Raw genomic sequence first — 72,089 nt, forward strand, 5'->3', positions numbered from 1 at the left:
CGACCTAGGGATACGTGAGGGGACCCACGTATACTCGGAATTAAAGGATGATCCTTCCACTAGACATAGTAAGACCAAAACTAGACCTAGTAGACTTTCAGTAGACTGAGTAGAACCTCTAGCGGATCAAGTGACTATCACTCGATCGAGTAAGCAGTATACTCGACCAAGTGTGTTGCACTTGGTCAAGTGAACTGGTCACTCGGTCGAATGATATTGTGCAGTACCCGAAAAATGATATTTCGGAATTTCATCATATCCAAACCCCTTATCCTCTTCAGTCTTCTTCTCCTTCAGTCTTATTCTAAAACACTGTCCCCTCTCTCTAAATCCTCCCTAAACCTTCCCCTTGGCCTTCAAGCTATGATTGATGATTGAACATCCCTCCTAACCGCCGATCTACCTTTGTAAGTCGAAATCTCACATTTCTCCTTTGCCATATGTTAATCTTAATTTAGGGTCTACTAAGAGAGATTAATTAATATTTAGCTTATGTAATATGAGTAATTAGTGATTAATAATAAAGGGTTTCATATTATTGTAGTGTAGAATGCATTGTGATAGTGTTGTATGATTTATTTAGCATGAGACGGTTTTATGAGACGGAATTGAGTAACTTGTGAAGAATGTGAAAAGGTAGGTTTATCCTACTCGGTTTAAATATTGTGTATGCATATTTGTGTGTCTTTCCTCACTAGTATATTTGTGAGTCGGTTGTTATGTCATGTTGGTATCCGATGGATTGTTATTCATGACATGTTGGGATTGAATTCATGAATTGGTCATATGTTTAACGTTGTTTTCCATTTGTGATATATGGTTGTGATTGTTTTGTGTTGGAGGTCTTTGGTGGTGCTACTTGATTGTTGAGGAGACGTAAGACGGTTGGGAAACCGTCTTGCACTCGGGTCGCCCCTTGGAGCTTTCCACTCCAAGAGGGGTGTGCACATTAATGGCTTGAGCTCGTCTCCTCAACAATCAAGTAGCACTTGTGTGGTTGAGGCAAGACGTTTGACAGGGAATCCCATTGGCTTCCGGACCCGGTATGTCTGGGGTTGTCCCGGTACCTTGTGGTGAGTTGTGGTGTCGTGGGCGTGTCCCTGGCACTGGTGGTTGTGGGTACGTCTAGGCGTGTCCCGGTACCGGCGTGGTGATGGTATAATCGTGTCTCATTCATATAATTAGCATGTTGCATATTTATTTATCATGTCGTGTCTTATGTTTATTTACTGAACCTGACGTTTGTGTGTCTGTGTATATGTCACCTATTTTGGGGGTGACGTGTGTCGATCCATATGATATTTCCGATCATATGAAGAGCAGGTTGAGTACATGTGGTTTTGGTGTCACGCGGGAGACGGGACGCGCATTAGACTTGGAGTCGAGTACTTGGATAGTTGATAGATAACATAGATAGTAGTTATGAGTTGTATTCTTTTATTTATTCATTTATGGTTATGTAATTCACTAAACCTATCATTTTGATGTGACCAAAATTTGAGCATATTTAGTCCCCGAATTAGCCTTGTTCCCATGCTTTTTAGTGCATATTTGGGTCATTTATTGTCTTTAGTCCTTTGTTTTGCATATTCTTTGAGGTTTTGATCCCTTGGTAGGAAAGGAGTGCAAACCTTGCATTTTCATGGCAAAATGAAGCTAAATTGATTGAATTCAATGACCGAGCATCAAAGAGAGATAAGAGTAGAAGGCCTTTGTACATACTATAGTAGATGGGCAATGATGAGAAAAGATCCTTGCATCCCTGAGGAAATCCTCAAGGATTTTATGAAGAAAAAGGAAGAAAAGAAGAAAGAAAGTAGCTGTAAGACAATCCGAGCGGATTGCCTACAATCCGCCCGTCCAGCAAGGGCAATCCGAGCGTCTTCCCCAGCTGGACGCCCGTCCAGAATCACCCCAATCCGCCCGTCCACCACCACAATCCGCTCGGCCAGAACCTCCACAATCCGCCCGTCCCGTGCCCTGGACGCTCGGATTGTGTGTCAGCCATTTCGTCTTCTACAAGTTTCAAGAAAGGATGCGCATATTTTTCTAAGACCGGCGAAAAGGAGACCGGAGTCTCCCTAGAGACCGGCGATTCCTCAAGGAGTTAATCGTCATTTAAGCCCTTAGTAAACCCTAATTTATGTAACTAATCCCCACTATAAATACCCCATTAGTCTAATTAGATTAGCATGTTCTTCTTAGCAATCTCTAGTGTAGTTAATATCAATCAAATCTCTATTTAATCTTGTAATCAACATTTAATCAAGTTTTAATACAAGTTTCATTTCCTTAATCTCTCTCTTGTTCATCCTTTGTTTTGGGTAATTGAAGATTATTTGGGTTATTATTGAGAGATTGACAACCTTCCAATCAATCATCAAGTACTTCTATTATTCTTTGCTTTATTATTAAAATCATTAGTAGGTATAATTCTCTTAATCCCTTTTTAATTATTGTTAATTATCTTCATTTATTCATCATGTTTCACTTTGTTGGTATGATTGACAACCTTGCTAGCATGTTCAACATGATAATGAGTGAGTAGTTTCCTTAGCTAGGGTTAACGGGTAATTAGGGGAAACCAACACGGGGGATGATTCATGCTTAAATTAATATGTTTTCATAGTTTATTTGCTTGCTTGTTGTGATCTCAACTTATGTACATGTTATGTTTGATGAAATGTGAGCCTATGAATCCTTGCATTTTTTACCCATCACCTATCTTTTCAATGAGACTTGTAAGACATAAACCAACTCGAGTCTCATTAGATCATGCATATAGTTGAGTAGGGAAGATTAAGTCGACTTGTAGGTGTTGTACAATCTAATCGATTCGTCTCCGGGACCCAAACTTTCCTAGGATTCTAAGATATAAACCAACTCGATCCAACACAACAATAATTGTTTGCTTATAATTTGAGAATATGTTTGTATGATCAATTCCCATGAATCCCCTATGACCCCATGATACCCTAGTGCCTTTTATCAATTGTTTACATCCATTTTTAATCATCTTGCTTGTTTACTTTCATTGCTATTTTAGTTTAGTGATCTTCTACTTCAAACCCCAAATTGTGACACCCCTAGACACCGCTAGTTGCAATTGAAAATCTCATATCAATTCTCGTCGCTTGGTATCCGACCTTTACTTACCTCTTTACTAATTGTAGAGTTGTTTGTGGAGTTATAAATTGTGTTTTGGTCTAGGTGCTCCTAACGACAAGTACCGAAAACTAAACCCTCCTAAGGGGACACGACCAAAAATGGCGCCGTTGCCGGGGACGGTGTTAACTTGATTTAGATTTTCTTAAATTGTTATTAGTTGTGTCTTTCTTTGCCTTGGGGAAGTAAAACGCCTCAAGGTTTGTTCTAATTATTTTTGAGTTGTTCGATATTTTGCAAGATGGACCTTATAGATTGTTTTTTAGAGGACCACTTAAGTATACCTTTCTTCAAAGACCCCATGCAAGCATTGGAAGCCTTGGAAGCAAGTGAGGCTAAAAATATGTATTGGGAATTGGAGGTAGATCTTTTTGAGGTCGCTCTAGCCAACAAAGAACTTACTCATGAGCAATCCGAATTAGTGCATAACATCCTTGTGGAAGCATGTCAACCTATAGAAGATGAGCAATCCATCCTAGAAGACATCTTACAAGCTCAAGAGCAAGAGGAATTCGTCATGGAATTTGAGTGCGATGAGATTGATGAGAACGAAGAACAAGTTGAATATGCCATGAGAATGGAATGTCTAATGGAAATGGAGCAAATTCTCGATGAACATTCAAAGGAGGAAAGTGAGGTACAAACCCCTACTTTAAAACCCCTTCCCCCAAATTTGAAGTATGCTTACCTTGATGAATCAAAGACCAAACCCGTGATTGTTAATGATATGATAGACTTGATGAAAACCAATTGGGAAAGTTGCTTGATGTGTTAAAACAACATGAAAAGGCTATAGGTTATAGTCTAGATGACCTAATGGGGATAAGTCCCAACTTTTGTATGCATAGAATTCATCTAGAAGAGGACCATAGACCTACCATTCCACCTCAAAGAAGATTAAACCCCCACATGCAAGAAGTTGTCAAGGGAGAGGTTATGAAATTACTTGATGCGGGAATCATATATCGCATATCGGACTCTTTGTGGGTTAGCCCCATTCAAGTGGTACCTAAGAAAGGAGGTACCACGGTGGTGACAAACGAAAAGAATGAGTTAATACCCAAAAGGAAGATCACCGGTTGGCGTATGTGTATTGACTATCGAAAATTGAATTCCGCAACAAGAAAGGATCATTTCCTCCTACCATTCATTGACCAAATGCTGGAGAGGTTAGCCTCCAACAAATTCTTTTGTTACCTTGACGGGTATTCGGGATTCTTTCAAATCCCTATATACCCGGATGACCAACAAAAGACCACCTTCACATGCCCCTATGGTACTTTTGCATATAGGAGGATGCCCTTTGGCTTATGTAATACCCCCGCCACTTTCCAAAGATGCATGATGAGTGTCTTATCCGACTACTTAGAGACCATAATAGAAGTTGTTATGGATGATTTTAGCATTTACGGAAAGGACTTTGACTCATGTTTGCATAATCTTTCTCTTGTATTGCAAAAATGTGAAGATGTTAGTCTTGTTTTAAATTGGGAAAAGTGTCACTTCATGGGCAATGAAGGAATTGTTTTGGGTCATTTAATTTCGGAAAAGGGCATCGAGGTCGATAAAGCTAAGGTTGAGGTGATAGAGAAATTGCACCTCCCGTGAATGTTAGAGGGGTGAGAAGTTTTCTCGGTCACGCGGGTTTTTATTGCCGTTTCATAAAAGATTTTTCAAAAATAGCAAAACTCCTCACTCAACTCTTGCTTAAAGATGCCCAATTCCATTTAACTGATGAGTGTGTTGAAGCCTTTAATAGAATCAAGGAAGCACTAATCTCGGCACCGATCATTCAACCTCCAAATTGGGAACTACCGTTCGAGATTATGTGTGATGCTAGTAACTACGCCGTTGGAGCGGTTCTTGGCCAACGGGTAGGAAGAGCTCTCCATGCCATCTACTATATAAGAAAGACTCTTGATCCCTCCCAAGTGAACTATGATACCACCGAGAAAGAGCTTCTTGCCATTGTCTATGCTTTGGACAAATTCTGTTCCTACTTACTTGGATCCAAGGTGATTGTCTTTTCAGATCACCGTGCTCTCCGACATCTCTTGATAAAGAAGGAGGCCAAACCAAGATTGTTAAGATGGAATTTGCTTCTTCAAGAATTCGACTTGGAGATAAGAGACAAGAAAGGAGCCGAAAATATAGTGGCGGATCACTTGTCAAGGATCCGGTTTCATGATGAACAAGGAGAAACACCGATCAATGACTCATTTCCCGACGATATCTTGATGGCCATTCAAACACAACTTGAAAGGCACATCACCCCATGGTTTGCCGATTATGCCAACTATATCGTTAGAAGAGTACTCCCTCCAAATTTGAACTACAACCAAAGGAAGAGGTTCTTATTCGAAGTAAAGAGGTACTTTTGGGATGACCCAAACCTCTACAAAGAGTGTAGTGATGGGCTCTACCGGAGATGCATCCCTCAATGGGAAGTCCAAGGATTCTTTGAAGGATGTCACTCATCACCCTACGGTGGGCACCATGGAGCAAGGAGAACTACTGCAAAAATTCTTCAATCGGGCTTCTATTGGCCTACAATGTTCCAAGACACGAGGGAATTCATCATTCATTATGGTGCTTGTCAAAGAACGGGGAATATCTCTTGGAGGAATGAAATGCCACAAAGGGGCATACTAGAGGTGGAGATCTTCGATGTTTGGGGGATCGACTACCAAGATCCGTTTGTGACATCCAATGGGAATAAGTATATCCTTGTGGCCGTAGATTACGTCTCAAAGTGGGTGGAGGCAATTGTCACTCCAAACGATGATGCAAAAACAGTCACCAAGCTCTTCAAGAAAATAATCTTCCCAAGATTTGGAGTTCCTAGAGCAATCATAAGTGATGGAGGAACACATTTCCATGAAAAGAAACTCACATCCCTTTTGACCAAGTATGGTGTTCAACATAGAACCGGCTTGGGATATCATCCTCAAACAAGCGGTCAAGTTGAAGTTTCGAATAGAGAGATCAAGCAAATTCTTGAGAAAGTGGTGAATAAGACCCGAAAGGATTGGAGCACAAAGCTTGATGACGCTCTTTGGGCTTATAGGACGGCCTATAAGACTCTCATAGAAGCCTCCCCTTACAAGCTTGTTTATGGAAAAGCATGTCACGTGCCAATCGAATTGGAGTACAAAGCTTTTTGGGCGATCCGAGCCCTTAACCTTGATCTCAAGTTAAGTGGTCAAAAGAGGATGATTCAAATTCAAGAGTTGGAAGAATTCCGACTACAATCTTATGAGAATGCCAAGATCTACAAGGAAAGGACAAGATTGCTCCATGACAAAAGGATTAAGCAAAAAGCCTTGCACAAAGGGGATAAAGTCCTTCTATTCAACTCCCGATATCGACTCAACTCTAGATGGATGGGTCCCTATGTGATCACCGAGGTTGGAAAATATGGGGATTTCGAAATCAAGGCGGAAGATGGAAGCAAATTCATGGTCAATGGTCAAAGATTGAAGCCTTATTATGAGGGAGCATTTATTGGAGAGGTCGAGGTCACCTACCTCGGGCCTCCTCATCCTTGAAGGAATCATCAAAGGGAGAGTTTGGTGGAGTCCTCCCTAAACCACCACTTGTAAATATACTAACCCTCTAACTTGTATTTATAATTTTGTTGCATTCCTTTTATCATAAACATAAATTCTTTCCATGAGAGTAAGTGAGGGAGGGTCACTAATGAATTTTAAATGAAGGAAGGAACCAATTTTCAAGTGTGGGGAAGCCTTTATCGGAATCAAGGAAATCAAAAGAAATCCCCAGTAAGGAACCCGAGCGTCCAAAGAAGGAATCCGTTCGGATTCTACAAAGACGTCCATATTTTTGAGAATCCGCTCGTCCTGCTGGAATCCGAGCGTCTGAAAATGAATCCGCCCGTCCTTTTGCTGCAACATTTTAAGAAAAGTTCCTGTAACAGAATCCGCTCGTCTTTGGGAAAAGACGCTCGTCTTGCTTCAGAAAAGACGCTCGTCTTGTACAGAATCCGCTCGTCTTGGCCGCGTCAAATTTTTGCAAGAATTCGCTGTAAGAGAATCCGAGCGTCTTCCCTGGAATCCGCTCGTCCCAGAATGACAGAATCCGAGCGTCTTGTACCCGAGTCCGCTCGTCTTCCTGCGGTATTCACTCCCGATTTTCCCAATTTTAATACATCCCACCACACAATTTGTGACACATCACCCTTCCTTCCACTTGTATTATAAAAACCCACCTCCTTATGACTCCAAAGCATATCCCAAACACTCTTTTATTCCACAAAATCAAAAAGCCCCAAATTTCTAGGGTTTCAAAAGCAACATTCAATCCACAAAGAGCATCTTCATACTTTAACAAATCAGAAAAATCCAACTCAACAATCAAAGAATGGCACCAAAGGGATCTTCCTTTAGGGATAGAAGAAGACCAAGAGTAAGGGGAAGCTCTTCTACCTCCCACATCAACACCTTAAGGAGGGAGCATGAAGAAATTGTGGATCTTACAAGGCTTGATGACTTCTCAAATGTTGAATTCGTCAATGATGTGCAAAGGGTCGTTTTTCACCGGCTTCTTCGTAAGAACATTCTCCCTACTAAGTTTTTATGTCATAGAACTTTAAGGAAACTTGGGATTTATCATCAAATGGAAGCTCTTTTTGAGTTGTTTGGTCTCTCTACCTTTTTCCACATGCACGAGCAAACTTACCGATCCCTTGTGCTTGAATTTTTAAGCTTCTTGAAAATCACAACCTTGAATAGAACGATATGCATAGAATTTAGGTTGGAGAGTGTTTCAATAATGATGACTCTAGTGGAACACAAGGATAAATGAAGACCTTCTTCTTGTGCATCATCATTGGATAACCCTTGAGGGAGTTGATAAAAGGGTCAAGTGGATAACAAAAGGAAGTGATCCAATCTACCTACCAATGACCGGACTACCAAGAATCTCACCAATAAGGGGACCTTTATCACCAATCCCATCCTACCTCATCCCTCCAAACCCAACCCAAGCAAGGCAAGCACCACCACCTCCAAATCCCCAACAACAACAACAACAACAAGAGCAACAACCACAAGATGAGAAAATCAAAGTGCCTCCCTACCCTTTCCCATATCAACCGTACAACCACCCTAACCCCTTTATCCTTCCCCGTGACGACTTTGTAACGGGAATTCTATAAGACTTGCACTTCCGACAATATGAAGCTACCGTGGACAATTATTATGTACTTTACCCTCAATACCACGATATGATTCAAAGGGGGAAGATTAGTGAGGAGGGAGCTTTTCCCTCTTGGGCACAAATGGATATACTCTTCCCCAATTCGGAGAGGGCAAATGAAGGGGCAAACGGGCAACAAGAGGAAGGGAGCGACAAATCTTGTGGTGGGGACACGGTGGAGCTTGGTAGCGAAGAGGACGAGTTCATGGACCCTAATACAAGTGATGCATCCAAGGAAATATGGGATAGTGATCTAGAGGGAGATTACGGCGATCTCTAGAGGATCTCCTCATAGCTAGATGGAGCGGGCGTGAGGCACCCATCTCAAGCTTAAGTGAAGTTTCCTCATCTCTTCTCTTTATTTTCAATTTTCATGAAAGAAGTTTATGTTTTGTTAACTTGTACAATATTTGACTTTGTCTTTGGTTGGAGAGTCCTAGCAACATAGAGGACTAACAACTCGGCCCCATTGAGGTGTTCTTATTTTATTGTTCCCATTTGAAAAATCCAAAATGACAATTTAGTTTCATGCATTGCATCTTGTGTGCATGAACTACCCCATAATTTGAGACATTAGAAATAATGTCTATCTCGGTTTAGGGAAGTACATGCATACGCAACGGGAGGTAATCTAAATTACGCTCTCCGTCATAAACAAAAACTTATGCATCATGTAGTGTAGATTAGTATAGCTTGCATTTAGTATAGAATTCATGCATCATGCTTGCATAATTTCCTATCATTTTGGCCATTGAGGACAATGCCCATATTAGTGTGGGGATGGGAAATTATAACTTAACTTTTATTCAAAGACCCAAAAAAATCAAAAATTTCGAAAAAAATCAAAAAATCAAAAAATCAAAAACCCAAAAACATGTTCATTTCCTTTGTAGTATATATTGTTTGTATATATATTATATTTGTCTATCCTTGTTCACATTGATCGACTACGCCACATCCGAGACATGAGGATATTGAAGACCGCATGGTATGATCTTTCCAATCTCCTTTTTCCTCTTTATGTTAATGACTATGTGGCTTTATTTTGATTGAGCGGTATAACAATGTGAATTTAGGACTTGTATTTAGATTATTTGGCATACTAGTTGGTAGAATCATTTGCATTAGGATGTATAAATGTTAGTTGCATCATGGCATGTAGTTTGCATGTTAGAAAATTTTGCAAAACCGTCTACTTGGGAAGCTTGACAAGTGTATATAGGCCCTAGTAGATGCTTTTTCTTCTTAAGACTTTGCTTGTTAGAATACTTGTAAAACACCCTAGGATGTGTCATGCTAGTATCCTTTGACCCATGGATTAAGGCCTAGTCAAGAGTACCTTGTGGTGTGATAACTCCTTGGCTACCGTTTATTCCAAGGTGACCCTTGAAACCATGCAACCACCATCATCCATGTTCTACCACATTTTGTCATCAAAAAGGGAATGGGCACAAAAATTGTTCAAAAACATTTGAGTTCAAGAAATGAAAAGAAATGAAATGTCAAAAAGTTTGCAAATTGCATCAAAAGAAAAGAGGAGTAACAAAAATGAAAACTCCTATGCTTCAAATATAAGGCACCCTCGTTACTAATTGGGGTGACTTTGAAAATGTTCAAAAAGAAATGCAAATAAAAGCTGAAAAATTGTCAAGTGTTGAAATGCCAAAAATCAAAAGAAATGGCAAGAAAGTGTTCTCAAATGTTATATGCCACAAGAAATTGGGGGGAAAAACAACAACAAAAGCAAACTCCCAAAATGAAACTCAATTATCTATTGATCCCTTTATCCATCGTATCCATTATTTTTGTGCATGGTAGAGAGGGGACGACCCTTCTTCTTGTCTAGGCAAGATGGGGAATTCCGCGATCCTCCAGTGTTTCTAACACCATAGGGAGTCTACTCTTGACAAAAGCATTTAACGATTGAGGACAAAGGTACCCTAGCTTGACACAACTTGGAGGTGATTTATTGGTATCCTTCTAGGCTTAGTAGTTTGAAGAAATTGCATCTATGAAGGAGTGTGTACCCTTGAATGGCTTCCCTTGTAGATAATTTCCGCCACTTAGATAAGGAAAGTGGCTATTCTTTTGTAGATGCATCCATTACTTGATTTTATGTGCTTTAATGTTTGGATGTATCGCCATTTTGGCAAGACCCACCTTGCCTTGCAAGAAGGCATCCTACCTCATGGTTGTCTTGTTGTGAGTTGAAGGGGCAGAGTGAGACCCGCTAATTGTCTCATATCGGCTATGCTATTAGGTTAGTTTAAATAATGGTCCTAGTCTTTGTCACCTCTTTACTCGGGACGAGCAAAGGTTCGGTTTGGGGATATTTGATGTGACCATAATTTGAGCATATTTAGTCCCCGAATTAGCCTTGTTCCCATGCTTGTTAGTGCATATTTGGGTCATTTATTGTCTTTAGTCCTTTGTTTTGCATATTCTTTGAGGTTTTTATCCCTTGGTAGGAAAGGAGTGCAAACCTTGCATTTTCATGGCAAAATGAAGCTAAATTTATTGAATTCAATGACCGAGCATCAAAGAGAAGACAAGACTAGAAGGCCTTTGTACATACTATAGTAGATGGCCAATGATGAGAAAATATCCTTGCATCCCCGAGGAAATACTCAAGGATTTTATGAAGAAAAAGGAAGAAAAGAAGAAAGAAAGTAGCTGTAAGACAATCCGAGCAGATTGCCTACAATCCGCCCGTCCAGCAAGGGCAATCCGAGCGTCTTCCCCAGCTGGACGCCCGTCCAGAATCACCCCAATCCGCCCATCCACCACCATAATCCGCTCGGCCAGAACCTCCACAATCCGCCCGTCCCGTGCCCTAGACGCTCGGATTGTGTGTCAGCCATTTCGTCTTCTACAAGTTTTAAGGAAGGATGCGCATATTTTTCTAAGACCGGCGAAAAGGAGACCGGAGTCTCCCTAGAGACCGGCGATTCCTCAAGGACTTAATCGTCATTTAAGCCCTTAGTAAACCCTAATTTATGTAACTAATCCCCACTATAAATACCCCATTAGTCTAATTAGATTAGCATGTTCTTCTTAGCAATCTCTAGTGTAGTTAATATCAATCAAATTTCTCTTTAATCTTGTAATCAACATTTAATCAAGTTTTAATACAAGTTTCATTTCCTTAATCTCTCTCTTGTTCATCCTTTGTTTTGGGTAATTGAAGATTATTTGGTTTATTATTGGGAGATTGACAGCCTTCCAATCAATCATCAAGTACTTCTATTATTCTTTGCTTTATTATTGGAATCATTAGTAGGTATAATTCTCTTAATCCCTTTTTAATTATTGTTAATTATCTTCATTTATTCATCATGTTTCACTTTGTTCGTATGATTGACAACCTTGCTAGCATGTTCAACATGATAATGAGTGAGTAGTTTCCTTAGCTAGGGTTAATGGGTAATTAGGGGAAACCAACATGGGGGATGATTCATGCTTAAATTAATATGTTTTCATAGTTTATTTGCTTGCTTGTTGTGATCTCAACTTATGCACATGTTATGTTTGATGAAATGTGAGCCTATGAATCCTTGCATTTTTTACCCATCACCTATCTTTTCAATGAGACTTGTAAGACATAAACCAACTCGAGTCTCATTAGATCATGCATATAGTTGAGTAGGGAAGATTAAGTCGACTTGTAGGTGTTGTACAATCTAATCGATTCGGCTCCGGGACCCAAACTTTCCTAAGATTGTAAGATATAAACCAACTCGATCCATCACAACAATAATTGTTTGCTTATAATTTGAGAATATGTTTGTATGATCAATTCCCATGAATCCCCTATGACCCCATGATACCCTAGTGACTTTTATCAATTGTTTACATCCCTTTTTAATCATCTTGCTTGTTTACTTTCATTGCTATTTTAGTTTAGTGATCTTCTACTTCAAACCCCAAATTGTGACACCCCGAGACACCGCTAGTTGCAATTGAAAATCTCATCTCAATTCCCGTCCCTTGGGATCCGACCTTTACTTACCTCTTTACTAATTGTAGAGTTGTTTGTGGAGTTATAAATTGTGTTTTGGTCTAGGTGCTCCTAACGACAAGTACCGAAAACTAAACCCTCCTAAGGGGACACGACCAAATTTAAAATAAATGTTTCTTGATTGTATCTCTGATTCACTGCCTCGGGTAACCAAGATGGTAACATCTCCCAGTTACCTTGGCCGGGTAAGAAGGAGGTATTACAAAGTGGTATCAGAGCTTCGATTTTGGAGCCTAAATCAATGAATCAAAATGAACCTAGGTGTATCTAATAAAAGGAACCCGACATGAGTACAATAAGAGATCGGTTTTGGATTAGTGGGCGCCCTCATATCAAAACTAGTGCCTATTGTCTCAGTTGGTCACTACATGAGTGGTTACAAGTAGGGGTGAACGACATAGCCAATGTTATGTGATTACATGGATGATGTGGTTGTTCATAGACTTTTGCATGACATAGGCTCCCACATGTGTGTGGTAGGATACGGAAAATTGGATGAGTATAATTACATATCATGGCACATTTTGAAAGATGATAATTCCATTCTCTTGATTCATATCAGGTGTTTATCTAATGCTTGATAGTGCTACCGCTAGGGTATAATTCACGATGATTTTTGGTAGAGTAAATGCGAGTATAGAAGTAGCGGGTAAGAAACGGCGATTATGAGCTAACTCGGGACGGGTCACCGATAGAAGGTGGACTCGCGAACCTCTTATTGTCTTGTAGGAAATCCTTTGATAGGGCTTTGTTGAGAAATTGGACCATACCTAATCACTTGACCGAGTGCGAGCAGCAACTCGGTCGAGTAAACAATTACTCGATCGGGGGGACCCTTGACTCAACCGATTGGACCAAATCCAGGAGGTGGTACATTCTAGAAAAACCGTCACTTGAGTTTGATGAGCAAGAACTTTATGTTGCTTTATGTTTTGACAGGAATCCATATGACGCCCATACTGCTGCGTCATATCTATGACATTGGTGTCAGAATCCCGATTCGATCCTATGATTCTACGATTTTACAATCCAAAAATGCTTGACCGATCCCGGATCCCACGATTCTATCATGTTTGTAGAATCTTATGATCCTATCTATTTGAAATTTTCTAGAGGTAGAATCATAATACGATTCTACGATCTTAAAATCCTACGATTCGACTCCATAGTAAACATATTAAAATATATTTTTATATAATGACATCGTAAAATTTAAATTTCATGTAAGTTGTAGAAACATGTTCATGAAATGATACTAAACTCATTAAATATCGATATTTTGTGCATAAATAAGTGTTTTGATCTTCAATTATATATTTTTACCAAATAAAAAACTATATTTAGTGAATTTGTAGAATCTTAGGATTCTACGATCCGATTCTACCGATTCGATCCTACCCTCTCCATCCATTCAAAGTAGAATCCCGATCCTAACAACATTGATCCATGGAGCAAGGAAGTGGATGAAATTGAGAAGCTGATTTATGGAGATGATCCTCCTCCTGAGATGGTTTACAGCTGTGATGAGGATATTGACATAGAAGCCGAGTTGGATGCTTTGGAAGCTGAGATTTTCAGAGAGGAGTCGGTCAAAGTTTTTGATAAAGCTTCTATGACGGATAAAGTTCCCTATCTCCTACCAAGTGATGATGACTTGAAGAACGGTGAACATTGCTCATATTTTATATTAGACTTTGAGTTTGATGAGCAAGAACTTTATTTGTCATTTATTTTCTCTTGGACTATTTATTGGTGCTACTTTTGCTTGTGTGTATCACATGCGCTACTTTTTGATTTACTATTATGAGCTTTAAGTTGTATTGATTGTGGTTTGTGTGCGCATTTATTTTGAATGCAGAGAGTGCTCGCCAGATGGTGCCTCGATCGAGTGCTGGCAGGCTCGATCGAGTACCCACGTTGTTTGGGTCAGAAACGTAGCCAGACGATGACAGGAATTGTGTGGTTGATATTTTCCCCTATTTTTGCAGCTGGTTTGGGGGAATTTCTACGCTCTTACCCGGTATTATCTTCCTGTGTACCATCTTTCATTGTATTATCTATTTCTTTTCCATTCCTCTTGTTAGTTGTGTCCTTTAGGTTGCTGGACTTTTTGTGTGATTGCTATGCTGTAGGTGTCACAATGAGGACACTGTGACATTTATGTTTGGGGCCCGGGAGTTTGATGAGTCATAATTATATACATATTTATGCCTCCCCTTAATTGCTTTTGATATGGTTTTCGTGCTAAATTATATTAATTACATGCCTTTTATGTTAGAATGTCGATACTTCCGCTATTTGATGTTTTAATGCAAGAATAATGCATTTGAGGAGCAAAGGATTAAAATAGGCATCGCGGAGTAGGCATGAAGGAATACACGAAGCATGGGACGGGAATCCATAAGAATGAAGGAATAGAAGTTAAGAATAAAACACGAACAAAAGAGCAGAACAAGTGGTGCCTCGATTAACTAGAGTTGGGCTCGATCGAGGAAGCACGTACTCGATCGAGAACAATGGGCTCGATCGAGGAACTCCCTATTTCTATATTTTCCGCAATTCCTTAAGTCGGTTATGATTTATTATAAATACCTATATTCGTACCCTAGTTTATTTATGTCTTATTTTCGGTAGTTTTGTAGAAATTCTCAAAAACTCTCTTAGAATACTTAGGGGGTGTTTGGTACGGGAAAGGGTAAGAGAATGAAATCAAGAAAGGGTAAGAGAGGGAAATGAATGGGATCACCATATTATACTTGGGTGTTTGGTTGACAATTAGAGGGAAAGGGAATTAAAAGCCAACATCCACCACCTCCACCACCATTACCCACCACCTGCCACCATTATCTAGACCGACACCACCTTAAGTAGCGGCGCCGACGATCTTCCTCACGGTACCCCACGGCGAACCTAATCACCGCGCCTCACGCCCTTAACAAACACCACAATCCCGACCCCAAACACCTTATTCATTCTAAAAAATCCACCATAACCCTTCGAAAACCCCTCCCCCACCCCTTAAAACACAAGATCTAGTGTGGCCGGCGTCGGGCGGTTGCAGTGGTGTGGCCGAGGAAGGTGTTGGTGGTGGTTGGTGGGGTTGGAGAGTTACTGAAGATGTTGGTGTGGTGTTCAGTGGTTGAGGATATGGGGTAGCGTGGACAAGCGGCGTCGTTGGTGGTGGTTGTGTCGGCGTCGCTGGTGGTGGTTGTGTCGGTGTAGTGGGTGTAGGGTGTAGGTGGCAGTGGTTGACGGTGTGAGAGGGTGTGGTGGGTGTTGGTGGGAGTGGTGGAAATAGGGAGTAGGAGGAAGAAGGGATTATGGGGTTATGGGCTTATCCAAGGGGGGGAGGGGTATGGATGAGAATGGTTTTGGGGGTAAGGGGGGGTATGGGTTACCCTTTCTTTGTGTCAAACAAACAACAACAAAAGGAATCAACCATTTTTATTCTCTTTCCCTTTCCTTATTCCCCCCAACCAAACGCCCCCTTAGTTTAGTTTAATCATTGTTCTTACTTCCAGATCTAAGCTATCTTACGATATTATTCTAATCTTTCTTCAAATAATTATTATTTCAATTACTTGTTCATTTTTCATACTTTTAATCATGCTTCTTATTATTGCTATTGTTGTTATTATTATTAGTTTGAGTATCTAAATCTTTTATCTAGGGTGAAAGGGAATCTAGGCGGTTAGAAAAGAGTTAACTTATGAATTTATTGTTAAATTGCTTTGGATTGTTGTTCAATTATTGTCTTTCTTCTAATTAGTTAATTACTTATCAGAATTGATTTATTAGTCTTGCATAAACTAGGATTTTCACCGACTGGGTTAAGACTAGTATATGCCACGATAATTAAATTAGACCGACTTAATGATAGCGATTGCATGTGATGTTTAGATCTAAAAAGACATATTAGAATCGATCGATCATATGACTTTCAACAATATAAATTGTTCAATCAATGAATTAAACCTTACCCTTGGATGACTACCTAGTGAATCCGATTCCTAGACTTCTTAATATTATTGTTATTCATCTTTTATTACACTTGCTATTAGTTGTTAGAAAACAAACATTCAAGACCCCCAAAAATTTGGTTACTTTAAGACAGACTTAAATATAAACAAACTAGAATAATTAGCTCGCCTCCCTGTGAATTCGACCCTTCTTACCGCTAGCTATTAGCTAGTAGTAATTCAGGTTTACTTTAATTAAGGCCGAACGACTGAAACTAACCTTATCACTGCGGCTGTGAGGTTAGGACCGCAGATGGTGCAAGACATGATTGAAAAAGTACACTTGATTCGCCAAAAGATGAAAGCAGCTTAAGATCGACAAAAGAGTTACACGGACTTGCATCACAGGGACATCGAGTTCACGGTAGGTGACAAGGTTCTCTTAAAAGTGTCACCTATGCAGGGAGTTATTAGGTTTGACAAGAGATGAAAGTTAAGTCAGAAGTTTATCGGTCCTTATGAGATTTTTTATCGGATAGGTGAAGTAGCCTACCGGCTAGCCTTACCGCCATCGCTTGATGAGGTCCATAATGTATTTCATGAATCACAACTTCGGAAGTATGTGAGTGATCTATTAGATGTACTTGAGGTCGAGAATATCGAGCTAGATGAGGCTCTAACTTATGTAGAGGTTCCTAAAGATTTTGGATCCGTAAGGTACGCAAGACAAGGAATGGTGAAACCGTCTTGCTTAAGGTGCTATGGTCTAATCACAACATGGAAGAAGCCACTTTGGAACCAGAGGAGGCTATGAGAGAGCGCTACCCCCACCTTTTTGATCATGTATCTTTGGTTACGGGGACGTAACCGTTGTCTTTTAAGAGGGGTAGGAGATGGTCGCATGTGTGTTTTGGGGGTAGTTTTGAGGTCGTTATGGTCATGTTGTTGGTTTGTAGGTTTGTGTGAGCTATAGTTGGGTTCCATAGTTGGTCATAGTTGGTGTTGCTAGTGTCTTTGAGTAGCTGGTGTTGCTTTTTGTTTTGGGTATGGTATGAACTTCGGGGATGAAGTTCGTTTTAAGGAGGGAAGACTGTAATACAACGGTTTTCTGGTTCTTAGTTACTCGGTAGACTAGGTCGTCGTGTGACTTCTGGTCAGGTTACTGTCCAGGGGCACTTGGCCGAGTAGTGGGATACTCGGCTGAGAAGGTCGTACTCGACCGAGTATCCGGTCTGACGGGATTATTCCGCGGTTTAATTAATATAATTAGAGTTACTAATCCTTTTACAGTTATATATATCGTCTTTAACAGTTACTAATCCTTTTTACAAAACCTAAAAATACGTATACCATCTCTCTAATCACCCTAATCACTCCCAAGTCGATCGATCTTGAGTCTACATCCCGCCTTTTTCCGTATCGGTTTCGTTGGTAAGTCCCTAGTACCTTTTTAATTGGTTTATGGTTGTCCTTTAGAGTTTACCCTAATTGATTACGTTGGGGAAAATGGTTGATTGGAATGATTATGATAAAGTATTGTTGTTATTATTGTTACGTGACGAGTTTGTAGAGGAACAACTCTAGCTTCCGCTGTTGTTTGTTGATTTCAGATTCACGAATAAGGTAGGGTTTTCCTACTCACTCGGTTGTGTAATTAATTTGAGATGGATGTGATTGATTGCTTGATTATTATGCTATATCGGATACATATTGGTTGAGTAGTATTGTGATTGGTATTGTTGTGATAGGACCATGTTCGGGAGATGGTTCCAACCTCATGTTCGTCTCTTGTGGCTCCCGTCACAAGGGGATGTGCACATTAATGATCTGGGTGCGCTCGTTGCAATGAGCGGGGCTTAGGTGGGAACAACTGCGTTACCCCCACGGGCGGTGAGGATTACCTGTTGCGATGGGTAATCTGGTAGGACTACACACTTAAGTGTATAGTCGGTTATTGATTGGTAATGGAGTTGGAGATTGATATTTCAAGTGACTTAGTTGTATTGTTGTATTATAAATTCAAATCTTGATTATACTGTGTTGATCCATTCGGGCATGGTGAGCAGTTGATTGAGCAGGCATAGTTGTGCATAGCTCGCGGGTTCGGATGGGGGTCGAGTCGTCACCAGTCTTTATCTAGCTTCCGTTGACATTTTATGCTTTAGTTCCTTTGACAGTTTTTGATTGTAAACGTTTTGAGTTAAACTTTAGTTGTATTATACTTTAAACAGTTTTGACATTTTAATAATAACTGTTCTTTGATGGTCAATTTGATATAATCTCCCTCCGGCAACCGAGATGGTAACACCTTGATATGCTAGGGTGGTCCTTAGTAAGACACTGTGGTGTATGGGGTGTTACATAAGCAGTCCACCGATAGGATGAATTATTCATATGAAATAACTATATGTAATATAGGGTCAACAATTATATACAAAAGAAACTCATAATAATTGTTAAGCATTACACAATGATTAAAGAAGCAGACCACAACCCAACGAACTATTATATGACGATTATAGTCTATAAATCGACCAACAATATCATTATACGGAGTATAATTTTTCGTTTCTTAGAGAACCAAATTAAATTGAAGAGGATTAGGGCATCACACAGGGAGAATTAAATAAAAAAGCGAGAACATCAGGATAGAAGACACATATTAGAACATGATGGAAGAGTTGCTACTCAACATGGCTTACCTGGAGGTATCTGACTATCTGAGGAGTGGCGGATCATAATAAAAAAAAAAAAATTAGGAGGCCCAAAGTTATATCCTTTATACGTAAATGGTTGACAGTGGGCTAAATGCGTACACCCTCCGTCCTAAGCATTTATTTACGAGAATAAAAAAGGAACCCAAGTAATTGTGACGATGAGAGTATAATTTAAGAGGGCACTGGCGTGTTACGGTCCTCCACTGTATCGGAAAACCAGTGACTCATTGAGTGTTCTCCCAAATACCATTCTCATCACATGGGAATAATGCTAGATTAGGGCACCCTAGCACTTCTAGACGCTTCAAGTTTGGGAATAACTTGATAAAATCATCCCAGTTAATCTGGAGTTGGGGCAAGTAACGGAGACGCACAATTGTTGGTTGCGGGAAGAAATGCTTGAGCTCTCTCAATCCTCCTCCTCTCAAGTAGAGTTTCTCCAGGCCACAGTTTTCCGTGTCTTGACTAATTAGGCTAAGCAGCCGTGAGGCTATGGGGTTGGGTGCGGCCTGGAGCTCTAGTTTTTCTAGGGAGGATGGAAACATTCCAAGGTCATCGCTATCAGGGGGGACTTCCGTGGTGGAATTCCCCACCCAGGTAATTCTTAGACAACTGAGATTTTCCAATTCACACAATGTTTCAAAATCCTGTGGCGTAGGAAAATTCATTTTCCTGGTAAGAATTGTCAATTTTCGAAGTTTCTCAAGTTTTGACAACTCACCAAATGAACATGGAGATGAGGCGGCTGTACGTTTCCCTTTTTCTTTTGTTTTCCGCTTTGTTCTTCCATTTGGTTTCTGTTGGAGCTGGTCGTTGTTGATGACGAAACCCTTGAGCTGCTGGAGATTGGTTAACGAAGTGATTCCGAGGGGGACATGATCGAGAAGGTAACACCCGGACAAGTCCAGGATGGTAAGATCTAATGACTTGATGCCCGGTGGGAGCGTCTCTAAGTTGTTACAAGCCCGCAAATCTAACACCTTCAACAGTCGGAGATCGTATACTGATTCGGGTAGTTTCACTATGCCTGATACTCCTTCAAGACTTAAAAATGCCACGTTTGACAAATTCCTGAGATACTTAAAGGCCTCAATGTCTTCCACCACTATATATTCCTTTGAATCCTGATGCCATCTACCAAGGTGCACGACCCTAAGCTTCTCCATCCCCGACATAGTCTTAAATCGTGCAGCATTCAAAGTGGTCTGGCTCACATTAAGCAACGCTTCAGGATCCGTATTACCATCAGAGATCGCAGATGGATCCGGTGGAGGAGATCCGACCATTGTCATTCTTCGAAGGAGTGATCTTCTCATGGGCTCGGTCTCATCCAAATTTCCCATCTTTTGGTGATGCAAAATAGACCAAGACCCGTCATTTTTTATCTGAGCCAACGGGTTTGTTTGTCGACCCAATAGGCAGGACCGAACACTTATGGGCATCCTGTATCGATTGAGTATCTTCTTATATAAGAAAGTCCGCTCGATAAGCCCAACTGACACAAACTTGGCTAAAAGATGTTCCGCGTCCATTGAATCCATGAAGCGCATACCAATCCAACAGTGGATTATTTCTCGCTTCTTTATTTCAGCTTCAGCTGGGAACAACAGGAAGCAGCATAGACGTTTCTGCTCTTCCTCGGAGAGCTTACTATATGCCGATTCAAACTCGGCTTCGTCAGGGTGGTCATCCACGGAGGATCCCGCATTTAATGGAGGCACCACAACAGCGAAACCAGAAGCTTGCTTCCGGTACTGTAAGCCACACACCTCAAGCACAAGATCTTCATACCCAGATTTATTTTCTGGGTCGTATTTAATGAATTCCCCAAGCATTCACTACTAGAAAAAAAGCCAAAGAAACCATTGGAAATTGGCCTAAGAAACCAATGTAGAGATGGTCTCTACGTCAAAGGTCTCTTAGGGTAAGAGACCATGCAAAAAAAAATGGTTTCTTTGAATAAAATTAAAAATCATCCCTCCTTAATAGATGGTTTCTTTTCCTGGTGAGAAAGAGAGCATTAAAGTAGAAAAAATGGTTTCTTATCTCACTATTAGAAACCAATCAACTGAGAAAGATGGTTTCTTTCCTAAAACCAAGGATTAGAGAAGTATGGTTTCTTTGATTTTTTTTATTATTTTTTTTTCAATTGACCTGCTTTCATTGTCATTATTATTTATGGGGCACACATACCAAAGCTGATTGGGCGTATAGTCGTATACTCATGTTTTGTTGCACAGGGCACATATACCAAAGCTGATTTAAAAAAAAATCACAAATATATAATAATAAAGAGTGTATTCGTTTTTACAATCACTTGAAGCAAGCAATATTTTGTGCCATTAATACAAAAAAGATGACTAATTTACCAAAAAATTACAATAACAAGAAAATCTAACTCTCATATATCTACTCCGGCACCATCTTCCTTAACCTCGTCAAGCATTTGTTGGGAGTAAGTCACTGCGACATCTTTAAAATACTACAAAACGAAAATAAATAAGCATATTAACTAAAACACAATACTAATATTTGCGAAATAAGAGAAAAAAAATTATGTACCTTTCACAATATCAGACTTATTCTTAAAAACAACACAAGAAATTAAGAATAATTTAGGCTAACTTTTATAAGTTATCCTTAAAGTTTACTTGAAAAAAAATTCTTAAAAGTTTGTGACAAATGAATAAGAGTAATGTTGGCAGAGTTTTCTTTTGTTTTATGGACAACTATACGTATCTAATAATTAGCTTTTATCGAAATATAATCCATTTTTAATCACAATATCACACCACCACCACTATTCATAACAACTCCTCCGTACTACAACCACAACCAGCACGTTATCCGCACAACAACCAGCACGTTATCCGCACAACAACAAGCACGTTATCCACACAACAACAATCTGAGCACCTCACCCGCACAACAATCATAGTATGACTAATACACACATTACTACAAGCACAACTATAACAACCCATAACTTTTTTTTTTGGGTTACAAACAACCCATAACTAAAGCAACCCATTACTATATACGAGTAGTATATACTTACCTTGGACAGAGTGTAGTTAAAGCAAAAATGCAAGTTAGATACTACCTGGTCCGGAATTGTTTGCAATTGTTTCAAGCATACAACAGCAAACATAAAATCCACAATCTAACGAGTCAAGTGATTGTCGATGACATTATTACAAAAACAATATGAACGTGAGGGTGGGGAGCAAAACAGAAGGGGCTTACCGGATGTCACGACACAATATCTAGAACATGAACTCCATGTCTCTCTATAGCCTCTCTATAGCCCGCTGAACTGTTTAAAAGTACAACATCAAAATGATCTCAGTAATAGATATAATGTGACATATGAGTAACATTTATGAACTTCAGAAAGTATGCAAAAAACATAGTCAAAGGGTGAAAACTCAAACATAGCATATTAGGCATTGAACTAGGAGACTTTGCCCCTCATACCCATTACAGTACTTGCTAGCTGGTTGAGAAAGTTAAAGCATAGAACTCACAATTTACCAAATTCATTATTCACCCTTCTTCATGAAAAGATCAGCTAGACGTGGCGAAATGGCCTCACCAGAGTCGGTAGTTGCTAGCTGGTTGAGAAACAATATTATATTGGCCCCGCTCAGAACAACTCGAATCTTAAAATGACATTACGAGGCCATAGTTCTGATGAACTAGATAAATCCTTTAATAACCCGATCTAAAACACCAAAACCCAATATAAAGAACCAAGGGCTAAGCGAACCAAAAACCGCCTTTACTACCTGCAGCAGAAGTCATGGGACATGCACATACAAGTGAAATGGTTAACGAACAAGGAAACAAATTTTGAAGGTTTTAGAGTCAAGTCGACATCAATTGTTCTATGTAAGTTATTAAGAAGCAAAAAGTCAGTAACCCATATCCTCAACTATTATGCCAAATTCTTGAATGAGACTCTCTACTCTCTAGTGACCAACCTAGTTACTCATAACTACTCGAAAATCTGAAAGTGAACATACATATGAGTTACCTTACTTGAGAGTGATTTTTAGGAATACAATCAGCAAGTCACGACCCATGAGTTATAAGTACCAATCACTTTCATTTTCAAGTAAGATGCAAACAAACCGGTAACTTAAAACAAATATATATTACCTCATTGGTAGCAAGGATCTGACCATTACTCCTCTTAACCTTCTTCCTCCTTAAAACAGATCCTAACCAAAAAAACACCATAAATCATTTCATGAAATAAATCGTCACTCCCAAAGAGTGAAATAGTAATGGTTGTGAAAAAATATATTGATGTGAACAGGCCTGGGCACCTAATAAGTATCAATCATCGGCGCAAAAATGAAATCCAGTCATGTAGATAGGTAAATCAAAAGACCAAATGTAAATAGAATAAATTAAAACCCAAAAACTGATAAGAAATAAAGATCAAATTTAATACATTACGATAACCCCTTACCTATTCTTGCAGTCATTACTGATTGAATTTAGTGTTAATCCATTGCTCAAGCCTCTTAACCTTGCGCTGAACTACCCCTCGTCACTAATATTTTACATGGCTTGATCTTTGTTATTTGGAGTACTTGATCTCAATTACCAAGAATTTTTGGGACAAATAATAACAACTGTACAACAAAAGTATACCTAATTTCAAAATTCAATTAAAATCGAAAATTTGCATATAAACCCTAATTAAAAACTCATTAATCTACTCTACACATGAACTCGAAAACTACTCAGCTTTAATAAATCGGAAACATTCAAAGACACGAACTTACTAACCAAATTCTTAGATAAAATTCCTGAAAATTTTCCATATAGAAAAGGGATTTATTACCTCGTAACTCTATTTTCTCCTGCTCGAAAGCGGCGACTCGTGTTGAATGACTATAGAATTTCGGTGATGCTGCTCTGATGAAGGGTGTCTCTCCGGTAAGTGGTGTTGAGCGCTAGTAACGGCGCCGTCTGGTGGTGCTTTGATAAAGATTGGGTGTGAAATGAGTGGTGGGGTTATTTAACGAAATAAATAAACTAAGAAGATCAGGGGGGTTTTTTTATAGGATTTTTGTTTATTTAAATTCAACTTTATTTAAAGAATCATTTTTTATAGAAATGGTTTCTTTGCTAATTTATAAGAGACCATCCATTTGTAATTAATGGTTTCTTTCACAAAAGAAATCATCTGTGTACTTGGTTGGTTATTTATCAATGGTTCCTTTTCCATATATTGCAGTAGTGATTACTTCCAATTTTCTCACCAACTTTTCGATGGATTCTTTAGTTAAGCCGGAGTTGCTTGGCGCATTCTTAAAAGTGTTCAAGACATTTGTAATAATATTTTTCACCTTATCTGGTATGCATGCACCCGCTTCCACAGGTCGGTTTTTCGATTTGTGAAGAAGAGTTTGTAGTTCTTTGCCATGATCGATAAGGAAACCAAGGTCAGTTCGGATGGTAGCGGAGGACATGGAAGAAGATGGTTTGGGCGTTTGGGAGATTAAAACACGGAACGGATTTTTTGTTTTTCTATTTGTGGAGAAGCTCGCTGGAAAATCTAAATTGAAGGGTCATATTTAAATGTAAGAACAGTGATAGGCGCCACCCAAATTAGGTGTCACCCTCTCACATGTATTCTTAATTGAAGGGTCTTTACTCACCCCATATGAGAGAGTGGCGCCTTTTTTTTTTGAGAAAAGAGTGGCGCCTTTTCATTTTTCTTAAAGGTACTTCTTGTGTCTACGCATTTGTATAAGTGTAGCCTTTCCCAAAGGTAAACTATATTAAATTAAAAATTACTCCATTTTAAAATTCAGTTTTTTAAAATTACTTTTTTATATAATCTTATCTATATAGGCCATGTTTGTTAAATGGCATATTGGCCAAATTTCAGCATATTGGAGAGGTTTAGCATGTTTGACTTACAAATATGCTATTTAGAGCGTTTGGTTAATGACATATTGAAATAGCATATTGGGGTCCAATATGCTATTTTGTAATATGTTGCTCCTAGTAGCATATTAGGTTAGCGGATTAGAAAGAAAAAATATTGTCTTATTTACCCCCTTAAAAATATTAACCTTCCTTTCATATATTTAATAAATAATTTATCATATGCTTATTTGTCATTTTACAAAGAATCTAAACAATCTGTTAATCTAAAACTGTCAATTACCAAACACCTCTAAAATAATTCTGCTAAATAAATCTGCTAGTCAAACCCGCTAAATCATTATGATAGTCAAATCTGCTTTCGAAATCTGCTTCTGCTAATATTAATCCGCTGTTTACCAAACAGAGCCATAAATTCAGAAGACAATACTCATTGTACAGCGCGCCACGTCATAAATGCATTTTCCTTTTTTTAGTGAAAATCCAGGTTATGGTGGGACCCATGAGTGTGCAACGTATTTAATTATTCAGATATCCGTCTTTTCGAACATGCGCTGAATTCCGTGTCGCAACAGATTATATAAAATAATCTTATGGAATACTTCTTCGAATTAATATTATGATAAAATTTTATACATTCCGTGTAAAGAAAATGCACAACATTTACGCAGAATTAATTACAAATGCGAGTAAATGTGATTAAATTACATAATTTTTAAAACAAAATTACACAATAAAATTACAGAATTTCAGGAAGGAATTACAGTTATATACGGGATCGAACTTAGAAACGGAAATGAATTACAAAAATGAATTACATGTATTTTTGTTAATATTATATTACCACAAATTCACAACATGTTTTTTTAAAACTACAGGGTACAATTTTTTTTTTTTCAAAAAACAATAATGACGGCATATGTACTTGGAATATAAAACTCGGCATCTTAATTATCAGTTGCGCACACCGAAATTGGTAGGTGACAATGATAGGAAACCGAGTTAATATAGTCTTCAACAAGCATTTAAAGCTATTTTTAATTTTTTTTTACTCTAAAAAAACAAATAAATAAATTTTATTTTAATTTACAAGTGATTAAAAAATTTTTAGTAAAATGTTTTTAATAAATTTTTTAATAAATAATTCACAATTGTTATAACAAATATTGTTTAAATAATAAAAACACGATAAGGTAAGTCGAATAAATTAAATAACGTAAATATTTTTTAAAACTAGATAGTACGATGTTGTTGAGCGCTTAGTGAGAGATCTATATGCCGAATATGGTGAAACTCTTACTGATGTTAATCCGTCTGTAACAGGAAATGAACATTCACCCGGTAGTTGTGGTTTTAATAACGCATCCTATTTACGTGGAGAATGTTCATTTCCAGTTAGATCATTGATCACTGATATAAAACAATTAGATAATTACAATAGAAATGTAAAAATAAAATATTTATCAAAAAACATTCATACCGTCCTAAATACAAACCCGTGCAAATTGCACGGGTTTAAAACTAGTTCTTTTTTAAAATTACTTCCTTAAAATGCATTTTTATCAAAATTTGCTTCAAAACTCAAATTTAGGTGACTTATTTCGTTTGTTTTTTACTTTATTCTTCATTGTTATACGTTTCAAATTATAAGCTGGTTATGTCATAAACGGAATAAGTTCATAAAGTGACGGAATAAGTAACTTAAGTTGGATTTTTGAAACATTTTTTTGATAAAATCGCATCTTAAGGAAGTAATTTTAGGAAAAAATTATATAAAGGAGTAATTTTTTACTTACTCAAAAGATAAATTGACCATTGGGCATATATTAAGGCTCTGTTTGGTAAACATCGGATTAATATTGGCAGAAGCAGATTGTGAAAGCAGATTATAATTAGCAGATTTTGTTTACAGGTTTTACTAGTATATTCGATTAGAGATTTTGTTAAAGGTGTTTGGTAAGTAGCAGATTTAAATTAGCAGATTATCTCAATCTTTTGTAAAATTACAAGTAAGTACATGAATTAACTATGGAATAAAGGTAAGGTTATATTTTCCTAAGGGTAAAAATGTGAATTTATTTTTTTCCCAATCTACTCTTAGAATATGCTGGTTGAAGCAGCATATTGTAAAATAGTAGATTCGGCCCCAATCTACTATCTCAATATATTGTTTACCAAACACCCTAAATAGCATATTGATCAATCAAATATGCTAAAAGTCCCAAATATGCTATTTTTTTGTCAATCCGCTGTTTACCAAACACCTCCTAAGTAATATTTAAAATTGTAGATTACAGCCTTATAAAAACCATCCTTTGAAAATTACGGCCTTGTAATTTTTTTTTAAAAACACCCATAATATTACTTTTCTTTAAAAATTATACCGTGAGCATGTTTCCGGTCAATTTTGTCAAAAATTGACCTGACATACCCTTTCCTATTTGTTTGCCTACTTACGAGATCTTTTCAATTTACCTATCATTTATCTCTTTCATTCACTCCAAAACCCACTCATCTTCCTCACTCTTATTCTCTAAAATTTTCCCCAAAATTCCCCATTTCGAATAACGGTTCCAGATCATGAGTGGCAGAGTTGTGCCATCATCTGACGGGTTATACTTCAAAGAGTAAGTATTCGTTCGTTCTATTTTCTCTTAAATTTATCTTTAATTTTTTGTTCTTGGTAGTGTTACTACAAATCTGATATTTTCCCCAATTTGTTGTTTTTCAATTGAGTGAATCGAATTAATTTTAGGGTTTCAATTTAAGGAAAATTGATTAACCCTACTTATTTTCAATTCGGGAAAAATTGAGGATGAAGCACACTAATTAATTTTAAGAGAAAATGGAAATAATAGAATTAGAAATCAATTAAATTGACTAGAGTAGAATTTGAAGAAAAGGGGTGAATTAGATTAGAGAGAAAATGGAAATATTGTTGAAAAAATGAAGAATTAGAGAGAAAATGAAGTTGTGAAATCTGATTTGGGGATGAACATAAGTGCTTATAAAGGTTGAACGTAAGGGTATTTTTGGTCTTAAAAAATAAACTTATGTCACAAAAATTCAAATTGGCATTAATTTTTTCACCGGAGTTAATATTTTGACTGTAATTTATGATCAGAAGTGATAATATGGGTGTAATTTTCAAAAAAAAATTGTAATGATGTAATTTTCAAAAAGTGGTTTTATAAGGCTATAATCAACGATTTTCTTTTATATTTATACTAGTGTAGATCTCCACATGTGGCATATATAGAGGTTTTATTATTATTATTATTATTATTATATATATATATATATATATATATATATAGAGAGAGAGAGAGAGAGAGAGAGAGAGAAAGACAGAGGGAAGATCCGGTGAGTTTGCCACTTTTCGTGAGTTACCCCTACGTATATATACAATTGACCTAACAAAACCAATTGTTCACAATCATATCTCACACAGCAAACAAACTAAACTACGTACTCTCTCTCTCCTCTCTTTCTCTCTCTACTTTACCATCAAAACTCTGTTGCTCTATTGCGATCAAAAAAATCGCACAAAAATTCTTCACTGATCAACAAATTCATCAATTCTTCACATATTTTTTTTGTAAATTCCAGAAGTTTACACAAAATTCATTCACAATTTGAAATAATTCAATTGAAACTATCAAATTTTTTCTTAATACCCAAATTTCGGAAAACCCTAACTCTTCAAATCAAAACGAAGATATGAATATTTGTTACGATTTCATATTTTATACTCGAATAACTGCAGTATTTGAATCAAATAACAAATTCTTATGATTTTTGTGTTTTTTCATGTTTAATAACATTAATATTTCGATTAATTGTATATTTTTTGGTGATTTGCAGGTGGAATGACGTTGATCGAACATGGATAATTGATGCTTAATGGAATAATTGACGTCGTGTAATAGAATAACTGATGTTGTATGATAGAATAATTAAGTTACTATAATAAAATAACTTGTTTATTGAGAATAATGTTCTCTGGTATATATAATTATTTTAATGTAGAAACTCAGTTATTTTAATGTAGAAACTCAGTTATTGTAATGTAGAAACTCAGGTATTGTAATGTAGAAACTCTGGTATTTGTAATTATTGTAATGCGAAAACTCTGTTATTGTAATGAATAAAGTCAGTTATTCTAAATGTGATTCAGTTATTCACTCGTGAATTATAGTTATTTTACAATCCAGTTACTTCTTGGGTGTTCTGTTAAGTTATATTCTGCTTTTTGGTGATTTGCAGGTTGAGTCACGATATACGCAGATAATTGACGTTCAATGGAAAATTGATTTATATACTTGGTCATTTTTTGTTAGCTTTCATCTTGTTTAATTGATTAACTTAGTTAATGTAATTTAAAGAAACTCAGTTATTGTAATGTAAAAACTCTGATATTTGTAGTTATTTCAATGTAGAAACTCAATTATTGTAATGTAGAAACTCAGTTATTGTAATGTAAAACTTTGGTATTTGTAATTATTATAATGCAGAAACTCGGTTATTGTAATGAGTAAATCGTGTTATTTTATTGAGATGAAACCCAAATATATTCAAATTTCTATCCCGTTTCTGTTTTCATCTTGTTTAATTGAACAACTAGTTATTTTCATTCAATCAATAATTGAGATTGGTTAATGCAATATCAAAATCCAAAAAATGAAATAATAATATATAACAAGGTAAAAAAAACCACTTACTTTCATTATATAACTATTTTGTTTTCAACACATTACACTTAAACATCTCCAACAAATTATATCTATGCATCATCATAAAATACATCTATAAACATTTTAATTAATACATCTAACGATAGTAATAACATAAATATTACATTTATTTATCTCCAATATAACGTCTAAATGTATTTCTTCCAACGAGAACCGTGTCTTGCCGTTGTTTTCGCGTTTCTTTCACCAGTATTTCTTCCCGACGAAAACCATGTCTTGCCTATTGATGAGGTATGCTAAAAAGAGGATGAAGATGAATTGGAATCTGAATTTGATAGAAGCAACACTTATTTACAACATAAAAATAGAGTAATTACATCCGAGTCGTATAATAATTGCCTTAAATTATTACAATAATCATGATTGAACAATAACCATGAGTGAACTATTGTATAGCTATAATAATTATTACAATAATCGTGATTGAACTTTACAATAACCGTGATTGAACTTTACAATAACCAGGATTGAACTATTGTGTACTTTGTCTAATACTTTATCCTTGAGGTTAAACATTAACAAGAAGTTTGTTTTGCTGGTGTTTTCACCATTCATCCCAATGAGAATCATGTCTGACCTATTGATGAGAGTTGAACCAGCAAAAAGTGAAAGCTCCCTGAAAGAAATAAAAACAAAGAAGGGCGTAAGTTGAAAATAACTATGCAACTGAATACAATAACCACTTATATGTATTAAAATAACCATAAAAACACTATAAAATAATTGGATAGTTTAGAGAAACAAAGCATATTTTGTCAGAATGAAGTAACTAAACAAAATGAAATACAATAATCCAACTAATTCATTGAAATAACTAAAACAACACAATACAATAACTGGTTATTTCAGAGAAATAATAATGTACCAAAAAAACTCAACTACATCAGGACGCACCATTGTTAGCAACATAAGATACTGTAAACAACCTCAAGATTCTTTCACCTATCTACATTCATAATAGTTTGATTGAACAACCAGAAAGAACAACATCCAATTCCAAAATCAGGTGCAAAATCGCAAAATACAATTACAAAACCCTAGAATTATGCGAAAACGGAAAAAAATGTCATTTAACAACATAAACACAATAAATTGAACAACATAATGAAGAAAACTGAATAAATTGAAGATTACAAGCACAACAAACATTAAATTGAAACAAAGAACATGAAGATTGAATGCGAAATTGAACACATTCAACGAAAAAAATAGTACAAAAAGAAGAAATTTATTACCTGATTACACGAAATTGAAGACGAAGTAGAATAATTGAGCACGAAGAAGGAGCACGAAGAACAATCATGAAGAAATAGCACGAAAAAACACAGTGGAAGATGAATATTAGAAGGAGATTGTAAAGAGAGAGAAAGTTACTGGAACAATGGAGAAAAAAAGAAGTTAAATGCCTAATACCATCTTTATATACAAGATGTAATATTTAATCTCAGCCATCCATCTTAGATTAGATCAATGGTCCAGATTCAGAGGGGTAACTCACCAAAAAATCAAACTCATATGATCCTATATATATATATATATATATATATATATATATATATATATATATATATATATATATATATATATATATATATATATATATATATATATATATATTATTTGAATTGAATCTTAAATAATTAGTCATACACTTCGTTATATTTTGATATGAGAAAAAAATTGAACTAAAACTAATCAAGAAAATTTAGTTTAGTTACAAAATGTGTATTATTGAAAAAAAAATCATTTTTTCATTACCATAAAACTAATGATTACTCCCTCCTATTCTATATTTTATTCGTTATTTCCTAAAACGGATTATTTAGGTTTTTTTTGTCTCTTTCTTATTTTGAAAACTTTTACTCTTATTTTATTCATCCCTCTCTCATATCACCAAACCCCACCTAAATCTTTTACACCTATTTTATTTCTTCCCTTAATGCTTGTGGCCCATAATTCCTTATTTAACTCATAATTATTTATATCTCTCCTATCACCAAACCTCACCCAACTCTTTTACTCTTATTTTATTCATCTCCTTAATACTGGTGCCTACAAACAATGGGAAGAAAAATATGGAATTTAAGGTAGTACAATTTATAATTTTTCTTAAATTATTTTGATGATATTTTTGTTTTTTTGATGACAAAGCTAAAAATTTCAGTTTAAAGTTTAATTTCATACAAAATATGTTTTTGTCTATTCTCTAATATATAATAATAAAAATTTAGAATTTAGGTTTTATAAAATTATAGCGAAATTATCTTATTTTAGTTAAAATATTATAATTTAGATTTTAAAGAAAATATTATTATTTGATTAGAAGATTATATTTTGATGAAATAATAATAGTTTAATGAAGAAGTCTTTTTGTTTCCTTATTTAACTTGATACATTTTGGAGGGAAAACTTTAGAAGATTCTCTTAGTATATAGAGGATTTGCATAAGTTATATTCCCTTCATCCCACTTTTATTGTCCTACTTTTCTTTGGGGAAAGATGAGTTAACTATAAAGCAAGGACCTAATGTATGGAAGAAAATAGCAATAATGACCTCAACTACTATTACATAGCTATAAGGACCTGAGTTATGGTTCCTTAAACATTTCGTTACTTTTTCTACCTTTTGTTTATAACTAGATTTGGCATCAGTTTCGGCTATTTCTATTTATCGTTAAATTTTATTTTTTTAGGAAATAAAAGTATGCAAGACATGCTCAACTCGTACGTTTGCTATTTATACTGAAATGTTAATTTATCAACACATTATGAAACACATTCACTACGCACGCGGTTAATATTATTACTTTCACGGCATCTCATGAGAATACTATTACATTCACTACTCGTCCAGTTACTGTTATTTCTTTGAGAATTCATGCTATTTTTACAGTTATATCCAATTCTGTTAAACTTATCAACCTCATATATAAATAAATAAAAATTCTTAAATCGAATTGTTAGTTAATTTTTCATACTTTCTTCGGTTGTTTCTACTGTTACTATAACACCCCCATAAGTCGGGATCCTTCTTCAAGGCAACCCCAACGCAAGGAAGCGTCACAAGACTTGGTTTCCCAAGCTTGCAGTGTGAACAAACGAGTAAAGAAGGATTTAAGACGATAAAGTTTAATTAGATAAGTTGTAGTTAAATAATTAGCTACAAGTCAAGCGATGCAAATACCATCCCATTTAGTACAATCAGATCAAAAAAAGTGGAGTTTAATAGTCAAAAACTAGACAAACATGAGTGATGACAACTAGTCAAGACCACTCCCAAGCCTCCGTATCTAAGCAAAGCTAACTTGTCAAATCACTGCTCTCCATATGGGCGGAAATCACCATATAGTTCACCAAAGGTATTAAAAACCTCAGTGTTAGTTTAAAAATGCAAATGCTCAATAAATGCTAATGAGAAAGACTAAATGCTCATGTAATAAATGTTAAGACAATCAACCATGAATCCAAAAAGTGTATGACATGCATAACAAACATCCTCCAAATTTCTCACCTCCACATAACCAGTGCCAGGGACACGCCCACGACACCAAATACCAACACTAGGTACTCGCAACACGTCCATGATACCGGGCTCGAGAGCGACTTGAGTCCCCTGCCAGACATCGTGTCTCAACCACATGAGCCCCTCCAAAACTCAAGTACTCAATGTGCACATCCCCCTTGGAATGAGAGGCTCCAAGAGGTGATTCAAGCGGAAGACGGTTTTCCAACCGCCTTCCGTCTCCACAATGACAACCAAGTATACCCCAAGATCCTTCAACACCAATCACTACAACAATCAACACGATTAATTTTCAAGAAGAATAATCATGTAATTACACCAAACATAATATATCACAATGTTCAATCCTTCATTAATTCACCTCTTTTCATGTAATTGCTTCCTATCATTTTATAATGCATTCTAACCATTTATATGACATTTAACCATACTTACTCCTTTACCATATGCATAATTAACACAAGACCATATTATATCACAAACCCTAATTACCAATAAACATGTTATCATGCAACTAGCATGAGACAAGTGTAATTAATGACAATAAATGCATACTTAAACATTCATATTATTAGAGCTAAGTAGGGAAAACCCTAGCTACCTCAAGCTTATCTTCACAAAGCCTCAAGGTAAGGCCTAGAAATACTCCACAATGAAGCTTTCTACACAAATTAATTACTACATTCATTACCATAATCCACTATAATAAACATACTAATTAATCCCCTTAATTACCAATCTTCATTACCCATAACCCTAATTAATTATGTAATAATCTACTACGAGAAATTAAGATTTACTAAGATAAGATTAAGGAAACAAGGTGTAAGGAGGAAGGATGGCAAGAACTCCTTAAATGTGGATGCTAGATTTTTAGAGGATAATAATAATAATAATAATAATAATAATAGTATATAATATATAATATATTGTTGTTGTTGTTGTTGTTGTTGTTGTTGTTGTTGTTGTTGTTATTACTATGAGTTAGGTTCTTGTGAGTTTTGTTTCTTATGGTGAGTCGTGAGTTTGTGTTTGGAAATCTCAGCCACTAGATTATATTAGAGATGAATGACCAAGATCTAATCTTACCTGTCATATAAAACCACTGTCATTTACATATTTTCTCTTTTTTCTAGTGTTACTTTTTTTTAACTTTAATTTTTTTCTCTTTTTTTTTTACCTCGTGTCATTATGCTGTTATTGTGCTTTTTTTACGACTTTGATTTTTCTTTCTCTTATGTTTTTTTTTTCTAATTTTCTCATTATGTTACCTTTTTTCTTTTTCTTTTTGTACCAGATTTTTTTTTACTTTAATTTTTTTTCTCTTTTTTTTTACCTCGTGTTATTATGCTGTTATTGTGCTTTTCTTTACTTTGATTTTTTTTACGACTTTGATTTTTTTTTCTTTTTTTTTTGCCACGTGTTATTGTGCTGTTATTCCGTTGTTATTGTTATTCTGGTGTTATTGTGATGTTATTCCGGTGTCACTTTGATTTTTTTACTCTTTTTTAATAGGTGTTATTGTGTTGTTATTCTGGTGGTATTGTTATTCTGGTGTTATTGTGATGTTATTCCGGTGACTTTAATTTTTTTTACTACTTTAGTTTTTTTTCTCTTTTTTTACCACATGTTATTGTGCTGTTATATTGGTGTTATTGTGATTCTGCTATTATGATAGTGTTACTGTTATGTTAAAAAAAAATTCTCATTTTGTTAACTTTTTTTTTCTTTACGTGTTGTTACTCCAATGTTATTGTGCTGTTATTCTGCTATTATTGTAGTATTATTGTTATTTTTCTAAAACAATTCTCATTTTGTTACCTTTTTATTTCTTTACGTGTTGTTACTCCAACGTTATTGTGCTGTTATTCTGCTATTATTGTTGTGTTATCGTTATTTTTAAAAAAAATTCTCATTTTGTTACCTTTGTTTCCTTATACATGTTGTTACTCCATTATTATTGTGGTGTTATTCTACTATTATTCTAAATTTTTACAACATATATACTCTTTGAGTCACCGAAACCGAAAATTTGCACCAATTCTTGAATTAACCATCAAATTTGCACCAATTCTGTCCGAAACCCAACATAGAACCAAACAAATTGAGTTTGTACCTATTTCACATAGCATTAATTAATATTAATTATATCAAGTGACTTTTAATCCATGCTAGAACAACTACAACCCGGCTTGAACAATCGAAAAACAATAAACAAATGCTCCGACGTCACGCCAGCAAGTTCCACCCGAATTCACTTGCTTACCCACCACTACCAACTATCATCACCTTGCGCAGTAGCCATGGTTCCAGCCCAGCATCGGCACCTATTCAACTAACCACCGCAATAGTTATACACTACTATAGATTGCACCCTTTCTCCCATTCATTCACGCCCCCAACTATGTTGCCCAGAACAACAGACCATCAGACGACATACATTGAAAAATATGAAATCGTCAGGAACATTGGAGCATTTAAGGTCATACAGATCCCTCAAGACGTTTGAGTTTGCCAAATTAAGATCCTGTTGAAGAGAGGCATAGGTACTGAGTACAAATCCCAATGTAGTTTGATCGTAATTTGGGTCTAACCTTCCGAAGTCGTCTTGTCCCCTCACCTGACCAGAATTGAAATCCCATATCTATAGAATTGTAGAAATGAGACCCAAAAGCAGTGGTAAATACTAAATAGCCAAAATAGTTCGAATGCTTCGGCAATGACGGCCTCGACACAATCCGATAGACTTGACGACTCGCCTCCGATCTGACTCTCCGATCCACCATCCTTAACTCCGTCCAACGACCGACTTCAACTCATGAGTAGTTGATCAGTAATTGATGAAAGCGAATAGAAATTGAGAAATTGATTGTTAATTGTTGAAATTGACAAGAAATTATTGCTGCTACAATATTTTCCCCCAAATTTTAGGGTTTGTATGATAGGAATTTTTAGCTGGAGGTTGTGGTTTCTAATTTGTTTTTTATGTTGATATGAGACGTCGATGGGAAAAAAAGGACGGCTGTCAGGTTTTTTTTGATTTTTTTTTATTTGATCTCAGCCATTGATTTCACAATATTTAATGGTCCAGATTTTAAAACTCACAACTCACCATAAGAACCAAACTCACGAGATCCCGCCTCTTATTACTATTATTATATTCAAATTATTGTTAATAATAATGAGGGTAAATTGATAACATATACCTAGTATAGTACCATTTTTCATATCGTATACCTAAGATAACTTTTTATTAAAATTTGTACCTAAAATCCTATTTTCTTTCAAACTTAATACCAATTTCCGAAAAGACAAATGAATTGGCAACTTTACCCTTATTACCCTTATTAGTTAACCATAGCCCCACCCTTTCACCCATTAAACTCCATAATCCACACTTCCACCTTAATTATCACTATAAATTAGCGTTATCTCCCACCAACGCCACCGCCCTGGTTGTTCTCTTGTCGACAACCCATCATAACCCCACCCCCAGACTCGTCGAACACCCATAATCCCCAAACCCAAACCCTTATTCAACACAAACACTCCTCCTCCTATATAGAGAAACCAATCCAACAGTCATCACCATCACTCTCCATTGTTGCTGCCACCACTCCCTGACATTTGCACAAAAAAAATCACTGTAATAATTAGATCAAATATAAGCTGAAATTTCCGTATCCTTTAATAATTTCATCTAACCTCTTCTAAATATCCCAAAGATTTGGTCTTTTATATTCACACAATTGAAGTAACAAATTAAGAAACTCAGAAGTAGGTGGCTGTTTCTCAAGAAGAGAATAAAATGGTGATTGAAAATGTAGGGGAAAGTTCCGTAAAAACCCAAAAATGCGGAGAATGATGAGACTGGCAAAACCTCCTTGATTGAGGAAAGCAATTTTCATAGTGATGGTATTGGTGGGGAAGGAGGTGGTTTGTTGTTATTGTTGTTGTTGTGGTTGCGGCGGCGGTGGTGGTGGTTGACTGGTGATGGTGGAGAGGTGGATTTGGGGTTAATTGATAGGAGCGGAAAATGTATAAATGATGGATTGATTAATTTAATAAGAGCAAAATGGTCAATTTATGTTTAATTTTGAGACTTTTGTATTAAGTCTGGAACAAAATGAGATTTTACGTACAAGTTTTAAAAGAAAGTTATCTTAGGTATAAATTTTGAGAAGTGATATTATGTAAGGTATAAGTTATCAATTTATCCTAATAATAATAATTATTTTTGTTTTTGTTATTATTATTATTATTATTATTATTATTTATTATTATTATTATGCGCGCAACTTTCATTAAAAAAAAATTAAAGTTTACATGAAATTGGTGGGGAGCCGAGAGACAATCTGGGCTCCCACACCCTTAGCAATAGCAAAGCAAAGTCTAGTAAAAATGTAAGCGGCCATCCGAGCCCCCGCATCCTGAGATACCGAGAATTTCTGGATCCGCTTGAGCAAGGCAACAACATCCGAACCCAGCTCCTCAAGCGAAGAGAAAGAGAAAGGAAGGAAACCATAACCCGCTACCGCGCACAAATCCCCATACTTAGCACACTTTCGCTAAGCAGCATCAGCGACAACCCGGCCAGGCACAAAATCCGTCATCCCAGTCTGAGTCAAAGGAGAAGAACCTGTCAAGTCAACGCACACATCACGCCCCCTGTCCCAAGAATAAAGCAATAAATCCGCAGGACGAAGAGAGCCACCATGTCCATCAACCAAACCGATATCAACCTCCTTTCCCGCAAAAATACCGGATCTATAGCAGATGTCGAAAAGAGTGTCCCGGACAAGGTTATGCCGATGTTTAACGCCCACAAGATGCCAAAGACAAGAAACAGCGTGGTCCCCAAAAACATCCTCATCAAAAACCCGAGAGCAAGCCGGACAGGGCCTAGATACCGTGAATAACGGAACACTCAGACGATACCCCAGCACACTACGGTAAGTCCTCCCGTTCATAGTCTGACCCAACCCCGAGATAGGAACCGCACGTAACCAATCAGAGGAGCGAGAACCCTGCTGAGACTGCCATAAAGCAAGCTGGCGTGGTGTCAAAGAGAAAACAGACTCTGAGGCAACAGCAACCGTCGCGAAATAAATATCTGCCAATTTCTTCATAAGTTTTGGGGCAGCAATTTTACTAGGGTTACCTAAAATACCAGATCCTGTAGTCGCAGTAAACACTTGTGCGGCATCATCAAAAGCAGGGCCAGCAGCTACAATACCAGAAGGGCCGAGGAGCTTAGCCTGTAAACCAGCAGACTGCAAACGGGACGCAATAAAAACATAAAATAAAACATCTCCCGCCGTATAGACACCAAGCCCACCAAGCTGAAAAGGGAATGTAGCAAGGCGCCACTGCAAATCCCCAAAACCCAGCCCTGACGCGGTGACAATACGTTCCAAGCTAGAACGAAGAGCGGCATCAAAAGGAAGATGGACAGACCAAAAAACACTAGGGGAGCAAGTACGAAGTGAGAAGTAAAGCTTGGAAATACCAGTACAAGCTCGAAGAAGAAGCAACTCACATTGCGGGTCCTCAATCCTCGCAACCAAATCTATTAGCTCAATGGTCTTGGTTACTCTCTTCGCCACAATCCCACTGCTAAAATCAGAACAAGCACTGACAGGTCCACCCAAAACTATAACACCACGCAATGGCCGAGAAATAGAAGGGGGGAAAACCCCAGGAAGTCGACTCCGAGGATCCTCAATAGGCCAAAAGACCTCCATCTTGGAGACATTAAGATGCAATCCAAAACGAGGGCCATCCACCATAATCAAATCCAAGACCTTCCCCACCTCCAAAGTATCACCCACAATGGTGCCATCATCTAAGTACCACGCCTGCAAAGTGAGGTCAAAAGTGTCCCGGATCTTGCAAACTAAAGGATGCAAAACCAAAGCGAAAAGCAAAGGGCCCAACAGATCACCCTGCGGAACACCCTGACAAGACCACAAGCAGTGCTCCCCATAAAAAAGGCGGGTCGGGCTGGAATAACAAAACTCCACCCAACGGGAGAGAGCCGGGCAACGATGGCGGACCTCCTGAAGCATGGTCGAACGGTCAACAAGGTTGAACGCATTCTGGAAATCAACCAGCAACATAGAAAGCCCCACCTGAGCCCCCCGAGCCTCAATGAGCCTGTTCAAGGCATGCAAGATAGCCTCTCCTCCACCGGACATACCTACCCCGAACTGAAGCCCATCAAAATAAGAAGATAAAGAGGGACCAACCATAGAAGCACCAACCTTAGAGACAAGCCGTCTCCAGACCGTACCAACAACAATAGGACGAACTCCACCATCCGGTTTAACGAGTGGCGTAAGAGGGGCGCTGGCAATGTACTCACCCAGAGGAAGAGGACACCGGCCCTCAAGAAAAAGATTAAACACCCTAGTAATAGAAGTGATCAAATCGTCAGAGATAGCCACAACAGCGCCACTCAAACAGTCCATAAGGTGCTAGGCACGAAAACCATCCCTCCCACAAGAAGTACCACATGGGAAACACCGAATCATATCCAAGCCCAGCGCCGAAGAGGCAACCAGAGAATGATGATCCCCAGACAAGGGAGACAATGAAGGAGGCGGGGCGACATGATGCTTCTCACGCAGGGCCACAAGAGTGGCATCGGAGTAGGGGGCAACCCCAGAGGAAGAAAGCACCGGACAACAAAGATAGTGGCCATCACAAATCTTCCGCCGACATTGGCGGAGGTTAAGCTCACTCAAATCCAGATCCTTATCCACAGTAAATGAAGAAGGACCCTCATCAAAACACTCCTGCAACAACTTCAAACCCCCCAGGTGCCCCCCAAGCAAGGATAGCCCTGGCAATACTCTTCTCCTGATGCTGACGCCGAATAGCAGACCGACACTCATGATTACTCCGAGGAGCGAAAGTCCGAAGCAAACAAAGTGGTAGAACTAGCAAACGAACCCAGCGGGAGAGATCACTAGGTGCATCAAACACCTCATCCAAGGCCCCTTTCAAAGCCCGAGCAAACCCAAGACGACACTTAGGAGGAATGGATTTCACGGTGCGAAGGCCTAAAGACAATAAACGATCCAGCGAAGATATAGACCACTGAACGAGCTCGACACTATCATCAGAAGAAACCGAAGTAGAAGGAGCCATAGGTCTCGGAATACCATGAATATGGAAGGTGTAGAGGCCATCAACACACTCTGGATGCATCACAACATCACCCCGACTATGCCGACATCTAGCTCTAATAGTACGGGTTTTAAAACACACCCACACAAACAGAGCCCCATCCGTCTCAAAGAACTCTCGACATTGGAATAAACAGACAAACAATCAGTAAGAGTCTGATGCGTAAGGTCCAACGTACCATCATGACAATGTCGTTCCTGTAAATGTTTCTGCCATGCCGCCTTAGTCAGGCCCTTACCGAAACCATCCCGACACGCATGAAGACTCGAAAAAGGACAATGGTACCGTACTAGCTCAGGCATGTAAGGACAACAAAACCCAACACCTTTCCTTTCACACAACAGCGTTGAACAGCCGAGGACCACCACCAACAAACCACACCGTAGCTGTTGACAAACGGCCCAACACCCACACAACCCGAAACTCCACACACAAGACCGCAATCCCCACTACAACCTGAACCCACACACACTAGGCAGCGGCAGAGGCGGCAATGGCCGATCAGGCAGGAGCATCGGACCACCGCAGCAAACCGAAAACAATAAGATAACCCGCAAACACCGTCCAAAAGGGCAGCCCAGCCAACACACCAAGGCGGCAGAGAAGAACCCAAAACCCACAGCACCCGCAACCCGTAACACCCACACACCACCAACCCAAACACAATGGCAGAGGTGGCAGAGGTAGCCGGACACCGGTGAACCGAGAGCAACAGATCGTAGCAGTGATAAACCGTGAAAAAAACAAAAAGAGAATAAATGAAAAAAAACAGACCGTAGGGCAACGTGCAGCAGACACCGCCGACGGCAGGGGTTGTATCTAGCCGGCAATTACTCCGACGTGATCAGAGGCACAACCACCCACAATACGAACAGAAGTCGAAAAACCCGAAACCCGCAAACCAGAGATCGCAAATCCAAAACAACAACACAACCGATTAGTTTCACCGGAGATTGAGGACGGAAAGACGACCTAAACCAGCAGGAACAGTCGACAACAAAGGCGTCGCTCCATAAAACCTAAAACAGAAACAAGAAGAAAAAAAAAAAAGATGCCCTAATAGGAGAAGGAAAACGCTCGCAGAGCAGCAAGCTAATGAAACAATGTCGTCGGCGTCATGAGGAGGCCGGCGGCGACGTGAGGTGGCCGTCCGGCGTGGCAGCAAAGTGAACGAAAATGGGTGATCGCCTCACAAGTCGCCAGTCGCTCTCCCTATTATTATTATTATTATTATTATTATTATTATTATTATTATTATTATTATTATTATTATTATTATTATTATTATTATTATTATTATTATTATTATTATTATTATTATTATTATTATTATTATTATTATTATTATTATTATTATTATTATTATTATTATTATTATTATTATTATTATTATTATTATTATTATTATTATTATTATTACTACTATTATTTCATTTCAATTCAACTCCAATCAGCTTACTTCAGTTCCACTCTATTCACTTTAGTTCGGCCCAGGTCCATTTAGTTCAGTTCACTACAATTTAGTTTAACTCAGCTAAATTCAATTCAGCTCATTTCAGTTCAGCTCTAAAAAGCCACTAAAAACATGGCCTTAATACCTTAACTAAATTGAGCATTAACAGCTGATAGAACAAAATTATATCATAAAAATACAACTACAACACTAAAGGTGACGTCTCGATAAAAAAAAATTGATGGCAATGCACATTAGTATAAAAGCAAGTCTAATGGTAAGCTAATTGCAACTAGCTTACCTTTGCCACATCAAATGTTAAGCTACCACTACCAAACATGTACAATGATTTAGCTTTGTTTATTCTAACTTGATTGAACCCAACTAATTTCTTATTGGTTGTTTTGTTTAGTGGGATGACTTAAGCTACTAGCCTAATGAGGGTAGGTTCTTAACCTAAGCAATTCTACTTGGCTATCTCCAATGGTTTAGCCACTAGCTTGCAATTTTAAGAAATTGCAAGTAAGTCCATAAGCTAAACCATTGTACTTGATAACAGGCATTAATGAAGTCCTTAACTGTACAATTTCACAGTCTAGGTCCTTAATTAGGAAAAATATGATAGTTCAAGACTTCAAGTCTTTTTCTTTATGTTGATTCGAAATTTACAATCCCCTCATTCTCCTTTTATTGTCCATATTTTCATTTATAGGTAAAATTATTAATTTTATCCTTTAGTTAAGAAATTGTGGAGAATGATCATTTGGATAGAGGGAATGTTAGTTAAAAGATTACTTGTAATAATAGTAGTCCTACCAAAAACCCCAAACAAAATTTTAATTGGTCGAAAATATTAAAACGTCTTAATATATTGAAAATTTATTAATCCGTCATTTATTAAGCACTTCTTATATTCTTTTATCGTCAACTTTGTAATAGAAACATGCTAACTTGTCATTCTACTACTTCGGTTCAGAATTATTGTCAAGTTTACAAAAGTGAAAAAAAAAACTCAAGGTGACATAGTTTTTAATGTATTTACATTCCACTTATTTCATAAATAACTCATTGAAAAAAACACAAATTAGGTAATTGTTGGACCAAGACTTGTCCAGCCTGACCGGACAACAGTCAGGCAAAGAAGCACCAAACCTAGCCTGAACAAAAGGAAACTAATACAAAGCACACAATACCTGAGCAGGTGCCAGCCAGGAGGGAAAGACAGGTCAGACCATCTACTAGGCTAGGCCTGAACGAATATCTCACTAGCCGTATGATGGACACTACCAGAATAAGTCAGGCAACAACTAAAGCACAACTAAAATCTAGAGAAACGGTTCCTACTTTTATGGAAGACCTATTCAACATAATATACGAAGACTATGGAGCAATTGACTGAGCAAAGATAACGACAGGCAGATTATAGAGTCAACCAGCTACCTCCGGGTAAATAAGGTACGGGGCCTATTTACTAGGAACGTCCAAAACAACCTTGAAAGAGTCGTTATACGCAAAGTATAAATAACAAGAAGCAGAAGAAGGAAGGACCATCTATTACTCACTCATCCCCACTCTCATTTTATCATTGTAAACTACTTAAGCATAATTAGTATGCATTTATTCACTTCCTTCTAGCCTGACATACATATTCCCTGTCAGGATACCTCAAAAGATAATAACAATCCCTCCTGGCTTGGTGCCCGTGATTTTTTCCCTTATTCCCAAGGATTTTCCACGTATAAATCTACATGTCTCACTTTATTATTCATTCTTTAAAGTTATCAGTCGTACTAGTCAGGCTTATTTATTTGAGTTAGATGACCCTGTAATTAAATCCCTGACAGGACTTTATCCTTGTGTGAAATCCTACTAAAACAGTAATTTTGATAAATAATTAGAAACAACTTGAAAAAACCATGTAAACAATTAATAGTGAATGGCGAGAGCAGAAGATTAGCCACTCTCTAGAAGAATATAGACATATAGTCCGTCTTGTTTGTAACAGTCACAAGCTTGTCACCACTCGCAACTATCTCCCAGTTATCCCTCTCACTTGCTTCTTCATCTTACGTCACAAGCTTATGATGATTTTATCCGTTACAAATGAGAATTTGTGCCAGAAAAAGGGTAATATTACAGTCAGTGTATTGGTATTTTTCTACCGAATTCGGTTAAATCAGGTCAAAGCGGTCCTATGCGTCAGTTGAGAAGTTAACAATGTGAGTATTGATGCTACGTAAGTAAAAAGAGACGTAAGTAGGAAATTAACACAAGAGCTTTGGTTACGCGGAAAACCCAATGTAGGAAACGAACGCGGGAAGGGGACGGTACCCTTCCAAGTATTGCACTAGCTTTGTAATATAGAGGACGAATACAACAATGGTGGCACGACTATTTTTGCTAATTCAACGATACTTAGACTCAAGTAGGAGTGATTTAACAGATTACATGAATCTGAACAAGTCATAAAACGAATTAAAGAAGAGAATCTACGGTGATTTACATCATTATAGTCATAAGATGGCGAATTTATAAAGGTAGAAAATTGAGCTTGAAAACGGAATAAAACTTGGTAAACAAAAGTCAAATAAGGAAAACTATGTACCAAAGATGAATTCAAGATAATCGACATGAGAAAATCGACCCTCTAAAATCCGGGTTTGAATTATAAAGGATTTATGTCGAACTAAGCATTATAATTTAAAAGGATTAATTAAAAGCATGTTTATATACTGAAACGATCAAAAGAAACGAAAGAATAAGAGAAAAGGGGAAATTTCATAAAGTCGAGGAAGAAGAAGAAAAGAAGGAGCAGCGGCATCCTCAGGAAGAGGCGCAGCAGATGCTGCGATTCTTCGAAGAGGCGCAGCTGCTGCTGCGTTTCCTCTCGACGTCAGACCTCCGCTGTTTTGTAAATACAATTTTGAAAGGTGGTTTTTAAGACGGTTTTGAGCATGCTCTTGATATAAACCATATATTAGATGATACAAAACAAAAGTACAATAAATAAAATGGGATTTACACCCTCAGACTTACATGTTTGACGAAACGAGATTGACTAATTTATCATTTTGTGGTTGCTCGACTGGTATATGCCTGGAAAGTGCCCTTGTTAAAGGATTTAGATTAATTGATTAGATTGATTAAAGTGGAGTTGTCAAATTGGTCGGCCTATGCAACGTGACTGAGACTTAGAATGATTTTAGCTTATGTGGTCGATTGATCAAGCACGTAGGCGTCAAAAGCGAAGAGCGTGGTCTAGAATGCAAAGAGAGAGAAAGAAGGGGCGGAACACTCGCGTGCCAAATATGGAGGCCGGAGGACCCTATTTATACTAAACATACGAAGGAGTTTATGAATGACACGGACACGAAAACAAATCTCGAAAATATTTTGGAAAGCGTGGAAAAGAGGGCTGGGGAAGAGGCGCAGCAACCACTGCGACCTTTGGAAGAGGCGCAGCACCTGCTGCATCATTTCCTCAGAGGTTTCCTCCCCAACAAGAAAGATTTCCGCGTTTTTTATGGAATTTCGGTAGATCTACACTTCCTTATTCCGTAAAACACAATATGCGAAAGATATTTCCTTAAAAATATTAAATTTAATAAGGAATTTATATCCAGAGAATTCTAGAACACTCCGGAATATTCCGACTCGGCATTTAAACGGTTTTTAGAAAATAAAGCGGTTTTTGACCCGGACTCCAAATGAACTCTAATTACTGTCAAAACGACCGTATTGGCACGTAGATGACGACCATGAGGTTTACTCGAGTGTTTGAGCTATCACTTGTCGATAAACTTACGAACTGTCATAAATCGCTCTGCATATCAAACATGTGGCCCAATCAACACTGGGTGGTTGGCGGGAGGTGCAGAAATGAGGTATGTTTAGTAAGGCACCTTGGTGTATGGGGGTGTTACAAAGTGGTATCAGAGCAATGATTTTGGAACCTGTAACTAATGAATCTAATGAACCTAGGGAGTCAAACTAAAATGAACTCGGGTAGGAGATGTTAGGAGCTAATGCAATGACTTGGGAGACGTCCTAAAGTCGTGAACTCGCCCTACAACTTTGAACCGGTCACTATGGGGTGTCATTGGGATCCTTATGTGTTTACTAATGTTCTATTGCATATGTTGGATGATATGTTTCATGGAAATGTTGGAAAATTATTGTGGTGGAATGGAGAATGTGGTCGAAGAAGATGAAGTGGATATATATGATAAAGTGTTGTGAATAAGCATGTTGCATGATAGTTGGTTTATAATGTGGCATAATAGTAACATGTGAATAAGATGTTCGCGTTTGATGTATACGTATATATATATATTTCTTTTGCGAAAAGTTATCAATTTTAAGCATGCGGGTAGCTAGAAAAGTCGGCATGACCCGATCGAGTGGGGGATACTCGATCGAGTAGGGTGGACTTGATCGAGTGGGCTGAGCTCGATCGAGTGGGCATATGGCAACGTTGGGCAGTAGCTGCTATTTTGGGGAACACAATCGAGTAAGAGGAGTACTCGACCGAGTGGGGGCTACTCGATCGAGTACATTAGTGACTCGATCGAGTACGTTTTGTTATATGTTCTGTTCAGGTTCTGGAGTTGAGGTACTCGATCGAGTAGGTGGGCAACTCGATCGAGTGACCTCTACTCGATCGAGTGGGTATAGTTACTCGATCGAATAAGTGTTGTGCAGGTCGTATATGCTTTGAGCCGTAGGCTATATGCTTACATTTGTCTCTCCTCTTATAGCTCAAAGATATGCCGCCAAAGAGATCTTCTATAAACGCTAGGGTGCAAGAGATGTGTTTGGATGATATTGCCAAGATGCTTGAGCATAAAAATACGTATACCGAGGCCCGAAAGGAAGTTGGGAAAGACAAAGATGCCGGGGTAGACTTTACCAAGATGAGTACTACAATATTCAGCTTCAACCCAAAGGAGTACATGGGTACTGGTGCGCCAATTTTACTCGACAATTGGCATAGGTAGATCGAGAACATCTTAAATGTGGTTCATTGTCCCGAGGACTTCAAAGTGGCGCAAGCTGCGTTCTACTTGAGATATGCTGCAAGGGAATGGTGGGACAAGGTAAGGGAGAGTGCCCTAGATCTCAATCTAAAGCGGGGAAAGTAAGTTATACCATGGTTGAGTTTAAGAGAGTTATGCGCCGGGAGTTTGTACCAGAACATATTCGTAGTAAGCTGAGGAAGGAGTTCGATTCTTTCAAGATGACTTCGGTTATGACAGTGGCTGAGTACTACCACACGTTTAATGAGATATCGAGGTATAAAGAGGACATGAGGCTGAGTGAGGAGAACTTGGAACTGAGGTTTGAGAAGGGGTTGACCTACCAGATAACTGAGAAGTTACCAGTTAGGGTCCTTACAGATGTTAAGGAAGTTTATGAGCGAGCATGGAGAGCTAAGAGATTGGTCGAGATGGCCAAAGAGAACAAGGAGAGAGGTCCTGAAAAGAGAAAGGCTGAGAGTGAGGGAGGTTGTCAGTCTAGCTACAAGAGGGGTAACCATAACCAGGCAAGGGCTTACTCATCGGGATCCGGTTTAGTAGTGGAGCTTCTTATGGGCGTGGTCGTGGTGGTAGCAATAGCAGCTGGAGTATCTCTTGTTTCAATTGTGGCGGTATGGGCCACAAGAGGCATTAGTGTACTAGTGCCGGGGGAGAGGTTTTCAGAGGCCATCACAGGGGAGCATTTCGTAGGATCCGTCTCAGATTTATGCTAGGAACCAACCGGCTGGGTCATGGAATAATCAAGGAGGGCATGGTGACAACAACCGTGGATCCAACCACAATGGCGCTAAATCTTATCAAAACCCGGCAGCTAACAACAATCAGGAGTCAACTGCCAAGCCATCTACTTCGGCGAGTACAGTTCAGGAATGTGGACAAAAGACCAGTGGCAAGTTATTCATGATGGACAAGAAAGCTGCTGAGGATGATGCACACGTGATCATTGGTACCTTTCTTGGTAATGATGTTTCTACCTTTGTTTTGTTTGATTCGGGGGCGTCACACTCTTTTGTATCGTCGATTCATGCTAAGCTTTTGGGTTTGAGAGAGTTTGAGTATGTAAAAGATGAGGTTTTTATACCGTCAGGTGAGTCACTGTCTTGAGGGAGGTTCTATAAAAAAAAGAAGTATACATTGAAAAGAAACAAAAAAGAGAAGGAGAAAAGATGTGAGAAATTCTCAAGCGTTATTCATATTATCATTAGAGAATTTTCTTATGATTAGAATTGAAAATTGGGTTAGAATTGGGATTGAGCATCCTTGCATTTTTGTAGTTGCTAGCTTGACTTAGTTCTATATTACCATAACTCTTTTGTTTCCCTTTCTTACCCATGTTTATTTGCCTTCTTCCTACCCATTTGGCTTCTTTATCATGCTTACATTTGATTGTCTTTGCTTGCTAGTTTTGACATGTTTACCATATTAGATTGCAGGCACATTATTATGAGTCGAGGATAGTTGAGTGTTCAATCACAAAATTGTCCTTTCACATATAAAAGAGTTTGAGTGTCCCGTGAGAGTCCATAAGTCAAAAGATCATGCAAGAGCTTAAAGGTTCATTTCAAGTTTTCCATGCTACGCCGTCGTGTAAATCTCATCCATGTTCTTGCATTATTCCATTGCCCATGTTGTTTCGGGTTTTAAAATCATTATGCTTAGTTTGTTTGGGATATTGCATTTAATGGGATTTGGTTTCTTGCTTGGGGACAAGCAAGGGTTTAACTTGGGGGAGTTTGATATGTTCATTTTGTATATACGTTTACCCCTCATTTTAGCTCGGTTTCTATTGTTCATCATACTTTAAATAGTATATTTTTGAGCTAATCGCGTGTTCTAGGTGTATTGTTGTGTTTGTTACGTTTTTATAGGAATCTAAGCATTTAGAGGCTTTTTCCTATCATTTTATACACCAAGTTCACTAAGGTAAACAACACCAAGTGTTGGACTAAGCATGGAGCATTGGAATGGGTTTTGCATGGAGAAATTGATGGATCAATAAGTGTAATGTAAATGTTGCCAACAATCAAAGTCAAAGCCCAATGTTCAAGTCCAAGTCAAGGTGGAAAGCATAAGATTCCAACATGCTTAGGATACTTTTTGGGAGCTCTAAAGATGATAGATGAAACATTTACTCGGGTGCATTAAGGGTCATTAATCACGTTCTTTGGATTCCTCAACAATTAAGTGAGGAATTAATTGGAAAATACCCGGAAACACACGACCCCGATCGGGGCCGCCCAACCCCGATCAGGGTTGCACCCCTCTTGAACGTTTACGTTTCTTCTCCCTCTTCTATAAATAGGAGAGGCATTCCAAGGCTTTAGGCATCCAATTTTACGTCTCATTTTTTTTTTTACTTTACATTAGCCTCAGGCATTATAATTCTCTCAATAGTTTTCTTATTAATTTACAATATTGTTAAGCTTCTAGTTCTTCAAACTTTAGTCCTTAATATATTTTCAAGCATTTGGTTATTATTTGTTCTTCCATACAATTTCATCTCTTTAAGGTATTCCTATTTATAGTTTACATTTCTATTTAGTTTATACTTAGTTTATAATTAAGCACTCCATTTAGATTACTTTAGTTTTATTCCTCTTGCATGTTAAATCATTTAGTTCATATAAAACATACAATCATGTTTATCATTCCTCTTAATATAATTTACAATTTATACCTTAATATGAGTAGCTAAATCTCTTAGTCTAAGGGCTAGGGGAACCATGCATAAATCAAATATATAACATGATAAAATAGGTTAATAATAATATTGTTACTATTGCTTCTATCACATGTTTGCACCATAATGTTTAATCTTTGTTTAAGGCCTTATTCATAGATTAAGAGTGTTCATTCATTCTACAAGTCGAGAAGCATGGAATCGAATTAGACAAAGCATGTGTAGTAGGACGACCTAGTCATGGACGAGAGTTTCTCTAGGACCCGGTCTATGGTTGATACTAATGCCGTAAGGTGGGTATCTTTAAGCCTAAGCAATTGACAATGTTATTAGTACGAAGTTTATCATAATCATATATTTACCCTTGCATGTGTGACCCGACCCCCTTAGACTCCTTTAATTATATAATTTACATCATAATTTTTATTAATCATCAAACAAACAAACCAAACCAAAATCGAAATCGACATTGATAAGAATCTACCCATAGCAATTCACGACGTAATTCCCGTTTCGTTGTGTTCGACCCTTATTGCTACATTAATTTGTGTCTAGGGAAATTATCTTTGCATAGTTACACGATAAGCCTATCATAGGTTTTGATAAAATGAATAGTAATAGTTAAACGATGTTTATATAATCTCTAGTCACCTTAAATCAAATCGCGGAAATTAATCTCTTCAGACCGGTTACGCGGCCGAGTACCTAGGGTACTCGGCCGGATACGCCTCACTCGGTCGAGTATTACACTACTCGGCCGAGTGTTCCTGGGCAGCAGCCTAACTAAAAACACAGGACATCCTACTCGGCTAAGGTGGTCCTATTCGGCCGAGTAAACTAGACTCGGAAAACCGTGGTATTACAGTCTTCCCTCCTTAAAACGAACTTCGTCCCCAAAGTTCAAACCATACCCAAAACAAAGCGACACAAGACAACACTAAGTACCCAAAGACAACACCCACAACTACTCAAAGGGACTATCCGCACCAACCATGAGCAACAAAACAACTCATCCCAAGCTCAAAGATACTAACAACACAACCATCACGACCTCAACTAACTCAAAACATGCATGCGACCATATCATACCCCCCTTAAAAGGCAACGGTTACGTCCCCGTAACTAAACATACTTGATCAAAAAGGTGAGGAAATCACTCTCTCATAGACTCCTCCGGTTCCCAAGTGGCCTCGTCCACATTGTGATTAGACCAAAGTACCTTAAGAAAGACGGTTTCACCATTCCTTGTCTTGCGTACTTTACGATCTAAGATCTCCTTAGGAATCTCTACATAAGTTAGAACCTCATCTAGCTCGATGTTCTCAGCCCCAAGTACATGTGACGTATCACTCACATACTTCCGGAGTTGTGATGCATGAAACATGTTGTGGACCCGATCAAGCGATGGTGGTAAAGCAAGCTGATAAACTACTCCACCTACTCGATCTAGAATCTCATAAGGGCCGATAAACTTCGGACTCGACTTTTCTCTCTTGCCAAACCTAATCACTCCTCGCATAGGTGACACTTTCAAAAGGGCCTTGTCACCTACCATAAACTCTATATCCCTACGATGCAAATCCCCATAACTCTTTTATCGATCCTGAGCCGCTTTCATCTTCTGGAGAATCAAGTGAAACTGCTCAATCATATCCTGCACCATCTGTGGCCCCAAAACCACAGCCTCAGCACTATCATCCAAATCCACCGGACTTCTGCACTTCCTGCCATACAAACCCTGAAAAAGTGTCATCCCAATACTAGTGTGATAGCTGTTGGTGTATGAAAAATCTATCAAATCCAGCCTATCGTCCCAACTCCCACCAAATTCCATGGCACAAGCTCGTAACATGTCCTCTAAACTCTTGATAGTCCTTTCGGTCTGACCATCTATTGCAGGATAAAATGTTGTACTCATATTTAACGTAGTTCCCATCAAATCCTGCAACTCTTACCAAAACTGTGATATGAAACTTGCATCTCGATCTGATACCATATCCTTTGGTACTCCATGTAACCGAACCACGTGTTTCCTGTACCCCAAAGTTAGCCGCATCTTAGTCCAAGTATCTTTCATCGGGATAAAGTAAGCTGACTTTGTTAAACGATCGATGATAACCTTAATCATATTGTTACCTTGTTGAGTCCTTGGTAACTCCACGATGAAGTCTATATAGATCGACTCCCATTTCCACTCCGCCACCTCAAGTGACTGAATTTTACCCCTTGGTCTCCGTTGTTCACCCTTTACTCTTTGACAGGTTAAACACCTAGCCACAAACTCAGCAACCTCTTTCATCATATTAGGCCACCAAAATATCTTCTTTAAGTCCTTGTAGAGTTTGTCACCACCCGGGTGCACTGAATAATGAGTGCAATGAGCCTTTATCATGATCAACCTATTCAGGTCGACGTCACTAGGTACACACCATCTCGCATCAAAACAAACACTCCCATCTGCATGGATAGAAAACCTCAAAATTGTGCCACTCTCTACCCTTAACTTTCACTCTTGAATCTTGGGGTCAAGTTCCTCTTTCTTGTTTATGTCATCATACAGATCAGGCTCGATGGTCAAGTCACCGATGACATCACTCTTTAAAATCATATGGATCCCCATCTTAGACATCTCATCCCTTAGTTTCATCAAAGACATTGCAGTGCAAAATGAATGTAAGCTCTTCCTAGTCAAGGCATCCGCCACCACATTAGCTTTCCCCTCGTGATAGATGATTTCCATGTTGTAGTCCCCAATCAACTCCATCTATCGCCTCTGTAGCATGTTTAGCTCTTTCTTTGTATAGATATACTTTAAGCTCTTGTGATCCGAAAACACCTTAAAGGTTGCCCCATAGAGATAGTGCTTCCAAATATTTAGAGCAAAGGCCACTACACCCAATTCCAAATCATGGGTAGGATAGTTCTCTTCATACGGTTTCAGCTACCTCGACGCATAAGCGATAACTTTCCCATTCTGCATACAACCCCAATCTAATCCATTCTTTGAAGCATTAGTGTAAACCTTAAAGTTCTCACTTCCCTCCGGTAAAGCTAGAACGGGAGTTGTGGCCAAAACCTGCTTTAATGTTTGGAAGGCCGTTTCACAACTCTCATCCCAACGAAACCCGGTCTCTTTCCGCATCAAAGATATCATAGGTCTAGCGATCTTAGAATAGTCTTTCACGAAACTCCTGTAGTAGCCAGCTAAACTAAAGAAACTCCGGATCTCAGCAACATTCTTCAGTGCTTCCTAGTTTGTCACTGCCTCAATCTTACTAAGATCCACCGACACACCCTCTTTCGAGATCACATGGTCCAGAAAATCCATTTTTTTATAACCAGAACTCGCACTTAGATAGCTTGACATAGAACTGATTATCTCGCAAGGTCTGTAGTACTAACCTTAGGGGCTTTTCGTACTCCTCCTTAGTCTTAGAGTACACCCAGATGTCATCACTAAAAACCACCACGAACCTATCCAAGAACGGACTGGAGATCCAGTTAATAAGATCCATGAACACTACTTGTGCAGTAGTCATCCTAAAAGGCATCACCACATACTGAAAATGACCATACCGCGACCGAAAAGTTGTCTTTTGAATATCCTCATCTGCGGTCCTCAACTGGTAATAACCCGACCTTAAATCGATCTAAGAAAACACTCCTACTGCACCACTCAACTGGTCGAAAAGATCATCAATTCTTAGCAAACGATACTTATTCTTCACGGTGACATGGTTCAACTCCCTATAGTCGATGCATAGCTGGATAGTCCCGTCCTTCTTTTTCACAAACAAAACTGGTGCACCCCAAGGTGATACACTAGGTCGAATGTACCCTTTGTCTAGCAACTCATCCAGCTGCTTCTTCAACTCTTCCAACTTTTTAGACCCCATCTGGTACGACGCTTTAGATATAGGTCCCGTCCCCGATTTGAGTTCAACATTGAAGTCGATGTCCCTATTAGGAGGTAACCCCGATATCTCATCTAGGAAAACGTCACCAAACTCCCCAATCATGGGTATGTCAGATACTAATGGCTCCTCCACACGCATATCTCTCACATCACAATGGATTAAAGGACACTTCTTTCTCAAACATGACTTTAAATTCATTGTCGCGATCAACTTCATCTTAGGTTTTACTATGAACCACCTATATGACACTTTGACTCCCTTAGGCTCTTTTAAAGACACCCTCCTTTACCGACAATCTATCTTAACCTCATACTAGTCTAATCAGTCCATCCCGGTGATAACCTCAAACCCATCCATAAGAAACTCTAACAGATTAACCGGTAAGTATATTTGTCCCACCATCATAGACACCCCTCTATACAACTTAGAACATGACACTGGCTCTCCGGAAGGTGTAAACACATTATCCTTTACCAGTTCATATTCTCCCAAACCCATGGCTAAGGCATGACTCCTAGAGACAAAAGTGTGAGTTGCCCCAGAATCAAACAGAACAAAAGATGGCGTGTTATAAACAAGAAAAGTACAGGTAACAACATGAGCATCTTTCTCAGCGTCCTGCTTGCCCATCATAAAAAGCTTCCCACTGTTCTTCTAGCCTCTACCCTGAACCGTGGTTTTTGAAGTAGTAGGCTTTGCTGTCGATTTCTGCGTCACGTTGCTATTCGTACGCTGGTAGGACCCTCCATTATTGCTGTTGTAGCCACCATTGTTGTTGTTTTGTCGTCCACGATTACCCCATGCATCTGGCCTGTTACTCGCAAAGCTCTGACTTGGTATGTCCCTGGAAAACCCCCTCCTCCCCTTGCAGCACTCGTACACTCTTACCTCTTATGACCCGTTCTGCCGCAGTTGAAATATGTTAGATTATAGTTATCACTAGTACACCGCCAACACATTACTTGAACAAGTGGTGTACCATAAGAAATTAAATAAACACTTCCCTTCAAGCCAAGAGTGTACCATGACCATTTCAGAACACGAGACCTTATCACGTCTTTCCTTTCTCGGACAAATGGTAGTCCACAAGAAATTAAGGAAACACTTCAACTTAGGTGAAACGAGTCCGCCAACACATTACTTTAACCCGTAGCGCTTTCTTCAAAATACTTATTAATTTCCAGCTTCTCCACCTCCGTCACATCTCCCCATTCTGCACTTGGATTAATTTTTATCCCTTCATCAGGGACGGAAAACAGAGTGAAAAAGTCAGCGAGGGAGATATTGACTTCGTGGCCATTCACAACCGCATGCAAAACTTGATTTTTAATTAAAACGGATGAATAAAACTGAATTATCTCAACAGGATAAACCGGACAGAGGAATTTTCTACTCAAGAAATTCGAGAAAAACCGTAAAGCTCCGATCTTTCCATACCATGCCTTGGGATAATATCATCCTCAATGAATCCCATAGCGAGAGATACAGTTTATAAGAGTCCTTTGAATCTTAGTAAGACGGGCTTATTAAGACCCGCCGCCGTTTCATGAGTCATGTACTCGCGAAACAGAGTTCGTTTGATGCCTTAGCGCACAATAACAACCTCCGCCACCTCCTCTACTACTCCCACCGTGTCGTCCTCTCTATGGCCTTCTTTTTACCTTTATCAAGCTTTCTCTGTTTCTTTCCAACACTTGACTCGCCTTGGTTGGTATGTGGGTGAACAAGTTTTCATGTAGGTTGGGTTGTAGGAGTAGTGGTAGGTTGATTTGTAAGTTTTCATGGTGATTTGGTAGTTTTGGTTACTTAACGGGTGGATGATGAGTTGGTTTGGGTTGAAGGTTTGGATGACATGATGATTGACGATGATGGCATTGAGAATTGTGAGGGATTGAGTGTTGTGGGAGGTAAATGAGTTTGAGGGTGAGGGTGATTATTGTGATGTGACGAGAAGGAGTTAGAGTATTTAAGGGGTAGTAATTATTTGACTTGGGTAGAAAATAGGAAAGGGTGTTAGGTGGCGTGTTGATTTGTACAAAGATTCCCCCGTTTTTTTAAATATATATTCATATAGAAATAGGAAATCTTTGGTAAATCTTAGGATGATAAGATTTGATAAAAGATAAGAGTAAATTAGGTAAAGGAGATAATATGAGTATATGGGATAGATTTTGGTCAAACAAAAATATTATGATGGAAAATTGGTTTGTAATTAAACTGTTGACATGGGCCCACCTGCGTGCCGAGCTGCGGACGTGCAACGGTCGGAAAGTGACACTCGGCAGCGTAATAGATGCTTTCGACCAAATTGTTTTAGACAGTCGGTTTCGTCTCGAAAAGGGCCTTGAAACAATGCAGAGATGTTCGTAGTCGCCACCAAGTAATTATGGGATGCCTGGAAACCGTTCGAATCCACTTTATACCTAAGTCAATCAAGACAAAAAGCGGTACTTGACATAGGTATTAAAGATAAGTAATCGTCCCTCTTTAGTATCCTATCGCCAGAATGACTCTCGTTCGCCCTGAATAAGGCTGTCCACTATCCAAAGTTTCTGAGTAAGAGGTGAAGCTACATATTGGGAAGCCCTTTAATCAGACACCCTATCCCTCCCGCGGTAGCAGCCTCTACTAATCGATCTTAGTTGGTTAAATGCAAAAGTTGATAAAACGGGAAAATGCATGAATGCGCATCCACAAGTTTAAACCTAACATGTGAAATTTGCTATGTCGATTGTTTATCCAAATATCAAGCAATTGATGTCAAGTTGGATTTAATGTTGATTTGCATGAAAGACGGAAATTAAACATCCATTTACCGAGTTAGGTTTATGGTGCATAACGTTATCCATTTGTCTTAGAAAAGTGTTTTGTAAATGCAAAGTGTAAAATACGGACTCGTCAATCTGATCCGTCCTGTATTCGGATTAACTGGAGTCGGGATCGTCCTAGACGAGTGTTGGAAAAGAAACAGGAGTATTTTGAAGAAGCCTATTGAGGCATGAGCCATAGGGCGATGCAAGGGAGCTTGTCCACGCTTGAAAGCTGGAAATCAGAGGGCCTGTTTAGGCGCGAGGCAGGCGACGACACAAAGGGGTGTCTTCTGGATATTGGAAATGTTTGTGAAACCATTTGTAAAAGGGTGTCTGAACCCGTATTTGTTGAAAAAGGTCGTTGAGATCGCTATTTTGCCAATATGAAGAACGGGACTTGAATAATCATCACTATGTTGACAATATTCTATGTCGGGTTCGGTTTTGCAAGCTTGACATGAATAGTTCTGTAAGAAACGATGCAAAATTGTTTATTATGAACTAATTATGTTAAGTTCATTGCTTTGTAATTGAAAAGTAAAAAGATGCTTGATATGAACTAATTATGTTAAGTTCAAAGCTTTGTTATTAGTCAAAGTTTATCATCGTACTCGGATTAAACCGATATGGTATGTAAAACCAAGGATGATTATGCATGTATGACTAATATGGTTGTTTTGAAAATGTAAAAAAAATGAATAAAAGACTTTAAAATTCCCTTTAAAATTTAACTAACCAAATATCATCACCGAAACATGGATTAAACCGTCATGGTATAAGGAACCAAGGGTGAATATAATTTATGGTTAAAAAAGTTTATCACAAACAAAATTTGAAATGGTAAAAACCGATTGTAAAATGAAATAAAAATGGAAAGAATGAACTCAAACACATTTGAGTTCTGACATGGGCAGCCATTTTAGGCACGAGCCACATTGTTGTGACTAGGGGCTTCTGCTTCAGGTCAAAACTAAGTTTTGGCTAGTTCAATCCGTATTTCGGACCATGTTATGCATGTTTTAGCTTGTTAATGTCTTAAAAACAGATAAATGAACATGAAAGAAGAGGATTAATTACACCGTCATACTTACGTGCTAGGTTGTTGACGAGAAATCGACGAAAGTGTAAGAACTTGCTAGGTCGGAAAACTCGGTTTAGAATCATTTTTGTAAAGTGAGGAGTGTTTCTTGGTTTAGTGATGGTGTAGTTGGTTGAAATGGTCGGTCAATTTATTTAATGCACGATGACGGTACCAAAAAGTTGTGTAAGGCTCGTATATTCGATCGGAAGATCGGAAATACGTGTCGTTTGTTGACTCGGGAAGTCGAGGTCTAGAATTTGAAGGGAGAAAAGTGGGGGCGAACGCTCGCGTACCTTCAATTGGTGGCATTTGAGGGGTATTTATAGAGGATCATGTGGTTGTGTGCTTTTAAGCGATGTGGCCATATAGGCAACTCGAAGAGGCGCGGGCATGTTCGTGGGTCTTCGAGCAGTCTTGTCACAATCACGCATTTGGAATCATGGTTTGTTCTATCTTAGATTTTTAATGTCATGATTGTTGTACTTGACCATCAAGTATACCGTGTATACTTAGCATGAAAGGTTTGTGATGTTTGTTTTTTGTGTGTTTAACTCGGTTTGACTCGTTGTTGGAGTCAGGATTCGAATTTCGAGTCGGTTTTTGGTCCGGTGTCGGTTTTGTCTCTATTTAGTGTAATTGCGACCCCGTCATCGTGCATAAAACACTGCAGGTATTGTTGAAATGTTTTGAAAATGTTTTTTTTCCGAAATCTTTTTTGAGTTTTTTGACGCGTAGTTATAAAACTGTCGATCAAACTTAGCGAGTCCTAAGCATATTGTAGTCTAATAATCATCGAGTGTTTGTTGGGGATTTAACAGATAATGGGTATCTATATAAACATAAATTTATTCGACTAGAAAATGGAATATTCTCGTAATATAACATAATATTAAACATAAATATACCCGCAGCGGAAAATACGGACACAATCATACAGTCTCGTCTATTTCTAGTCAATCATAAAGATCGGAAATATTTATTGTCTTGGTAAAAAAATTACCTAATAGTTACTTTGTCTTAGGTGGGTTAAGGCGGTCTATTGTTAGTCGATTTTAAGGTAGTATGAATATACTTGCAAACTGACGGAAAAAAATAAAGAATGAAAAAAAGTAAAGGACACAAGAAATTGATGACGCGGAAAACCCAAATGTGAGAAACACCGGGGGGGGGAGTAGGTATCCCGCCAAATGTTTGCACTATGTCTTCTGGGGTACTGAGGAGGAACAATGTAATGATACAATTATGATGGAAAATAATGTATAGTGCTCTTGTATGCTAATGAGTGATATTTTTCTGGAGTGCAGACTTGAATTGTGAGTGAATGGATGAATGAATGTCCTCGTTGCTTTGCCTTTGCTTTTATATTTATAGCTATTCCTTTTGACCCGCTCATCCTCAGCGCCTACTCTTTATTTCTGCTCAACTTCCCTATCTTTGTGGGATTTGTTATTTGACCGAGTCCAGTGGGTTTTGTTCAGCTTGTGTTGGACTGCAACTTTATGTGGAGTTTGCTTAAGATATTTCTTGGTCACGTCATCGATCTGTTGCTCTTGTTCTACTCCAATGGTTGGTTTCCATGTCATCAAATGGATTTTATGTGAAAATTAACCCAAACAATTACCCCCAAAGTAATTGCCATCCATTTGTTCAATGTAATGATGGGAACTGCTTTCCCTAAAAAATCGGACTGTCAGAGGAGTCCTATCAATAACACACCGCCTATCTTCCCAACTTCCCCTATCCACTTCCCCATGATTTCCTTCTCAAATTTCAGCACTCTCCCTTTTAATTTTCCTCTTTATAAATACCCCCAACCCCCTATCATTATCATCATCCATGCGTCCTCCATCCCCACTATGCCCTCCTTCGTCTTGTTATCCCCCACCTTGTCACCCAAATTCCCCTCCTTGGTTGCCGTAATTTGGGAACAAGAGGTGTGGTTGATCCCATAATGGAAGAGGGCCTCTAGGGTTGGCGTACCCTTGTTGCGCCATGGTCTTAAGCATGCATCAATAAGTTGGAACCATCGATTTAATCATGTTATAAAAGGAAATGGTTTTACTTGAAGTGGTGAGGAACCATGTTTATACATGATGTTCAGTGGGAGCAATGTTGTGTTCCTAATATTGTATGTGGATGACATACTACTTATTGGAAATGACATTCCAATGTTATCCTCCATTAAGGAGTGGTTGGGAAATCATTTCCGAATGAAGGATTTGGGAGAAGCACAACGCATATTAGGTGTAACGCCCCGTAATTTCGGACCGTTAATATATTTCGAAAATAATTTATTATTCAAATAAAATTTGATATTTAAGTATTTAAAGTAAAAATAATTCAAAGAAATATAATTTTATTATATTTTGAAGAAAAGTATTTATTTTGATAGTTTCGAGATGTTTAAAAATAGTTTAAACCGTGTAAAACTTTTTATTTCGAAATAAGGGCGTATCGGGGGGAAAATGACAATTCTTTTGAACGTTGGGTAAACGAATTTGGAAATGGGTCGTATGAGTATTCAATTTTCTTGTAATCTCGTGTTTAAGAACTTTGGTCTTGTCGGAATTTGCATTTGACCTACGGTTTTAATTATTATCGAAACGAGTCAAAACCGACTCGAAAAATCCCGACTCGAACCCGCTCTTTCCTTTCTTTCTCTCCTTTCCCGCGGACCACACCCCCTTCCCCTTCATTTTTTCTGATTTTTCTTTCCATCATCATCTCCATCGTCATTCTATCATAATCATCAACCAAAACACCATTTTCATCATAATTTCTTCGTTACTAGTCCGTTTTTCGCAAAATTTATATTTCCGGAATCCCCTCGACGAGATCTACAACCTAGTATGTTTTAATTTTAATTTTCTTGAAGTTGTTTTAAGATGAATTTTCGGAAATTTCGGTGTTCATGCTTATTTATTGTGTTTTTATTGTTCATTTAGGTGAAGAATTGGAGGACGAGTTTGGGGACTCGTATATTGTCGAGGATAGCGGCTAGTTGTTGTTAGGGTTTGGATTTTAAGGTGCTAATTGCTCATTTTCTAGCTTAAGGTAACATATTTCGAGTTACTCGACGAAAGATCGTCACATGCTTTGTTGTTTTTGAATGTTTGGTGATTTTTGTGTGAGTAGTAGTTTTCACATGTTAAAATTTGTTGCATGCATGCTTAATTTATGCCTTTTGTTAGTTTAAATTAACAAAGTTGAATTGGGAACGATTAATTAGTGTTCAGACGGTCTTTTACTAAACAAAAATGGAAAAATGGTGGTGTAGGGGTGACGGCCAGCAGCCGGCAGGCCCACGGCAGCCCACGGCAGGCCTTGGGGTTGGCCCGGGTTGGTCGGTGCTTGTTTCGCGGTTTTTCGTACAATATTGGTCATTTCGGGTTAATTAATGTTAGAGTTGTATAAGTCACATATGGGTACACTTTTAAATTGAACTATACTAGTAGTAGAAATTATTCTTATATTGGTAAAATTTAGCTTATATTGATAGTTATCACATGTTAGGATAGTTTATAAGATGAAATTGTAATGATTAGGCTCAAGGTAAATTTTATAGCAATAATTGCCATGTTTTGATGATTGTGCCGAAAACTGAGCCTTAATCCCTTTGACTGATTCGATGTCAGTCTTTTGAGTGATTGGTCAGCCGCAATTTAACCCGCACCGTCGCGGGTGGGGTTGCGGGTAAAAATTCGGTTGGATGAAATTTTGAATGAATTAGATAGTCGGCCTTTTTCTTGTTTTAGGCCATTCATTATATTTTTATCTCACATGTGTAATTAGTTGATTTAAGTAGCTTCTTATATTGTAGAAACGGCCCTAGATTCCCTGAAGCCTTTCATATGGTTAATATTGTTAGAATTGAAAATTGGTATTTAATACTTATTGAGGATACTGTTGGATTTGTATGCTGAATAGACATTTATATAGCCTTTCACATGATAGAATGTTAGAATTTATGTTGGTAAGTAGGACTCTTTGCCCCCGTATGGTTAAGTGGGTGTCTTACTTGACTTGTGTGGTGAGTCTTGTGTGGTGTGGGCTAAAGTATTCAAGCTGGGACTAGCTGGGACTAGGTCCTAGGTGAGTATTTCGGCCTTCATCATAGATAGGTCTTTATAGTCTTTGACGAGTATATGTTCACTGCTTGATAGCCTTTGTGTTCCTGACTAGTGGATTTATATCCAAGTTAGGGCATGACCTCAGTTACTTATTTTGATAGTAAGGGGTCAGCATAAGTACTAGCCAACCCTTTGGTGGACTCCTTAGGGTACTCACTTTGTTTTAGAAAAATTGTGAGTCTTGGGTGCGGTGGTGTGTATCCGCATGTCTAGGTCTGCGCAGATTTTAGGCTAGAGTTGTGTTGTCTATTGGCCATGTTTTATTAATATTAACCGCTGAGCCAAGATACCGGTTCGATTACCTTCCCTACCTCGTGGTATAGACTCGAGTTACAAAGTGACTATTGACGGTGCTAAGAACTTATGCCTGTCTTTGATATATTGCCCTTTCTTGTTTGATGATTCTATGAATCATAGAAGGTGAGATGCAAGCCGGCTATGGTTGATAGAGTTTGGATTACTATTTGTTATATGATTCACATGATAGTTTAGTTTGGTCAGTTTAGGGGTCATAGGTTAGATTACATGATAATTACATGGTTTATCATATTGTTTACATGTTACATTACATGTTACATTAATTTTGACGATTCGTGGCTGGGAGGACTCGAAGTTACTCCCCACTGAATTGTGGCTTTCGTGTTTGTATAAAATGCGATTGACGGTCGTTGATGCTTTGTTGGGGTCACGAGGCGAGCTAGTGAGCAAGGAACCTTGGACCTAGTTTTGGCTATTCTATTAGTAAACCTTTTACCTTTTGGTTTTGTATATAATTTGAAGGGACATATGTCTCCCTTTTCTATTTTTGGTTTGTATCATTCTTTTTTCTTATTTAGCTATGGCATGTAAAGTCGTTCGTTAGCATTGCAGGTTTTGGCACCCGCCTCTTGGGAATGTTGGGAATGTTGTGATTGGTTTAGAAAAGTTTTTGAAATTACAGGTTTTTGGCTAGTTGAACCAATTACAAACATATCCTACCAGTTTTTCTGTAGAATTTACGTAAGTAATTAAGGCTAGATTTAAGGGTGTCACAGTTGGTATCAGAGCTTGTTGCTCCCGACGCACGTTTGTGCACCCCACTTAAAATCACTTGACCTTTAAATACTAAACTTGAGAGATGGGTAGGATGGGTAGATTTAGGATTTTATGTGGTAGTCTGTTTGTGATTGCTAATTGTTAGGTACTAATTGATTTTCTCTTTTACAAGATGGCACTCCAATAAATGTAGATAATGCTATCTTACCTTAGTCTTCCAATCTCGTGGTTGATTCGTTTTTTTTTAATTCCTCTTCTCTCGCCTTGGTAACTACTCTTCTATTCTTTCTCCCGTTTCATCCTTGGTTCGTTTTCTTCTTATAATAAGAGTCCTTGTGGACACCTTCCTTTTATTCCGCAGGATAGTTCCCTTGTTCAAGAGAACCCGGTTTTAAGAGAATGTATCATTGGAGGGCGTGAACGAGTTGAGAAATTGATTGTTTAAGGTTTGAGTTGTATAGGAGAATATAACTTGGGATCCTTTGGTTAGACTTGTTAGTTGTGCATGATATGAGAGCCTAGTGAGTTGAGAAACACCTTGGGATTTATGTCTATTGAGAGCTTGTTTGTTATAGATGATTGAGCATGGGTACTACCTTAGCACATAAGATGGAATGAACCTAGGCTACTTCATTTGAGAGTCTCGATGTTTCTTGTGGAGAATTAAAGGAATGATAGTTAGCTCTAATCCTTGTAGGCCTTGAAAGGAATACAATAGGACATTGATGTTGCTTAATGGATTGGTATTGTACTTTGGAATTAGTTAGTTTGTTAAACCTTTTAAGTTGACCAAATCTAGTATAGAGTAGCCCTTGTTGACCTTATTAATCATATCTGAATTTGGGAATTTTGGTGGAAAGTTGTTCGATGTAGTTCGTAAGTTCAAAGATGCGATTCTAATTTATGGTATCGGAGACTAGAAGTATTAAGTGGTGAATTGATTTTGGCTCTTGGAACCAATTGAGTTGAGGAAAACCTACCTTTGTGAGTCCTTGTTAATCCTATGATATGGTAGACTTTTGAGTCTTTGCTGAGCACCTTAATGAGGTAACCTTATCATATCGATCATAAGCTTGGATGAGTGTTTGGTAAGCGGTAACCCTTTCTTTGTGCCGCTTCTATTCTCCTTTCCTTCTCTTTAGCATTTGTTGAACCCTGTTTTTATGCCGAAGTTTACGTATCTTCTTCTTGCCCGAAATATCTTCTTAACTCGAGTACCTCTTATTTCTGTCAACCGTTATTTTTACGGTCCGACTCCTTAGTTTCCTAACTTGTCATACTCATGCATCCTTCGAATTTTTTTTTTTTACCGTTCCTCTATTCCGTTATAACTCCTTATCTACTTAGTATAGTTGGTACCTTGTTGACCATGTTTACAGAGTTAGTGGGATGTGATTTGAGGATTTTTGTATTTTGATTTTTGTCGGGAATTAGTGTAGGAGTTTGTGTCTGTATTTCACCATGTGATATGAGAGCTAGATTTTTGATGGAATTCTTATGATGGCAATGTTGTAGTCTCCTTGTGAGTTAAGGTTCGCGTGTTTTGGTAGTATAAGACCCACTTTGGTTTCAATTTGAGGATGAGACTAATGGGATTAGTTTACCTAGGTGGAGTATTTCTATGGTTATTTTGGAATTGTTTTGGGCATTGTCGTTCGGGGATTGTCGTTTGTCATTTGATCCTTTCTTTACGGAATTGGGGATTGATAGTTAAGTCTGTGGATTGTTATTGTAAATTTGGACCTTATATTTAATCCTTTGAAGAATCTTCCTATTGGAATTGGAATATTGTTGGGAAGAAGGATAGTGAACCTTGAGTAAACCGATCAGATGATTTGTGTGATGAACCTATTTATCTTATAGTTAGTGCTAATTATGGATTGGATAGTGCAACTTGTTGCTTGTAGGTTGGTTTCAAGCATGAATGAGTTTTGGGAATATTGAATCTTGGTAAGGGTATAATATTGTTACTAGTGTCGACTTTGGATTTTGATTTTGTTCGGTGGAGGATATTGGTGGAAACATTTTGATTGGGAAACTGTTAAGTTATAATTGTAAAGGATAGGATTGTCTCAAGGATTAGCTTATGAGTAGACTTGTCGAGGAGTGGTTCAGATGACTCTTTGGATTAGTGTGGCCTCTGGGTGTTGCCATGTTGATGTTCGGAGGACCTAGTAGGATGACTCTGTGGTTGGATAATTGAGTGAACCTTTCTCGATGTACCGATCTTCCTAATTCCGATCTCCGACAATTGTCATTCTTGCCATTCTGGCTTGTTCCGTTGTGCTCGCCTTTATGGAACTCATTTGACCTCTTGAGTAAAGCGTCTTTTTCGTTGACATCTTTATTGACTTCATCCAAAAATTCCACCTTTAAAAGTTCAATTCCTTCTTGTCTGTTGGGTGTGAGTTCCCTATCGCGACTTGCACTTCTCGTTCCCGAGTTATTTTCCATCTTGCATAGATTCTATATAGTATGAGTAAACTTTTGGTTCATTTACTTGGAGTAAATTTACAAATTGACCTTTTTCTATAACATTTAAAAATGATTTCTCACTCTCTTTCAACCCTAGTGTTCGATTGGATATCTAAGCTATTTCTCGTTTTGTGTAATGATTCCTTTTCTTACTCTTTTGCCGAGTTACTAAGCCTTATTTAATCATAAATAGTAAAGATAGTATTCTTACTATAGAACTTTAAGCTATAATTTTGAATATACTTATATGATTTTTAATGGTTTTAACATTAATGAGTGTTTAATCTCGTTGTTGGTGACGTCCCAATAATGGGTTTTCTCATTTATTGGTGTAGAAATTTTTATGTTTTGATATGAATGTAGATGTTCTTGTCTGATCAACAAGAGTATCACCGTTTCATTGAAAAGATACCTATATTTTCTAATAACTATAATTTCTCCTTCTAAGTTTCGAGGACGAAACTTTTTAAAAGGAGGGGTGATTGTAACGCCCCGTAATTTCGGACCGTTAATATATTTCGAAAATAATTTATTAATCAAATAAAATTTGATATTTAAGTATTTAAAGTAAAAATAATTCAAAGAAATATAATTTTATTATATTTTGAAGAAAAGTATTTATTTTGATAGTTTCGAGATGTTTAAAAATAGTTTAAACCGTGTAAAACTTTTTATTTCGAAATAAGGGCGTATCGGGGGGAAAATGACAATTCTTTTGAACGTTGGGTAAACGAATTTGGAAACGGGTCGTATGAGTATTCAATTTTCTTGAAATCTCGTGTTTAAGAACTTTGGTCTTGTCGGAATTTTCATTTGACCTACGGTTTTAATTATTATCGAAACGAGTCAAAACCGACTCGAAAAATCCCGACTCAAACCCGCTCTTTCCTTTCTTTCTCTCCTTTCCCGCGGACCACACCCCCTTCCCCTTCATTTTTTCTGATTTTTCTTTCCATCATCATCTCCATCGCCATTCTATCATAATCATCAACCAAAACACCATTTTCATCATAATTTCTTCGTTACTAGTCCGTTTTTCGCAAAATTTATATTTCCGGAATCCCCTCGACGAGATCTACAACCTAGTATCTTTTAATTTTAATTTTCTTGAAGTTGTTTTAAGATGAATTTTCGGAAATTTCGGTGTTCATGCTTATTTATTGTGTTTTTATTGTTCATTTAGGTGAAGAATTGGAGGACGAGTTTGGGGACTCGTATATTGTCGAGGATAGCGGCTAGTTGTTGTTAGGGTTTGGATTTTAAGGTGCTAATTGCTCATTTTCTAGCTTAAGGTAACATATTTCGAGTTACTCGACGAAAGATCGTCACATGCTTTGTTGTTTTTGAATGTTTGGTGATTTTTGTGTGAGTAGTAGTTTTCACATGTTAAAATTTGTTGCATGCATGCTTAATTTATGCCTTTTGTTAGTTTAAATTAACAAAGTTGAATTGGGAACGATTAATTAGTGTTCAGACGGTCTTTTACTAAACAAAAATGGAAAAATGGTGGTGTAGGGGTGACGGCCAGCAGCCGGCAGGCCCACGGCAGCCCACGGCAGGCCTTGGGGTTGGCCCGGGTTGGTCGGTGCTTGTTTCGCGGTTTTTCGTACAATATTGGTCATTTCGGGTTAATTAATGTTAGAGTTGTATAAGTCACATATGGGTACACTTTTAAATTGAACTATACTAGTAGTAGAAATTATTCTTATATTGGTAAAATTTAGCTTATATTGATAGTTATCACATGTTAGGATAGTTTATAAGATGAAATTGTAATGATTAGGCTCAAGGTAAATTTTATAGCAATAATTGCCATGTTTTGATGATTGTGCCGAAAACTGAGCCTTAATCCCTTTGACTGATTCGATGTCAGTCTTTTGAGTGATTGGTCAGCCGCAATTTAACCCGTACCCGTCGCAGGGCTGGGGTTGCGGGTAAAAATTCGGTTGGATGAAATTTTGAATGAATTAGATAGTCGGCCTTTTTCTTGTTTTAGGCCATTCATTATATTTTTATCTCACATGTGTAATTAGTTGATTTAAGTAGCTTCTTATATTGTAGAAACGGCCCTAGATTCCCTGAAGCCTTTCATATGGTTAATATTGTTAGAATTGAAAATTGGTATTTAATACTTATTGAGGATACTGTTGGATTTGTATGCTGAATAGACATTTATATAGCCTTTCACATGATAGAATGTTAGAATTTATGTTGGTAAGTAGGACTCTTTGCCCTCGTATGGTTAAGTGGGTGTCTTACTTGACTTGTGTGGTGAGTCTTGTGTGGTGTGGGCTAAAGTATTCAAGCTGGGACTAGCTGGGACTAGGTCCTATGTGAGTATTTCGGCCTTCATCATAGATAGGTCTTTATAGTCTTTGACGAGTATATGTTCACTGCTTGATAGCCTTTGTGTTCCTGACTAGTGGATTTATATCCAAGTTAGGGCATGACCTCAGTTACTTATTTTGATAGTAAGGGGTCAGCATAAGTACTAGCCAACCCTTTGGTGGACTCCTTAGGGTACTCACTTTGTTTTAGAAAAATTGTGAGTCTTGGGTGCGGTGGTGTGTATCCGCATGTCTAGGTCTGCGCAGATTTTAGGCTAGGGTTGTGTTGTCTCTTGGCCATGTTTTATTAATATTAACCGCTGAGCCAAGATACCAGTTCGATTACCTTCCATACCTCGTGGTATAGACTCGAGTTACAAAGTGACTATTGACGGTGCTAAGAACTTATGCCTGTCTTTGATATATTGCCCTTTCTTGTTTGATGATTCTATGAATCATAGAAGGTGAGATGCAAGCCGGCTATGGTTGATAGAGTTTGGATTACTATTTGTTATATGATTCACATGATAGTTTAGTTTGGTCAGTTTAGGGGTCATAGGTTAGATTACATGATAATTACATGGTTTATCATATTGTTTACATGTTACATTAATTTTGACGATTCGTGGCTGGGAGGACTCGAAGTTACTCCCCACTGAATTGTGGCTTTCGTGTTTGTATAAAATGCGATTGACAGGTCGTTGATGCTTTGTTGGGGTCACAGACGAGCTAGTGAGCAAGGAACCTTGGACCTAGTTTTGGCTATTCTATTAGTAAACCTTTTACCTTTTGGTTTTGTATATAATTTGAAGGGACATATGTCTCCCTTTTCTATTTTTGGTTTGTATCATTCTTTTTTCTTATTTAGCTATGGCATGTAAAGTCGTTCGTTAGCATTGCAGGTTTTGGCACCCGCCTCTTGGGAATGTTGGGAATGTTGTGATTGGTTTAGAAAAGTTTTTGAAATTACAGGTTTTTGGCTAGTTGAACCAATTACAAACATATCCTACCAGTTTTTCTGTAGAATTTACGGAAGTAATTAAGGCTAGATTTAAGGGTGTCACATTAGGTATCCGGATCTATAGAGATAGACCCAAAAAGATATTGGCATTAACTCAATAATCTTATATTGATAAGGTTCTTCGACGCTTCAAGATGGATCAGTCTAAGAGAGGCTTAATTCCTATGAGTAGTGGGATAATTTTGAGCAAGTCTCAATCTCCCTCCGAACCCGAAGATATTGAACGCATGAAGTTGATTCCCTATGCTTCCGCTGTCGGATCAATCGTGTATGCCATGATATGCACTCGTCCAGATGTCTCATATGGTTTAAGCATGACTAGTAGATATCAAGATAATCCAAGTGAGAGTCACTGGATAGCAGTTAAGAATATCCTCAAGTACTTGCGAAGGACTAAGGATTATATCTTAGTGTTTGGGGGTGACTCCGAGCTATGTGTGTAACACCCCTGATTTTCGGCTAAACTAAATCTTACTTTTACACATAAAACGCGCCGAAATACAGATATATTATAATTAATATACAAAGTCTCTTCTTACAAATGTTTTAAAAAAAATATACAAAAATACAAAATAAACTTAAACTTTTACAAACACTTTAAATAAAATCTTGTCTTGAAATAAAATCCTTTTTGAACAGCAGCGAAAGACCTGAAAATCAGAATACAAGAAGGAACTACCCCCATGACGAGTAGCCCAGAAGGGAGAAAACACGTCAGCCGGAAAGCTGAGTAACAGATAAAACCTCAATATAAGCAGAATAGTTTTTGGTCATGGCGTTGAAACACAGACATGTAAAAATAAAAATAAACACAGAGTATAAGAAAAACACTCCCCGTTAACAAATCAGTATCTCAAACCAACTCAATTCTATTCCCATAACAGAATACACTCTCTCATCCCAACAATTAACAAATGCTCAATTCTCTACTCCGTCAGACTCATTACTCCATCTCATAATATAATACTCCAAAGTAACCAAATATCGCATTCTCATCATCTACCCTAAGACCAAGACAAGGAGTGAGTGAACTGGCGGATAAAACTGCGAAACAATACTTTCATCTCAATATCGATTTGAAACTCAAATAACTCAATAACCATGGTCGCAATGGTTGCACTGGACCATAAAAATAACTCGGCTCAAAGGCTCTATAACTCACAACTCAATACCAGTAACCAGTTCCATCTCAATTTCAATATCGATATTGTCAAAGTTCTTAGTAAAACTGCTCAACACTTAGAGTATAAAACTCGATCTAAGCTACTCACCCACAAGTCTCGGTCAAAAAAATCGCAAATTAAATACAATACAAAACCAAGCAAGCAAGATGGTCACAAACTCCCTTGCATCGATAATACATATGCTTCAAAGTAAATTACTAATCTTCAATTGAGAGCTTACCAAACCGTACCACGCTATTTCACAATTCTACGGCCATCACCATACCCAAGTCAATAATTAATCACCACCAAGTCTAACGCACCGACTGATATTTCAATGATCAATTTTATTTCAACAGTGACTTGCATCAAACAATTCCCTTTTATTAAAATTAGCCACTTAATATACGAGTAAGCCCCAAAGCAATCTTATATTAACAAGCTCCTCAATTCCCATCTCACGGACAATGAACTTGATAAAATTATTATAACTATTATTATGATCGGTATAGTATTACAACAATTACGTTAAATATATAACACCACATAAATTCAAACGGGAAAAGAAAACATGTAGCACATATTTCACACATCCTCGAACAATAATATTAATAATAGGATCGGTAGAATCGTGTTACCTTCAATTGCAAGATCGGTTTAAAATCCCCTAAATGCTTTGAAACTCAATGGAAAGCGGTTGGGTCGATGATTTTATAGACGAAAACATAAGGCTTAAGAACAACGTACGAGAAAGGAAACCCAAGGACATGACAATTGCACACTTTTGATTTCAACGTAGAGGAAGAAATGGTTAATGATGATGAACAATTGATGATTGTATTTTGGGGGCAAAAACGTACTGGGAGACCAAATATGGCAAAAGAAGGGTTTTGTACAATAGAAATAGTATTATATAGAATAAGGACCTAGAAACTCTCCTGAGATAGAAAGTCAAATAAAAGATATAACTTAAATTGATTATTTTTATTTTTACTGATCAAAAAGATAAAATGGGTTTTCCAAAAAAAATTAAACACAATATTATAAAATCTATAAATTTTATAAAGAAAAACAAGGAATATAAAAATATAACACATGAAATAACAAAAATATTTAGGTATTACAATGTGTTAAGGGTTACACAGACTCGAGTTTTCAAACAGATATAGATGATATGAAATCCCAGGCTGGATTCATATACATGCTCAATGGTGGTGCCGTAAGCTCGAGAAGCTTCAAGGAAGATGTGATAAGGGTAGTTCCCACTGCCAAACATCCTATCACGATCTTCTGTGAAAATAGTGGGGCAATCTTTCAAGTTAAAGAGCCCAAGTCTAGCAGCAAGTCTAGATACGTACTTAGAAAATTTCATGTAATTAGGGATTTCATTGAAAGAAGGGAAATAACGATTTGTAAGGTTGGGACGAATGACAACATAGCTGATCCTTTAACCAAACCTTTATCGCAGGCTAAGGATGACCAACATGTTGTTTCCATGGGTCTGAGGCGCATGCCAAGTTTGTATTAGATTATAAGATATGAAATGAAAAACCTTTGTTTTTGGTTCATAGGTGATAATCGCATTTGTCGTTTGAGTTTATTTGTACAAACTCATTTATTAATTACTTTATTATATCCAAATGGGTTGTTAAGACAATATTGAACCCCATTAAAGTGAACTGAATTAACATAGTATTCGTCCCTAGTTACTTAAAGGAGGTGACGTCTCGAAGTGACTAGAGTGTGATGCGATTGATGGCAAGTTCAAGTGCCATAGAGTCATATGAGATGACTAGTCGATCACATAGGCTGGCTGTGTGGGACACTCTGTCAGGGCAGTGACCGCTTATAGAGTTCTGGTAATTCATAAAGCCTGGTCGTGGCAAGATCTTCTATAGTATTCTTATGAGTCAATTCTTTTGACTAGAGACTATTTGCCCAAGTTGGCACAAATTTTTGATTGGCTTTCATTTATGCTCTACGACTATCGTAACTGAGGTCAAATGGGTATATTTTGGGTCATGATGAGCTGTGGCTGAACAAAGGGAATAGTGCGATAGGAATTGTCCATCCCCTTGTAAGGGTTGTTTGAAATCTCAAGGCCACTCGAGGAGTAGTGAACTGAAAATGCGTGGCCACGCTCGGAAAGTATCTATGGTAGATAATTCCGGTCAGACAATTACACTGTAGATCGAGGAAACCACTCAAGATATGATCAAATGCAAGTACGACCTGTGAGACACCTTACATTGAGTGGGAGATTGTAATAGGACAAGAGAATTGGTGACGCACACTTGTCTCGGACAAGTGGGAGATTGTTGGAGTATGTGTCGTCAACAATAGTGCGATGACATGTTTAAATCTCATATTAAGAATACGTAAGGGATGATTCATTTATATAGTCAATTGATCAACATTTATCAGTAATGATCAGCTAGCTAGAGTTAGACATTACTGTCGTTTGACGGTGGTGATCATTTGATCCCTTAAGGTCACACCTAAAGGACAAT

The 72,089-nt window shown here is 37.9% G+C and overlaps 2 protein-coding genes and 1 long non-coding RNA gene across 3 annotated transcripts; all 3 read right to left on the reverse strand.

Moving 5' to 3' along the window:
* Nucleotides 1-19,300: 19,300 nt before the first annotated feature.
* On the reverse strand, nt 19,301-20,911 carry LOC141607491 (disease resistance RPP13-like protein 4). The gene has a single exon (XM_074426843.1). It carries the CDS (start codon nt 20,909-20,911, stop codon nt 19,301-19,303), a length of 1,611 nt encoding a protein of 536 aa, XP_074282944.1.
* A 463-nt stretch (nt 20,912-21,374) lies between these two features.
* On the reverse strand, nt 21,375-24,196 carry LOC141608951 (uncharacterized). Its single transcript, XR_012527085.1, has 6 exons — nt 23,932-24,196; nt 23,554-23,719; nt 23,238-23,299; nt 22,604-22,864; nt 22,323-22,392; nt 21,375-21,558 (listed from the first exon to the last, which is right to left on the reverse strand). It is a non-coding gene; the product is annotated as an uncharacterized LOC141608951 (long non-coding RNA).
* Nucleotides 24,197-50,773: 26,577 nt separating this feature from the next.
* LOC141607492 (uncharacterized) lies at nt 50,774-51,175 on the reverse strand. Its single transcript, XM_074426844.1, has one exon. The coding sequence runs from the start codon at nt 51,173-51,175 to the stop codon at nt 50,774-50,776; it is 402 nt and encodes a 133-aa protein (XP_074282945.1).
* Nucleotides 51,176-72,089: the final 20,914 nt, after the last annotated feature.

This window comes from Silene latifolia, chromosome 10 (assembly GCF_048544455.1).
Source record: "Silene latifolia isolate original U9 population chromosome 10, ASM4854445v1, whole genome shotgun sequence".
Taxonomy (NCBI): Eukaryota; Viridiplantae; Streptophyta; class Magnoliopsida; order Caryophyllales; family Caryophyllaceae; genus Silene; species Silene latifolia.

Coding starts and splice junctions, on each gene's coding strand:
- LOC141607491 (XM_074426843.1), bottom strand. CDS start 20,911: ATGCTTGGGGAATTCATTAAATACGACCCAGAAAATAAATCTGGGTAT.
- LOC141607492 (XM_074426844.1), bottom strand. CDS start 51,175: ATGGTAGGTGACAAGGCCCTTTTGAAAGTGTCACCTATGCGAGGAGTG.